At 45.4% G+C, this 62,009-nt stretch overlaps 1 protein-coding gene across 1 annotated transcript; it reads left to right on the top strand.

Moving 5' to 3' along the window:
- Nucleotides 1–7,513: 7,513 nt before the first annotated feature.
- PLCB2 (phospholipase C, beta 2) lies at nucleotides 7,514–53,167 on the top strand. The gene is made up of 32 exons (XM_010297406.1): nucleotides 7,514–7,597; nucleotides 11,543–11,620; nucleotides 14,025–14,093; nucleotides 23,205–23,345; nucleotides 24,107–24,186; nucleotides 24,802–24,855; nucleotides 27,738–27,813; nucleotides 28,415–28,515; nucleotides 29,202–29,368; nucleotides 29,567–29,713; nucleotides 30,024–30,181; nucleotides 32,148–32,230; nucleotides 32,630–32,714; nucleotides 34,127–34,298; nucleotides 35,154–35,251; nucleotides 35,978–36,074; nucleotides 37,004–37,088; nucleotides 37,519–37,643; nucleotides 38,714–38,868; nucleotides 39,310–39,474; nucleotides 40,577–40,676; nucleotides 40,945–41,049; nucleotides 42,059–42,144; nucleotides 42,242–42,338; nucleotides 44,021–44,074; nucleotides 45,630–45,840; nucleotides 46,078–46,246; nucleotides 47,956–48,032; nucleotides 50,231–50,326; nucleotides 51,483–51,540; nucleotides 52,156–52,242; nucleotides 52,895–53,167. The coding sequence occupies exons 1-32, from the start codon at nucleotides 7,514–7,516 to the stop codon at nucleotides 53,165–53,167; spliced, it is 3,633 nt and encodes a 1,210-aa protein (XP_010295708.1).
- Nucleotides 53,168–62,009: the final 8,842 nt, after the last annotated feature.

Genomic DNA, 62,009 nt, shown 5'->3' with positions numbered 1-62,009 from the left:
GCTAAACACACTCTCTGTGCAGGAATCTAGAGTCAAAAATTGGCTCTTCATTGTTCATTTTGCAAGGAGGAAATGTGCATGTATACACACCCACACATACTTAACATCTGAACACAGTTCTGATGGCTGTATTTCGAAAATAACCACCACTTGTCAAGCAATAGGACAGTGATGATTAATGGCCACGTAATCTGACTGTGCATCCTTGCCTCTGGTTTTTATGGTCTGAAGAAGCTGAACTCACCCACCTTTGTGTGGAGGATGAATGTGTATGAGTTGTCCTTCTCCCTGGTGCACACAGATATAGGTGGAGATATATATAGTATTTGTTCACGTGTAAGTGTGTAAGAACACTGACATAGCTTGTCTGAAAATACAACCTATAATGTTTGCAGAATGATGACACTTTAATCAGAGTTGCACCAACTTGTGATTGCCCCTACAAGCACTGGAACAGGATTTTCTTGGAAAACCTTATCCACAATCTCATGATGCAGCCCTGAAGCTAAACTGGTCCTGGTTTAGCCTGGGTTGCTGCTGTTTCAATCTGGGATTGAAACTGTCAGGAATTTTTTTCCCCAGGATGGAGAAGGGTGTTTTTTCAGTAGTTCATGTGTGTGTGATTGCTCCAGCCCTCTTTGGGGCCAGCCCTTAATGCAGCCAAGCTCTTGGTTAAACCAAACAGCTTGTCCATTCTTCAAAGTTGGCTTGACTTAGCTTAAGTTTGGGTCCTTGCTGGGTTACACTAATGCAACATCAAGTTTTAATTGCTTTAAAGAGCCAAGTAGATTCTTTTTTATGTGGGGTTAGCATGAGTTTTCACCCTAGTTAAAATAATGTAACTTTGAATGTGATAACGCTCCCTGATATCACAGTAGTTCTTCCTTGCAGAAAAAAATCAAAAGTGGCTGTTACTTTTTGACTTTTGGCATTTCTGTGTGCTTGGCTTTAGCAGCTGAAGAAGGAAAATGTGCTGGACTGAGGCTGATAACCCTGTGCGAGGGAGTTATTTAACTAAATTAAAATAGCAGCCTGAAACCTCTCCTAATTCTGCTGGAGCTAATTCTTACTTGTTACATCTTACTGTTTTCACACTTCTGTCATCCTGGTTCAGGCTGTGGCTGGAAATGGAGCTGTAGAATCCTAGGTGAGGGGCTGTTCTGATGCTTCCAGGAGCAGAAAGCATGGAAAAATGTCAAAAAATTCAGTCCTGCTATGTTAAACACCTGTGAAAAGGGGGAAGATTTGTTTGCTATGAGCTTAAGTGGGATTCCTTGTTAATGCTGTGTTGTCCTTAGATAATGTTGTATTACAAGCCATGGGCCATTCTGCTCAGGCAAATATTTCTTCCAGATCCAGTAGCTTGATAATCATCCACTCTTCTGGATGTGTACATTCCCAGCAGATGTGTCCAAATACTTTTAGTTATGTAGCAGTATTATTTCTCAATTTTCTGTGGACCACAGTGCATGTGTCATTGTCAACTGAAAAATACTATAAGGGTCATGGGGACCAACTGCACTTGTTTACTGGGATCCTAAAGACCAACAGTTGTGAACTGCAGAACAAAATCAAACCTGACATCTAACCCAATTGTGTGTGCCCTGAGTACTAACAAGGCGGCACATGTCAGAGCTGGTGTTTATATCTGGGAAGCTGTGCTGCTTTTTGTGAACCAGACCAACAGTTGTGAACTGCAGAACAAAATCAAACCTGACATCTAACCCAATTGTGTGTGCCCTGAGTACTAACAAGGTGGCACATGGTGTTTATATCTGGGAAGCTGTGCTGCTTTTTGTGAACATGCCTCATGAGACAGAAGCCTCCTTTGATACACCTTCTTGAGCCTTCACTGTTCCCACCAGTACACCCAGCCTTATATTTGTCAGTGTAGCTCATGGACGTGCTGCTGCCTTTGGCCACTCGTACACCATGGGTGCCACAGAACGACCTTCCTTACGCTCTGATCATCATTTTCATTCTATTTGCTGCTTTTTCCTGTTCCCATGTTTATCTGTTCCAAAGAAAGCGTGGCTGGAGTTGCACAGTGTTAAATGTTTCCTAGAGAGCTCTTTTCCAAGAAATCTGTAGTCATTTTGTGTGTTTGCCTGTTGGTTGTTCCCTGGTTGATAATGTGATGAAATAAAAATTAATTTTCAAGATCTGATTTTGACTTCTAGAAAGACAGGAGATGATTTAAAATGTACTGCACTGATTCCACTTATCAGAGCTAGAAAAGCTATGTAAAAAGCACAAAGAACAATAAATGAGGTAAAAAGAAGGGCATTTCCTGGAAAGGCAGGGAGATGAGTCTCATAGAGAGCAGTGACAGAAAGAAGCGCTGGCCATGCCATGTAAGTTAATGGCACTGGGCTGAGTTGGTGCTCTGCCTGTGTACACAGTGGTATTGTGGGCAGCAGTGATGTGTCAAGAGAGCAAACCTTTCTGCAAAAGTGAACAAAAGTGGGTTTCATCATCTCTTCAGGGTCTGATGTAAAACCCTTGTCCCATCCACAGGTGATTAGCAAAGGACAATGCCCAGGTGAGATTTTGCCCCTTTAGCTTCAGACACCTTTAGTGTAATTTTCCAGTTGCTGGGGCAATCAGCTGGTGTAAATACCTTCATCTGATGGTTTCCATGGGCTGTGGAGCCACTGAGCCTTTTGAGATTTTTCTTTCCCCCCCGCCCCCCACAATGACATAGGTAAAAGGTAGTGAAAAAGCTGTGGGGGCTGAAACTGGTCCTTAGCCTGAAAAGCTTGTGAATCTCTTATTTTGCACTATTTACTTAAAACAGTGGAGGTTGTAGACCTACCTGCAAACTTACCTGACTTTTCCCTTACAGCCTCTGATGGAAAATGCATTCTTTCCTGAAGGACCGAACCTGAATATGTCATTGCTTCACAAGCATATTTTGCCACAAGGAGGTGAAGGGTTTGGAATATAGTGTGCAAAGGCCTTTGCAGTGAGGAGGGGAATCCTGGAAGGCTGAGGCTGGATATTGCAAAAGCAGATTTTTGGTCTAGCACGTGGAGAACTGAAGTTTATGGAAGGGTCAGAGAAGACCATGGCTGAAACCTATTCAGCTCCATTAGCTGAGTAGGCAGAGTGGTTCTTGGGTAGCAGTCTGAGGCTGCTTTAACTTGGAATCAGCTGCTAGGGGCAGTGCAAAGAAGGTTTATAGCCTTTTTTTATTTTTATTGTCCTTTCATCCCTGACTCTGAATACTGCTGCACCAGGGTGTAGTCTGAAATGGGAGCCTCTGTTTCTTGAATGGGATTCATTGGGATGCTTTGCCTTTCAAAGTCAGTGCATTGGGGCTTACGTATATGGACACAGGTGTCTAAAGCCACGTAGAAAACTTGGTGCATTTGTGCTGACAAAAAGCTAGCCATGGGCTGAAGGCCACATAACCTGCCTTAGCTTGATGCTGGAACCAAGCTGATATCCTTTGCTTCTCAGCCAAAAGATCTCATCTTTCTGGACCCACACATGCAGGCATGCCTACTCTCGGGGAAGTATGGATTAAATCCTGCCCTGAAGAGTGGACTAATCTGCTACTTTATCCTGGAAATCCTGTATCAAGAGGCTGCCTCAGAGCTCTCTGAAGGGGAAGAGTCAAAGCATGCTCAGTACCTGAGTCTGCGCGCAGGCCTTTGGCTGGGCTCTTGTCTGGATGGGGCAAGAAGCATGCCTCTTTCCAGTGGATCTTGTTTGCTGTTTTGGACCTTCCACAGGAGATTGTACTTGTAAAATATGCTTTGGGACGTAACCTTCTCACAAGTGGAAAAAATTATGCTGAACCAAGGGAAGTAGAGTGAGTCAAGTCCAGGTTCTAGGACTAATAGACCGACTGTGAAAAGCAGAAGCAATGAGGCTGTGAGTATGACAGAAGTGCTACAGCAATACTAAGGTCTCAACTAGGATTGGGAACCTGCTGTGGCAGGCAGCAAATACTCCACAGAAAGGGGCAACTTGCAGTTGAAATAAGTTGGGCTGGTAGAGTAGGAAGAAAAAAGGAGCAGCAGGATGAGCTCGGTTTTGCTTAGCTGTGGATTTATTACTGGTGTTTGAAGGAAATGTGTGTGCAATATCACAGCTGTTCACTAGAGGACAGTATTACACATTGTAAAGTGTAATTATAATGGAACAGTGCTGGAAGAGATTTCTTCCAGATTTTGTGTGTGCTAGGAATAGGTCGGGGTTGAGGTTACAAAATTATTTGCTAGAACTTGTGAGCCACCCAGTCAAGGTGGTTTAATAGACACTGTGGCTTAAATCACTGTCTACAGACCCTATCTTGTAAAATCTCTGAAGGGTAATGCTGACTATCTTGCCTCTGTGTGCACTTTGTGGAGGTGGAGGCTGCTGAATAGGTAGGACAAGGGAGATAAGGGAGAGTCTCCAGCAAAAAGAAAAGGAAATTTTTGCATATCAAAACTCTTGCAGTGGGTGGTGGGATGCACAGCAGTGAAGGGAGGAAAGCAAAGGAGGCACAGGGCCCTGAACAGAGGGGATGTAGGATGAGTATACACTGGGTGATGGGCCTTGCAGGAGAAAGAAGGTAAGGTCAGTTTTAATAAATGCTGCTGAAAGTGCTGCTGCTTCTGCCTGCTCTGATATCAGAGCTTTCAGCAGAGGGCAGGACTGTTGCTTTATTCTGTCGCTGCTCTATCAGCCATCGCTTCATGCAAGGGACAGAAGCTCCCACGTAGAGCAAGGAGTGTGAAATATAAGATAAGGAGGCTGCGTTATGCAAAAGGAAGTAAGCTTCAGCTTTTGTGACCATCTTTATGCAAGTGGGGATCTTGGCAGTTGATGTTGTGTGGTGCAGCCTCACAGGACAGCTGCTAGCTTGGTTGCTGCTCTTCATGGGTTTTTTGAATTATTATTTCATCCCTCAGGGAAAGCTGACCTTGAGTGATAAGCAAGTAAAGCTGTGGCAGGGTTCTTGCTTACTTTAGGTTTGTTGGTGAGACAGAGAATCCTGTTGAATATCCAGGTCGGAGAGAATGCAGGACAGAAGCAGCCTTTCCGTGAGGCCCTGCTTCTGGTGGGAAGCAGACATGGCTCATGAAGCTATGATGATAACTGTGGTAAATACTAGGTGGGCCACTGGAACCAGTAGCTGTGACTGACTGATCTCACCTGCATTCCCTCTTCTCTTGGCAGTACCAGGTGCCAAAACTCATCCCACTTTTCACTTCACAGCTGTGACCTCCAAAGCCTTCCTTTAGTGCTCTCTGTTGCAGAGGATGCACTACTGAGCAAGGCCAGTGCTCTTTATCCTTTTCCCAGCTGCTCCCTAAGTTAAAGTTAAGCAGCCCTGAAATTGCTCTGGCCTTGCAGAAGGGATCAGGTGAGGGTAGAGAAAACTTTCAGTCCTTACTTGCAGCCTCCTGTGCTCCCATGGCCTTTCTCTATACACACCTAGGCCTCAGGGTCTGCTCCTAAGCTGCTTACAAGAATAGCACAGAGAACAAAACCTGCCCAGCCATGCCTGGTGTTTCACTGGCATTTATGCCAAGTGCCAGGCTGTTGCTGATGTCCCTGAGCGCTTCCAGCTCAGCCTTTGAGATCTGGGCAGACACTGTCATCTGCTGCTTTGCTGCTTGGGAGTAACAGCATTCTCTGAGGGGGGTGGTCCTGGTGATGCTGTTTTGGGTGGGCTTGGAGCACCCCAGTGCTCTGTTAGCTGGCTGCCTGAGAAGCATGTGTCACTTTGACACATGTGCAAAGGAAGCTTAATACCATGAGCGTGGCTTGGTTATGGGACAAGGGGTGATGGATTGCCATGTCCCTAGTCTCAGCCCTGATACTGAGCAACCACAGCTATGGGTAAGCCACCTCAGTTTGCTGCCGTAATAAAATAGACCTAACTGCCTTAGCTTGGATAGTCAATTCTTAGAAAGTACAGTGCCTTGCAAAACATGTTGGTAAGTACAGAAAACTCAGTGGTAGCTGGAAACGTAGAAGCTCTCTCCCTCGCAGTTTGTTAGGCAGATAAACCCTTGAAAGAAACGTACAAAGGATGTTAGGTTTGTTCAGGGTTCTCTGTTTCTGCAGCAGGCATCTCTCTAATATCTGCTGCCATCTTTGTTCTTTACAGCTAGGGCACTTGCTACAGGTCCACTTAATCTCTCCTCCTTCATGCCACTAACATCTGAGAATGCCCTTAGGATTCTTTCAGTCAGCCTTCCCCCAGCTGTCCAATGTGCTGTAGATTTAAGAGCTATCTGCTTGATAGCCTTACAAAACTGGGTGAGTCGGGGGTGGGAAAGAAGCAACAAAACCATGCAGCCAGCTCCCTTTGTGCAGTGGGAGTTTTTGTCCACCCTCCTCACAGAATCTGCACTACTTTTGACAGCATCTTGTCCCTCTTGGGCAATGGCAAATGCCTCACCTTGACTTTCGTAGGAGACAACGAGGATAAGATCCTATCGTGTGGCTGGGAATCCTATTACAGCAAGTGTAGCACAGTTATCTCCACTTCTAATTAGCTGTAGGGCTCTACCTTTTTGACTAAACTTAACCTTGCCCATGTCAGTCCTTTTCACAACTCGCTCTCCTTCTACCACCAGAGGTCCTTTTCTCCTCTGCTGTCCACATGCAATTCCTTCGTTCCAAAGTCAGGAGCAGGGACTCTGTTTCGCCCTGTTTGCCATTAACCTTCTGTTCTGCTTTCTGTCACTTCCCTGCAGCTTCATCTTTGTAATCCTCACCTTACACGTCTCTCCCATTCCATGTTCCCACAGTATCTGCAGTAGACCCAAGTGAATCTGGAGAATATTGCAGTTCCTAGGGCCTCTTGTGAATGTTTCATGTAATCTGTCTGTGGAATTCCCATCTGCTCTGCTGCTCTGTCTCACTTTCCAGGTTGACATTCAGAAGAACCCATATGAGAAAGGAAAAAAGTTAAAGACTGGACAGTGCAGCAAGTGGCCCCAGAAATGGAGTCTGTACAGAGCAAAGAAAAAGTTTATTTTATGTGATATTTGGCCCGTTGCATGAAGGGGGCAGTCTCCTTGTAGCCAAAGCCTGAGCTGTTCTGTAACCACATCTGCTGAAATAGTTTGAGTGTCGGCTGGCAATGCCTGCACTTCGTCAAAGAGAACATTTAAGGAAGTTCAGTTGCGGAAGTGCTACGAACTGTGCGCTTCACAAGTACAGCTCCAAGGAGTAGGTCCCTCCTGGAGAGACGGCGTGCATGCATGACTGCCCACGAGGGCATCTCAACCCATCGCAAGCTTTCCTCTAGGTGACCTTGGGCTGAGTTTCTCGTGCTTGCTTGGAGTGCTGTTGATTTACAATGCAGATTCATTGGTCCTCGCCTGTCTGCCCCTCCTAAATTTGGCTGGGATATAAGAGGCAGTTTGCTTTCTGATGCCAACAGTGGCAATGGCAGAGCGCCCTGCCATGTGAGAGGCAGAGATAGAGGAGAGGGGGCCAAGAAGGAGCAAACTGTGCGGCTGCTATTGCTTCTGGCAGCTGAGGAGCACATCTGCGGGACAGAATGTCAATGCTTACCCCTGTCCTGCAGCCCCCGGAGGTGAAGGAGTATCTATCCAAGGGTGAGCGCTTCATCAAATGGGATGATGTGAGTACCAGGGTTTTTGCTTTGCTGGGTTGTGTTCATGGTGGCAGGGCAGATACCATGTTTTGGTCGGGGTTTCTGGGGAGGCTGGGAGTGTGTACTCAGTGGAGGGGATGGGACATTGTGTGTCGTACCTGAGAGCAGCGATGTCTGGATAGGGAGAGTGAACTGAAAAGAACAGGAGAGCTAAGGGCTAAAAACAGAGGGCATACATGTTTGGGGCTGGTGATGAGGCTTCTGCACCTTTTGTTATTGTGAAGGCTGGAAGTAAATGGAGTGTGCCACTGGGTTTGTGTTGCAGCTTCTCTGGTGTAGGACCCAGGGGTCCTGTCTGTGTTTGGGAACCAGCCCTCAGGAAGGCAGTCACTGCTGGAAGTCTCCTTGGAGTGAGGCATGTGCTGCTTTCAGACATGTCCGGAGGAGCGTGAGGAGTAGGATTTACTCCAGAGCTGAGCAGACTCTCTGTGCTTTGCAGATAGAAAGGAAATTGGGCTCCAAGTTGCTTCCTCTTATGGCCTTGTTGCTGGAGTGGATCAGAGGGTGAGCCATGTCTGCCCATCCTGCCCAGCGTGCGGGTCTGTGAGCTACCAGGTGTGCAGTGACCAAGCAGCGAGGGGCCTGTGCTTTAACTGTGCCAGAGCCTTGGAGGGTGCTGCAAAAAGCTGCTTCTCTCTTCAAAACACACGGTTTGCAGTCTCTGTTTGCCTTTCATTGTGAGGGGGAGAAAGTGTGGAACCGCAGAAGAGAAGTTAATTTGAATGTAATAATCCCCCTCCTCACTTCAAGACAGCAAAAGAGTATTTCCCCTAATGCCCACGTACCCGACCAAGGGGACAGCAGCTGCCCATCCTTTTTGCCTGGAGTACAAATTGTCTGCTATTGAGCATGAATTGATAAAATGGGGGGCAGGCCAGGTTATGATTATTCATCAAGATCTGGGGGAAACATCTGATGTGGTATTGCAAACAAGACGCATTAGAAGAAGCCTCCAGCAGCAGTGCAGGAGGGATTTGTGCTTACTCTTGTGGGCGTAAAGCTGGAATGGAGTTTTAAGTCCCAAGGCAGCATGTGCGGGGGAGGTAGATCACTTGTGTGCAGCATGAGCAGGGGTGGTCCAGCGGCACTGAGAAATGAGAAAGCAATGTAATACGCAGCTGACAGAAAGGATGGATGCTGAGGAATGCAGGTTGGAGTATCACTGGGCAGTTATTGCACTAGCTGTACATAAACAGGAGGATGACACCAGGCTACGGTGGAAAGCGCAGCCTTCCCTTTCTTTCCAGTGGGGCCACTGCCTGCAGAACGCTCTTGTGGCTTTGAATTTGAGGATTTGGTTTCTGAGAATAACAGTAGCCAAAGTTGTCTAAAATTGCTGCTGACTTTCTACGCTCAGTCCTTGGGGACCACTTTTCCAAAAACTTGAAGCTGTTAAGTACTTCACTGGGAATTCCTGGGATAGTTAGGCTCCCTTGACACCCAAGGTGAGTCAAGTTGGGCTTCTCCAAGACCCACCAAGTGTTTATTTGCTGCTGCAACCATAGGAGTTAGGGACCTCAAGTCCTGTGTGGATTTTTCCTGAAGGTTTACAGACTTGTAAACATTTCCAAAAGGTCGCCTCTAACTATTAAGTGGTTTACAGACTTGAACTCCAAGAATAATGAAAGCCCTCTCCGCAAGTGAGCTGTTCTGGTCACGTTGCTCCACCTCATTGTGCTTTCCCACTCCACAGTTAGAGCAGGCTGCGAAGGATGATGGCAAGAGCTCCAGGCTGCTGCAGGATTGCTAGTGGAGGGTCAGGATAAAAGCAGCTCTTCAGAGGTCTTGGGCCTGTGGGGTTTTTTGTCTCACTCTTTGAATTGACTTGGCCATGCTGTTGGTAACAGTTTTGAACTCCTGCAATATCTGAGGCAAAGGAGTGAAGGTAGATCAGTTTGGGGCTGGACTGGAGCCTTCACTGTACCCAGAAGTTTCTCAAGTAAAGCAAAGTCACACTTCTTCTGTCGGTGCCTACATCTTGTCCAGCATTTGTAATGTATTCTCTAGAGGAAGGTACAGTAGGATCTCTGACAGGTGGGACTGTTCTGACCTGTCCCATTGTGTGAGTTACAACATCTTGGGGTAAGGAGCAACTCTCTGCTGTGCTTTGTTTAGCATCCAGCAAGCTGGGGCTGCCAGCCAGACTAAGGAGGCTAAGTCCTACTTCAGGGATGGTAATTTATTTCAAGAACTGGCTTGGGAACCTTTTCAGAACCTCAGGTAGGTCACAATGTAGTAGCTGACCTCTGAAGCCGAGCAGATGTACATGGATTGGCTCTCTGCTGAGTCTTAGCCCTCTCAGCGCAAGGAAAAATCTTTGCTATCCTTAAAAGATGATGTATTACAGGATTTTACCAGACAACGCGTGCTTTCTGCCCTCGAGTTGAACTCCACAGTGTAAGCAGCAGCCAGTTTGGCTGCCAGGTGGTCTTGAATTCACCATCTCCTTTGTTGCAAGGAGTCACCCCTTTGGAAAGTCTGCCTGCACCCCATGGCCATCCATGTGCCTGATCAGGAGGCCAGCTGTCAGTGGTCCTTAACGCAGCCTCAGCTAGCTTTCAAGAAAGCTGCTTTGCAGGAGATAAAGTTAATCTAGAAACATGGCACAGTATTCAGTTGTTAGCACTACAGTGCCTGTTCTGCTCATCATGGCTTGTGGCCATGTGTTCAAGGAGCTAACCAAGAGAACATGGGCATGATGCTGTGCAGACCAGCATTGTCCCTAGTACAGTGTGAGTAAAAGGAGAACATATGGTGCACTGTGGCATGGGCAGAGGACCCTGGAAACAGATACACTCTGGAGTGAAGAACAAGTTCAATAACAGACTGAAGAACCAAAGTCCAAGTGACAAATACAACTTCCAATATCCATTACTTGTTTCATCTCGGTAGCTGGGTATTTCAACTTCCTGAATCAAATTTGAAGACTTCCTAGAAATGGCCAATAGGCCTTATGATCCTATCTTCTGCGACCGCAGAGGTGAAATGCAGCCAGGAGTCATCTAGGCTGAATGCGCAAATAGGCTGGGGCCCAAGCAGAGGCACCAAGTGTTCCTTGTCTGTCTCCAAAGAGCTCACACTAATTCAACTCTTAGCACAGACTTGCATGTGAGATGGGAATGGATGTTGCCTGGAACGTGTCTGTGAAGTTGCCCTTAACTGAAAATGCAGAAGCAGCATAAGTAGTCAGAGGCAAAGTGAACAACCTCACAGCAGCCTGGGTCTCCTTTGCAGTATATGCTTTTGTTGTGATCTGGAGGGCCCCCTGTTACATGGGGTTCAGAATCAGCCCTGAATAATTTCATCTAATTCTGTGCCTGTACTGTGGGTGTTTAAATAGCTGCTTCTGTTTATGGTCTGCGTAGAGCAAGTCTATGGAGTTTAAGAATCACCACCTAAAGCAGACGCTTCTGCTGTATCAGATGGATCCCTCCTTGAACTCTTCCTGACTAGGCCCCATTCTCTATAAAGAGAGCCCAGATAACTAGCATGAGCACCAAATGGTAGATGCCACAGGTGAATGCTACCTCTGCTTGGCCTAGACTCCTTCTGGAGCTCGTAGCATAAAGTAGGTGCCTTGGAGGGAAGGCAGTTCAAATGAAACAACTAATTGCATCTTCAGGTACTTTATTCTCTTAATTCATTGTATAGAAAGCTCCAAGAGAGTTGTTCTAGCTAAATGCATAGTGTTAGGTGAGACCCAGGCTTCAGCAGAGATCAGCTTCCATAGCCTCATGCTGTTGCTCTGGAGATGCACTAAAATAATCTGGTTCATTTCCATAAATCACAGTGGATGATTCACCTGACTGGGTCTATATTTGAACTGGGAACCTTACGTCCCATGATGGATTCTCCAGGTCATGTAAGGTGCTAACCTTCTTTTGTTTTGTTTGTTTGGGTTTTTCTTGTCAGGAAACAGCAAGTGCTTCTCCTGTGATTCTTCGGGTGGATCCAAAGGGCTTTTACTTATACTGGACTTACCAGAATAAGGTAAGTGCTAAGACTTCACAGCTTGGTCTCCAAATAGCCAGTTGAGGTTTGTGGGAGATTAAAACACCATAGGTGCTTGAGTTCTGCACTCAGGGAGCAAACCACTACACTCATTCCACTTGGCAGGAAACCCCCAACAAAGGACTTGGGAGTCGCGTGCTTATTCAATGGCAGATTTGTCTTCAGAGTTCCAGAAAAGAGGAGGAAATTAAGCTACGAACATGCCAGAGAGATGAGCACGGCCTTTTTGTGCTTGTCAACACTGGCATCTTATGCCTGCAAAGCTCTTTAGATGTGCTTTGAAGCACGTTGCAGAGAACAGTAGTATTGATATCCCTGTTAACCAGCATGCTAAAGGATTCTCCCAACCAGTACAATGGTGCAGTTGGAAAGAAAATGGCTAGACATATGCAATTAAATGTATGCAGCTTCAGTTAATGTGTACCTCATGTGCAGCCTGCGTAGTAATTAACTGACTTGGTGTTTTAGGAATTTTAATTTTTAAAAAAGTGACCATAGTGATGTAAGGACTACATCAAATCTGGAGAGTGCGTTGTGCTCCTCTTAGGCCAGGGTGGTGTGTGCACACTGCCAGAGGTAAGCCACAGGATGCTGGCGGCTGGAGGAGAGAGGGGGACTACAAATTTAGGAAAGAGAATTCAGTTCCTTGCTGATGAGTAGCAATGAGGGGTGGAGAGATCTGGCTGACTAAAGGTGGAAAGCTGGCCTTACTTCCGCTTTCCAGAGCGGAGCTGTGGTTCAGCTCTACTTCCTCCTCGTGACCTACATGCTGAAGAGGCATGGTAGATAAAGAGACAGAGACAGTAGTCTTGCACAGCACCCTGGCCAAGAGACCTGATGTGTTCTGGTGAGCTCTGCCTTCTCAGAAGATTGTACCCCAGTGCCAGTGGGGGCAAGGCACTGCTGCACAGCCATATCCTCCGAGAACAGTGTTGTGAGGGTGGAGACTGTCGCACCCCTCTAGAAGGTGTGCTCTCCTTTCAGCCATCTCTGTCATTCCCATTCCCCTCTCAAGGTACGCTCCTGGCGGTAGAATTTTTGCTGTAAGGGTTCCAGCCAGACAGCAGGAAGAAGCATTAGCACTGGAGGAGGTGCACAAAATGGGGCAAGGGGAGCTGTTGGCACCCATCAAAAGTGAGATACTTCACTGCATTAGTGGTATGAGGGATTTAAGTACCTGGGAAAGGGGCTGGGGTAAGGAAGCATAGCTGACATGAGGAAATCCAGATGGGGGGTGTCTTGTATTCCTGGAAAATGCCATTGATTAGCACCTAAAATAAACTGTAAACAAATTTGGGAGCAACAGCCTGTTTTACATCCTTGGGGAAGCACTTGTCTGGCATCTTTCCTATTCTTTGAGGGAATCTGCAGACAGTGTGAGTTAGCAACAAGGGTGGTGGGCAAATGCTGGCTGTCAGAGGGAGCTGGGGCAGGGGCTGTGAAGGTCATGTGCAGGCTGGCATAAGCACAGTGACCAGGGACAGGAGATGGGCTGATACAGAGCATGGTGTGGTATGGTCAATAGTTTGTCAGTTGAATTTGTGTGGCTTCTTACTCTTTGGCTGACTTCTCTTAAGATCTGCTTGTCATGAACAGCAAGGAAGAAAAACTGCACCACTTTCGCAGTAGGGATTCAGAAAGTAGTGGGATTAGGAGTAAAATTTCCATCTCTCTTGACAATAAAATGGGAATACAGCCAGAAGACATGGTATCCACATTGTTCCTTATTGTGATCTTGGAAAATAATATTATCTGCTGCAACAAGTATAACTTGTTCTCCAGATCCATGGTGAGCAGACAAATAAGTAACAGAGGAAGGAAATTCAGGTTGGATATTAAAAGAACAAACAAAATAAACATGACAACTAGCCAGTAGTGAGGACATGGAGTGGGCTGCCTAGGGAAGATTGTGGAATGTTCTCCCTGGGAATTGCTTCAGAACAGATTAGGTGAAGGTCTGCTGGGAGTAACCTGGGAGGAGGTGGTCCTACCTGCCTTCCAGCTCAGCTGCTCCATGTTGAGTGTGTGGAGGTAAAAGATAGACTGAGAACATTAGTGGGCTGTGTTAACACATGGACTGTAACTGGGGTAGCATTTCCTCACGTAAACCTGGATGCATGTCATACACTCCCTCTCGTGGTAATCTGCAGTGAGCCTCTGGCCTCACCTTGAAGAGGACGGTGCTGCAGACCACCGCTGCCTCCACGCTAGCTAGCCTGCCAGCTTGGCATATCAGCAGCCGATGTTTCCCTGGTGGGAAGGCTGTTCCCCAGTGAAGGGCACTGGCTAAGACCTGCTTTGCAGCTTCTGGGGGCTCTGTAATGAATTTCTTTCCTTGTTCCTTGGTCTTTCCTTTATCTTCCTTGTCCTTATTCTGTTGTAGGAAATGGAAATTCTGGATATAACCAGCATCCGAGATACCCGAGTAGGGCGATTTGCCAAAATCCCCAAGGTGAGTGCATAGCTTTGTTTCTGCTGGTTGTTCATATGGGAAAGGCAAGGCTGCACCAGGGCTTTGGCATAAGCTGAGGCAGTTAACCCTGGCTTTCCGTTACAAGAAGGTGGAGAGGACCTTGTCTCCTTACATCACAACTATGTAAGTATAGAAAAGACGTCTTTACTCTTGTCCCTGAACTTTCCAGTGGTCCTCTGTGCACCCAGAAGAAAGGCACGTCCAGACTATGGTGTATGAGCTCGTTAGAGGGAATATGCCGGAAAGCTAGGAAAACAATTACCTTTCCAAGTGCCTTCCAAAAGAGCCATTTTCTGTTGTGCACAGCAGCTGTGTTCTCCCCGTCGCCATGCATCTGGCTAGCTTTAATCTTGGCCTGGCCTTTATGTTCACTGAGCTACGCTGGGGAGTCCTGCAGGAGACTTGTGATGCTTCTGTATTGAGTCACCAGAGCTTCTCTCTTGTGCAAAGATGCACAGGCTGGGTCAAGGCAGCTACAGACTTGTAGTTACAGTGAGATTCCAATGCAGTGGTGGGGGGGTCCCTTTAAAGGGAAGAAAATGTACTTTCAGAAACACAAGCATTTCTTTCTTATCCCACCCCCCCCACACACCCCCCCCAATTTTAAATTGTCTGCTTGCAGGGTGGCAGACTAAGGGAAGCACATGATTTTGGCTTTGTTCTTGGTTTCAGTTATAATTTAAGCTTCCTGCAGCAAAGTTGTCCTTGTTAGGACTTTTTTTCTGGGTCTGTTTTTTTTTGTTTGTTTGTTTTTAACTTTTCCATGTATGGAAAAGGCAAGCAGAAAATTGAAGTAAGACTAGAATGTGAAAAGGAAGCAAAGGAGTAAAGATAATGGCTCCATGTGGTTACATAGGTGATTCCCAGTCTAACGCAAAAGGGGAAGATTTTGCAATATATACTGAGAGATTTGAGCAGCCTCTTTGTGTAAGTAGTACACTGTTTTCTTAATACTGCTCTGAAAATGTCTATTCAGAGCTCCCCGAGACTGGTGTTTCTCCAAAGACCATAATGAGGAGTGTGTGCACAGAGAGCTCAAGAACAGTACCTATCTTACACAATTCTTAAAAAATCATAAATCCTTCTGAGAAACTGTGTTACTCCTTGGAAATTCGTTAGAATGAAACATATCTGAGTTTTCAACAAGCCTTAAACTTTGACTGCAACTTGTTTTGTGGGAATAATGTTTGGAAAAAAGCTCTGAGAAGTTTTTGTTTCATTTGAGAGAATAAAATATTTGGAGCTGGTAGAGCTAGGTACTACATTCCAGACAGAATGCACTAAGGAAAAGGCCAGCTTAAGGGAGAGGCATGAGATACTGTTTGCTAGGGTGTTAAACTTTCAGGAACAACCTGTTTACAAAATTAATTCAACTTTGATAGAGATCATAAATTGATGGTGTAAGTACTGAGGCCATAGGTGGATGTCCCTCTGGTGGCAGCAGCCAGGTGGGAGAAAAATGTCCTAGATTTTAGCAATTAGTTAAGGAGGACTAATTGGAGATTACTAGGAGGAGAATGCTGGCACAAGTGCAGTGTCAGAATTGCCTTTAGACAGAGGGAATTTCTACTCAAACACCATCTTTCTGTAATGAGCCCCTACTCACAAACAAGGAATTGCCCTGGAAACAAAACCAGCCCCATTTTTTTAAGAGTAATTCACAGTACATTTTTGGGATGACCACATTCCATATCCAGAGAAAAACTAAAATGGCCTTTTAAAAAGGACTTTTTATTAAAAGGACAAAGTAGTTTGTAAAAAGAATGAGGAAATTCGTGAGCAGTACCAGCGTAGCAAAAGAGGAGGGGGAAGCAGTGGCTGTGTTCCATAGTTAGCTCAAAATCTTTTCAATAAAACCAGAAAGAGGCCTGTGTGATTCCCATCATAAGCAAGGGCTCTTAAAGAACAGAATAAGAGAGGACATCTTTGCATGGAAAAATTACTGCTGGAGAATAAGGACTCTTGAGAGGAGTGACAGAACCAGCAGACTCCCAGAAAGATCAGTGCTTGGGCCTGAGAGACACTGTGTTCATACATGATCTGCAAAAGGTGTATAGAGACAAGGCAAAGTTTGCCAGTGGTACCAGGTTTTTTGGGGTAATAAAATGAGGGCTGATCTGTAGAAAGACCTTGAATTGCTGATTGACTGGATGATGTAATAAGTGATAAAATTTAGTACAGATAAAAATCAGGCAATGCACCCAAGAAAAAAAGAAACCCTAATCCTAACCTTCTGTAATGGTTCTGAGTTGACTATTGCTACTCAGAAGCAAGATCTTGAGGGTACACCAAATCTGTAAAAATATCAACTCTGTGTTCAGTAGTATTTGCTAAAAAAAGTTGTATGTTAGGCATTACAAGGAAAGCATTAGGAAATCATGCCACTGTGTATCCTGAATGCACCCATGTTTCTGTGCGTTTCTGGTGTCCTCATCTCAAATGAGACAAAGAACTGGAAAAGGTAGAGAAGAGCAGCAAGATTAATAAAAGAATGAAACAGCTACTGTAGAAATAGCATCTGAGTAGGCAGGGATTGTGGTCTGGGAAAAAAAAAAACAAACATGATGGGATGTGGAGGAGTATTGTGGAGTGCTATAAAATCGGGAGTTGAATGGAGAAGGTGAGCATGAAGCAGTTATTCAGTGTTTCTTCCAGTGTGAGCGCTACACATCAAGTGGAATTTTCCAAAGGCAGGTTCAGCACAAGCAGAAGGAGGTGCTGCTGTTTTACACCTCGTGTCGCTGCTCTGTGGGATGCCTTTCCTGCATAAGCCATGAAAATGTACGCATGTTTAAAAAGTCAGGACAAGAAGGAAATGCCCTTTGAGGGTTATTCAATGCAAGATAATGCCTCTGGTTTAGGAAGCTGCTGAATCATAAATTGCTGGAAGCTGCAGAAATATGTCAGGGAAGTATCATTGCGTTTGCCCTGTTCTTATACTTTTTCCCAGGCATCTGGATAGATCTCTGGTCTGACTTGGTGTAGCTGTTGTATTCTAGCCATTGTAATAGGCCAGAGGCAGTATTTTACAGTCCTGGGAGCTGCCTACAGCTCATTTTTTGCAAACGAAGAAACAAAGGTCAAGCACCAAGTGATTTATTAAGTATTCTCAATAGGTAGAAGTGATGAACTTGAATGACAACCTCTGCTGTGAAAGTTCCAAGTGCTTTTTGAATTTTGCATTTCACAGAGACCCATTTAAAATAAGTTCCCTTTTTATTTCAGGCGATTTTCTGGCATTTCTATGACAACATGTAGTTAAATGCACTAGGCTGGCTCCTTGTCCACCCTTCTCTCCTGGGATTATGGGAGGTCTTGTGTGGGCACTGAAATGGCCATTCAACCAAAATGGTAGGAGAGATGTGCCATCCAGTCCTGGAATTTGTCATTTACACGTGGCTGTACTATCTGCAATGCTTCTGCAGGGCTTGCTTAAAGCCCTCAGTTGCGTATTCAGTCAGCTTTCCTGAGAACGGAGATTGCTTAAAGGAATGCAGAAAGCAGTGAAAATTTCTTAACCTGAGTCGCCACACCCTCCACATAGGGCAGCTACGTCTGGTGCGTCATCACAGAAAGGTATAAATATGAACAACTGGTGTGACGGAGCGAACAAAGATCTGCTAGAGGTGAAGGGTGGAAGAACGAAAAAGGTTGCTGTCTGCATTGTTACAGAGTGGTGGGTTGGCATGGTTGTGGGATATAACCGCTGAAATTAATTCAAACGGTTACTTGTTTCATTGGCTAAAAGTGGAGAAGGGGGTAATGGGTGGTATTTGAGGCAAGGGGAACAAGAAGCTGTTGGAAGAGCTTTGGATAGTTCCGGTAACAAACCAAGCATCCTTTTCCCCTCCTCTCCCCTTCCTTGCAAGTGACGCCATAGTAAACCCACAGCCTCTGTGAGGCAAAGCTTCTGATCTGCTTTTCCTACTGAATCGTGGCTGAAGGAATCTACAGGGAAGGAAAGCGCATTGTTGCAAGCGTGCGCACTATCGCTTTCCTCTGCAAGGTGCCGTGCACTCTGGCTGTGGCTCAAGCTGCGTGAGGGTGGAACGTGCGCTCAGCTTTTCAGACTGACGCAGGTGAAGTCAGTCTCCCCGCGAACGGTGGTTGTACTGTGGATGGGGGGAGTCACCTGCTTTCAGTAACCCTTTCCCGCTGCTGTGAAGCAAGAGGTTTGGGGTTTTTCTTTGTAACCGCTCCATACACAGCAAGAAGAATAACACCAAAGCGCCCACGCAGAAAACCACTTCTGAAAAGACCTGCTGTCATACACACTCCCTCGCCAGTACAAGTCCCTGCAAGCTGGGAGGCAGGGACTGGTGGGACCCCCTTCCTGACGCTGCAAGTGTTAAGGGAGTAGCTGGTCAGCCTGTAGTGCCCAGCAGAGTAAGCGTGGCATTGAAAAAGGGACAAGTCACTCATAGGAGCCACCTCCAAATGAGGAGGGCCACTGCTGTGTGCCCTGAAGGAAACAATTCCTGGAACTGAACCTGCCTGCAGCTGAGGGACAGCCGTGCTCTCCTTGAGCAAAGACTCTCCTCTCTCCCTGCCACCTCCCGAGCCCTCGAGACCTCCCATGACCTCTTCTGTGCATGTGCAGGTGTCCCCTCCTCACCCCCTTTGCTTTGTTTTCTTTGAGAGCTACTCAGTGTTCTGCAGTGTTTTTCTCTGTGGAAATTTTTTTTTGAGAGACAGGGCAGAATGAACTTTGGCGCGTGTTCAAGAGTAATAAAGATAAGAATTAGCAGGGACTTTGAACATAAATGAGACAAGATAAAAAGCTATTGAATGTAGTTCAGCAGTGTGCCGAAGCAGATCAAGATGTTATTTACAATGCAATTCTGTGTTTTCCTTTCAGTAACAAGCAACAATAATGGCTGGCTGCTCTGTTTTGTTTTTTCTGATGCACCAAGACCCCAGAACACTGGCAGAGAATGTAATAATTAGGATCAAAATACATGATGTTTTAGGCCAGACTGCTGGGCTCTTGGCTTCGTCTTGGGTTTTGTTTAGACATTTCAGCAGGCATTGGCTTTGAAACAAGCATCATTTTTCATAAAAAACTAAGTTATATTTTCTGACTGTCATGATTATAAAACAGTTTCATCCTCCATATGCATTTTGTTGTCATTGAACCCAGAGATGCGGACTCTGAACTGAACATGTACAAGGGAGAAAATTATACCAAGGTATTTCACCCATCATATTTTGAGATGATAAAGTAGGAACAAGTAGTTGGGAACCACCAATGCGGGGAAGCGCTCACGTTGCGCTCGGGGTGAGCCATGGCCTATAACATGTTGTGGGTGGTCAGTCGTTCCGCTGCATCACAGGGGGATTGAGCAGCATCTCAGTGCTGTGCTGTGGATTCAGCAATGGGCGTGAGCAAGGGCGGAACTACACAATGTCTGACGTTCAGGCCTCCAAATAAAAGAGTGATCAGAAGAAGCCATATGGAGACAAACTGATACACGCGCGTGCAAAAGAAAAATGGGTAGCGGCCTGTGGCTTGCAAAGGATTTACAAATAGTGGAGCAGGGGCCGAGCAAGGAAACAGTCACACCTGAATAATGGCCTTTTGCCATGCTCGGCCCTTTTTCTGCCTCTTCCATCTTTCCACTGTGCAAGCGCTTAGACTACAGGGACAGAAGTTACTGAGGGTGCACAGTTTGCAGTCTGTTCCTGCTCAGTTCTAGAATGCCATGGGTTATTTTGTGCCATGTGAATCTGTGTGCTGCTGCATTTTCCGGTTCCTTTAGATAAGACAGCAATGACAGCCAAGGGTGCTTCATCTGCGTAGTTTTTTTCCTGCCTCGCTGAGCTGCTTGGCGCGGAGGCAGGCTGGCCCCCGCGGCGCAGGCGGTGGCAGGACAGCCCTCCCCGCTTCGCAGCGATCGGTCTCGTCGCCGAATCCTGTGATGGAGCAGTGCTGCTAACGAGGACGTGAGCATTACTTGCAGAGGCAAGTGCCAAAGGCATTTGAATAATCCTGGTGTTCCCTTTCCCTTCTGGCAACCAAACAGGACCTTTCTTCTCCAAAAGAGAAGACTTGCTGTCAAGTCCTGTCTTCTAATACCACAAGCACTGCATCATATAGCCCGTTTCATGAGATACCGCATTGTCAGGGTGCAGCGAGTGCGTGCAGCTGTGGCAGATCCCGGCTATGTCCCGTTTCAGGTAGAGAAAGGACTCTCTCTCTTGCATTAGGCATGGCTCTTTGTTTATATTTGCATGAGAATTTGCTTGTCTCTGGACTATGAATCTGGTTTGTACAGATGAGGATTTTAGGGAAATCAAGAGGATGGGAAGTGAAATGCAAGCTGAATTTCAGCCACTCTGCTGGCGGGTTGCTTTCCGTTTGTTTTTTGTTTTTTTTAAGTGGATTTGCTAAGCAGGTTTCCCTTCTGATTTGCATGGCTAATATGGTTGTCCTGCTTTTCATGTAGCAATTCCTCTTTTTCCTTTATGGCCGCCTGCACCATGACACGAAGTAGTTACGTAGTGAAGCTGCAGTACAAGGTGCTAAAGGAGTTACAGGTTATGAAAGAGCCAAGATGTGGCATCAGGGTCGGTGCTCTTGGACACAGTCTCTGGTCCTCTCCCACCATCTTCATTCAGTGCACTTACCCCGTGAGGGAGCTAATCGCCCTGTAAAGTAGGCAGCGCAAAGTAAGCGGTTACATCACGCTTAAGGGAATTCGGTCGCTGGGAGAATATGACCCAATTTAGATCCCTAACAGGATCGTCCTTTTCTCTCCCTGCTGCAGTTTGCTTCTCATAAAATGAAGCTGTCAACTTCACCGAGGTGATAGGAGGTTCGCAAGTTGCCTGATAAAGGGCCTGGCATATAAAAAGCTGCACAGGCTAGGGCTAACCGCAAACACCAGCTTTGAGGAGGTGGTCAGCTCTCGGGCCGTCTCCGCACGCGGCATGTGTCAGGCTGGTCTGGCACACACAGCAAGATAAAGGCAGAAGCTCTGCTGTGGCGTTCAGCTTGCGAGGGACGCGGCGTGAGGCGAGGCGGCGGCCGCCGGGCCGAGCAGCGCCAGCGGGCAGGGGAGGAAGGGCTGGGAGGAGCCGGTTTGTAACAAATACAGGAAATGAGTTCAGCGCAAACCACAAGTTCTCTATTGTCTTAGCTTCGTATAATTTACAACGCTAGAGGTAAGGAAGCTGAACAAACACCAGTGGGTTTGCAAGATGAAGTTAAATTTGGAGTTAAAATCCTAACGCTTTGACACTTGTAATAGAAAGTTAAGCTCCATCGGGAAGTTGCTAAGAGCGCGGGAAGGAGGTGTGGGCATGTGGGTGCTGCTCACTTCTACAAAGGAAAATTGCTCACAAAGCAAGAATGAGGCGTTTTAGAAATTCCCTTACTATCAGAAAATAGGCAAATCTGGGTGGCTGACTGCTTTCCCCCTTTCCCTCCAAACGCTCTTGGATTATACAGGTTTCAGAGTTATCCCTGCGGAGAGTCGCTTTTATGAAGCGAGACAGCAGTCAGATGATCCTGAATTATAATCCAGGCCATCCTGTTTTTCCTAAAGGTACCTGTTTGCTACAGATGTATGAAAATTGCAAATGCTCCAGAAACTTGGAAAAATGCAGTGGAATAAATCTGCAGAGTTCCTTATAAAATATATATGCAGCTCTGTGTGTGACATGGTGCAGATGCAGAAGAATGTCTGAAGCTGAGCTGTTTCAGAGTTTCTGCTCTTACAGTCCAAATGTAAAGGGAAAATGCTGTGGCAGAAGTGGAATTGCTTCCATTTGAATCACAGTGTGATGTAAACATGATGGTTGCATATAGGGGTTTATAGCTGGTTTGGTCTAAATTGAGGTCCATGGAAGCCTAAAGTTGGGAAATTCGCTTTCTTCAACTTGGAAAGATTCAGACATTGTCCAGTTGGTAGCAGCTTAACAAGTCACTAAATATGAACTGAACTGCAGCAACTGACTTAGTACGTGCTCTAAGTTTATGGCAAACACAAAGGTAAAGTCATTTAGCTAAAACCTCTCTTACTGAAGTTAATGTGATACCTAATGTGTTAAGGTGTTACTGATGTTTTAACTTGTTGAAATGCAGTAACTCGGCCACGTGTCTGACTGTGCGTATGTGCATACAGTGAGAGCTCAGATTCCAGCTCCTGCTAAGCTTCCGAGTCTGACCTGCTCTGCTGACAATCCCTGATCATGAATTTTAGCCTTAGTTTCTGAAGGAGCAGGTGCTCTGACAGCCTCCCTGTTTGCTTTGATATGGATTTATCCTGCACTTTGGATAATGAATTGCTGTGCTTTATTCTAGGACATGGAAATTTTATCCTTTCATTATAAACAGTGACCATCAGTACAACTCCAGAATATTTTGGCTTAGTGACACCTTACGTAGGAATGCATAAAATGCTAAATAATTTAAAGGGATTCTATAAATACTTTCATATGGTGATGAAATCCCAGCATGACTAATCGGATGAGCCTTATACTTAACAAAACAAATCTCTGGTGAGCCATCGCTGTAGGATACTGCAATTGCTATGGAAAAAAGCACTTCTAGCAGCTGACAACTGCAGAAAATGTGACGTGGAGGGAGAGAACGCACCTCTCCAGTGACCAGGTCTAAAGGTGGTAGACCTTCCAGGTCCCAAACAGCATCTTTCTTGTGGTGAAGGGAGGTTACAGCAAAAGGTATCCCACTAATCTAAAAGACTTTCTTAGCCTGTGTTTTGACAAATGGCTGTCTGCCATAACCTGGTTATACACCTCTGGTATGAGGAGGCCAAATAACTCCTCTGCTTGTCTGCAAGTTCAGGATGAAGTTTCAGAAGGAATTTCTTTAAGAGTAGTCTCCAATTTCTACTTTTTCAGACCAAAATACCATGTTTGGGCAGAGATGTTAGTCACAATGTTTTGTTCCATGGAGGATCCAGAATAAAGGTGAAAAATAAGGAAAGGAACATTACATTAAACAATTTTGCAACCCTTGAAAAGCTTGTTGTGAATGTGAGTCAATGTTTGGATTGGGTCCTGTTTTTTTCAGGTGCAATTTGCCTCATTCTCCCTTCATCCCCATCTGTTCTGTTTCTTTTGCAGTGCCAGAAGCTCCGAGAGGTTTTTAACTTGGATTACCCTCACAGCACCTTCCTGCTTAAGACTCTGACTGTTGTATCTGGCCCGGACATGGTTGACCTCACTTTCCATAACTTTGTGTCCTACAAGGAGAATGTCGGCAAGGTATTGGGTCCTGAGGGCAAGGAAGCACTGGGAAACACTAGGGATTGGGGCATTAAGTGGGGAGCAGGAAAGGAGAGGGGAAGACAGGGAACCTAAACGCTGTCCATGTTACTGGCAAGGTTATAAACAAACAGGTTTATGTTCCAGTAAGGTGTAGTACATCCACAGTTCTAGAAAATTCCACCCTGAGTGGAGAAGGATTAGCAGAAGAAATTTAGTATGTCATTTTTGTCCTTCATGTGCTTTGTATGGATAAACAGACAGCTGAGAAAACTCAGTGGAAAGGTTTCAGCTGCTAATATATATAGGTGGTAGGAAGGTGATATAGCCAAGCCCAGGGCACAGTTGTTAGGATCTGGAGTGCAGAAGTATCGGGACAGGCCTTTTTACCAAGGTGTGTAGTGACAGGACAAGGGGTAACAGTTTTAAACTGAACAAGGGTAGACTTGGAGTGGACAGAAGGAAGAAATTTTTTACTGTGGGGGTGATGAGGCACTGGAACAGGTTGCTTAGAGAAGCTGTGGGTGCCCCATTGCTGGAAGTGTTCAAGGCCAGGCTGGATGGGGCTTTGAGCAATGTGGTCTAGTGAAAGATGTCCCTGCCCGTGGCAGGGAGGTTGGACTTAGGTGATCTTTAAAGGTCCCTTCAAACCCAAATCATTCTATGGTTCTGTGCCTTTTCCATGTTTGTTGCTGTGTATTTCTTGGTGCAGTTCCATAATGCCCACTGCCTCTGCCTTGTGTGTGTGTGTTCGTTCCCAGAGCTGGGCTGAGGATATTATGGCCATCGTTCGGAATCCCCTCACATACAACGCTTCTCGGTACACCTTCCTAGAGAAAATGTAAGTGATTTCTGACAAACACTGTGCTCTGAAACATTCATGTACTTCCCTTTCTGTCTGTACTAGAAAGAAAAGGCTTCTTAGCATCCAGGTCCTTTGGCAGCTTCCAAAACAAGTCCTGTGTCAGCTCAGGAGCCCCAAGGCACAGGCAGGGGGTTTGTAGTTGGGCCATATGTTGCATGACAACTGACTGGCACAGAAGTGCTTGAACTAGTCAAACACACACGTGGTATTAGATAAACTGAAATTCTGAGTCTTCCGATGCAGTCACAGCACTCACCCCCACAAAGTGCTGCCTCTTTTTCTCTGTTCTGTAACACTATTTGGTTGGCAACCTGGGATCACTGAGGAACACTAAATAATAGGAGATATCTCATATCTGTATCTTATGTTTTAGAGGAATCTTTCTGATATCTAAGCTCTTATAATTTGCCTCTTTCTCCTTCCCAAGAAACAGGAACAGGTTGTCTGAGGTTAAGCTGATGGCCTGTAGGACCCTGGTTTTCAGTTAACTTTTCAATTGTTTTCCCAATTGCATACTTTTTCTTTCTCCTTACTTAATAGGACCTCTAAGATTATACGAGTCCATTTTCATAATCTTGGGGTTTTTTTCAGCCTGGTGAAGCTGAAGATGCAGCTTAATGCAGAGGGGAAGATTCCTGTCAGGAAGTGAGTATGCATATTTGTTTTATTGTGTGTTCAGTCAGGCTAAAGGCAGAGCAGCTGGTAAGAGGATCGTTGCCCAATGGCTTCAGCTGCCTGCCCTTTCTGCATCTAAGAGGTAGAGAGCATTCACTCTGGATTCAGGCCATGAAAAGACTCCAGCTGCACCTAGGTTCCTCCCAAAGAAGGGCCTGGGACATAATTTGAGTCTGGAAAGGATACCTTTTGTGACTTTTATCTACAGCAAGAAATTGCCTTAAACATCCATGGATTTCATTTCCTGGCTGTTGCCAAGAAATAATCGACAAAATGAAGCAACTTCGGTAAAATCCGATCACAGATTGTTTTGCAAACCTGAGTTGAAAAGTGGATGAGGCGTAGGACTCATTTTTCCTTTCCTAGCAGGAGTTCTGTGTTTGGAGAACTTTTTGCTTGACTCCCCAGCTAGCCTGAAATAAGGGTCCATTGCTTTCGCTTGCCTCCTTTCTTCACATGTGACCGCTACAGCTGTTCTCCACTGGTGTAATTCCGCTGCCCTCAGTCTTTACTCTGTATGTGCATGAAAGAGAAACAGCCTTTGAGGGCACACCTCTGGGCCAATGTTATTGCTGGTTCAAGTACAGAACAGTGGAGATTTGTACTTCGCTGTGCCCAGGGTTGGCTTTGTGCATCAGAATAGGACTGCCATTAGACTAAGTCAAGGCTGCTTTGCTGAAGCAAAGACCAGCCTACTACTTCTTCCCTGCACTGCATGGCATAAATCTAGAATTGATTCTGTGCCACTCAGTGTCTTCCCTAGTAAAATCCAGGGCTGATCCTATGGCTCCTCCATTTGATTCCACTCATGAATGAGTGACAAAAGGCTGCGCTGCCATGTTGGATTCCCTTTTGTGTGCATAAATTATCTTCTATTTTAAGAATAAGGACCTGCTGATAGTGCATTTGTGGGTATTCACTGAGAAGTTTTGAACCACTCTGCTTCTAGGTTTATGCTGTGTTACAGCATCACAAGAGGCAAGCGCTAATCACCTGTAATAAATACGCTACCTACTGCTTATCATATTGCATAATGATTCTAGATTAAGTCTATGCTGGCTAAATGGGCTCCTGGATGGTTGATCATTATTCAACAATAAACATTTTTTGTTGTTTTCTAAACCACCAACCAGTAGAATTTCATTCTGTCAGAAACCAGTGTATTCATCAAAGAGCTTTTAAAAATGTAGGGGTCTTTAATGAATAACACACTAGGGAAGAGTACTTTGAATTGATCTTTAAAATGCAAGCCAGGTAGCATTATTGCAGAGAGAAAACAGCTTATTCTTCTTAAATAAGCTAGAAAAAATATCTGGTACAGGCTGTACCTCTCTTTAATGCCCTGGTCTGTCTTTCTTGCAGAGTGGTAAAAACGCTTTACTACATAAAGCGTTAGACCATTAAACAGTCCAGATTGTGCCAGATTTGTAAAAAATATTCAGTATCTCCAGGTGCAGGTATATGTAAGGCTTTCAAAACTCCATGTCTGAAACCTTCTGAAAATTCCACCGAGCATCTGCCTTTCTCTTTAGACATTTAAATTCCTTTTGAATCATAACAAGGGTGCTGCAATTTTTGCCTTGCAAAGGGCAGCTTGGGAACTGATATGCACTGAGTTTGCATAAGTCTGCTGCAGCTCCCGCTGAACACTATTCCATCTGTCAAAACATTTGGCACCTTTTGTTCCCCTTTCTGGCTGTGAGCACCTGTGATGCCAGGAGCTTAGTAGACCTGATATCTAAATTTATCCACAGAGGAGACCTCCTTGCTGCTGACTGGGATATTCTGAAAGTAGGGAGTGTTCAGCTATTGCTACTATTCCATAGTGCAGCAAAGGGGCTGCTTTAAGCTGAAGGCTTGACCAAGTGAATTCTGCCCTGCAGACCCAATACCCAGCTTTCCAAATTGGAGGTGAGCTTTGGTTTCTGCAGTGGCAGACTCTGTACCTCCATCATGTAGTATACCAGCTTCTTTGCCTGTATAATGAGTTTGTTCCTTGAATTCATGGAAAGCCTTTGGTTCCAGAAAATTTTGCCTGCTTTCAAAGCAGCAACATATTTGTTTGCTTTGTTGGAATGTTGTCTTGACTACAAAGTTATTCCTTACTAATGCCAGCTACTGTGACGGACAACGTCTTGAAGGGAAGTGTGTCCTGGGGAATTTGTGGCACAAGGCCTACTACCACAGGGGGCACCTCCAAGAGGGGCAGGGAAGGACAGTGAAGAGGGATTCTGAGAGTAAGCTGATGCAGTTTAGTGATGGGGCTCTTACAGAGTCTGTAGCAGAAATATAGAATCACACAGTAGTTTGGGTGGGAAGGGACCTTCAAAGCTCATCTAGTCCAACTCCCTGCCATGAGCAGGGACATCTTCAACTCGAGCAGTTTGCTCAGAGCCCCATCTAACCTGACCTGGGATGTTTCCAAGGATGGAGCATCAACCACCTCTCTGGGCAACCTGGGCCAGGGTTTCACCACCCTCGGTGTGAAAAATTTCTTTCTTACATCTAGTCTAAATCTACCCTCATTTAGTTTAAAACCATAACCCCTTGTCTTATTGCAACAGGCCCTGCTAAAATGTCTGTCCCCATCTTTCTTATAAGCCTCCTTTAAGTATTAAGACAGGGGTCAAAAAATCCACTGTAGTTATAAGACCTGGTACATCAGTTACTTGCCTGGAGAAACACTGTCTTTTTTTCCTCTGTTGCATGTTTACAGTCTTCCTGTCAGTCTCCCTTGCTATGCATTTTGAGTGTCTGGCACTCTGGCTGCAGCTCCCAGCCACCCAAACCCAGGCTTTCTGACTTCACTCCTGCTGCACTGTGGTGATTTTTTTTTTTCCCTGTCTGGTCAGTATTTTTCAGATGTTTCCCGCAGACAGGAAGAGGGTGGAAGCAGCATTAAGCGCTTGTCATCTTCCAAAGGGCAAGGTAAGGGTTTCACTAGGTAGCCAAAGGTCTTAGCTAGTTTTAGAATAATCTTTTTGCCTACACTGACTGTGATGCCTTGACTATGAAAAAATCATCAGCCCAGATGCTCTTAGTTGCTGCGAAACCTTTTCCTTACCACTAGCTGCCGTGCCCTAACTGCAAGCCTGCTAGGGTCAGTGCTTACTGTTTGTATTGCAGTAATGCTTGCGACTCCATCACTTGCAGTATGTGGCACAAGAACCAGCACCTTCCCTTCCACCTGTTTCACTGTCTGCTCTTTGAAGCAACAAATCTGACAATCTTGGCGCTTCTACCAACCCGCAGAGTACAATCCAGGCCTCTGACAGCTCCTACCACTGCATCAAGGTTTAGCTTTATATCATCACACACCAGGCACTGAGGGACAGTTTAAGTAACTGTCTATTCTGAAATAGGGCATTATGGTGCTTCTCCACTCCATCTGTCCTTTCCTCAACACCTTGCCAGATGTTCCAGTTGCTTACTTGTGTTGCCACAAACAAATGCTGGACTGTGGGTGTTAATGGAGAGGTGGGATCCGTCATGGGTTTGCAATACTGACGTGTTTTTATTGCCTTCTCAGAATGATGCCATCAACCCAGAGGACTTCCCTGAGACCGTGTACAAAACTTTCCTCATGAATCTGTGTCCACGGCCTGAGATTGATGAGATATTTACCTCACAGTAAGTTTCCCTCAAGTCACAGCAGAGAACTTGATCGCTTGTGGAAAAAGATAAGCAAAAAGGAGAGTTGAGGGGATTTTATGCTATGTGGTTTGTCTGGTCTCAAGCCTTAGAAGGGCGGGAAGCCAGGTCACAAAACAGTGCCAGCGCACTTAACACTTTCACTCACAGCCTGAATAAAAAGGATGAGACCTCACTGTGCTGCATGGACTCTTAACTGTCTCCATCAGAAGGGTTGATTTCAGGTCAATACTAGATCATGCGAATGTGATACTGCTTGTGGCTAGCCCCACACAAGGCCATGTACAGCGTGAGAACCATAGATCCTCACAAATAGACAGTGACTTTTTTTTCAAGTGGCTAAATCTGTGACTTCTTAAATGAACTTGATTTCATAGGGCAAGCAATTCAGTGTGCTCTGAAATTTAGAGTTTGAGTCAGAGGCTCAAAATATGCTTTGTGCTCCCCTCAGCACAACCTCTTCACAGTATTGAATTAGTGAGGAAGAAGACAGACCACAGTGGGAAGCATCATTTACAGGAAGAACTGTAAAGAAAACAGAAATTTGTGGGCCCAGGGAGGCGGACACCCATTGCTAACCTGAGGGAGGACCAACCTTTTGTGAAAAGGTTTTGTGGGTAATGCACAGGCCTCACCTCTGCTCCTCTGTCATTCTCTCACCTTAGCCATTTAAAAGCAAAGCCCTACATGACCAAAGAGCACTTGGCAAAGTTTATCAACAAGAAGCAGCGAGACTCTCGCCTCAATGACATTCTTTTCCCACCAGCCAAGCCCGAGCAGGTGCAGAGCCTGATAGAGAAGTATGAGCCTAGTGGGATTAACATCCAGAGAGGTGAGTCTTGTTCAGCCCAAAAGTCTTGCTATATAGGTAGCATGAAAATAACAGAGGATCTCGCACTTTCTGCTGCCCTGACTTTCCCAGGGAAGCAATCGGCCTGATTCTCAGGAGTCCCTGTGTTGCAATGCACCGGCAAGGAGGTGCCAGAACCGTTTTGTCTGGATACTGTTAACAGCTTTGTTTCCCGTGTAGGGCAGTTGTCTCCAGAGGGGATGGTCTGGTTTCTCTGTGGCCCTGAGAACAATGTGATAGCACTGGACAAATTGTTGCTGTATCAGGACATGACCCAGCCGCTCTCACACTACTTCATCAATTCATCACACAACACATATTTAACAGGTATGGGCAGTTCCAGAGTCTGCCTCAGCTCCAGTGCGTATGCACCACCACCCGGGATGGCTGACAATCAGCCGGGCAGGTGTACCTGCCCTGAAGTTTGGAGGGCTGAGGGCTGTAATGCACTCTGAGGGACTTGGTACTTAAATGCTGTGTAAGAAGAAGAAATGTCACCCTGTAACCGAAAACATCTCGTCAGTCTGCCACGTACACCTGCTCAAGGATGGCAGAGAGTTCCATTGCTCCAGTTTATGCAGAAACTGTCCCACGTGACTAGCTAATGTCGAGCCTCCCTCCTTCTGCTCCCCTCCAGCTGGTCAGTTTTCTGGTATCTCGTCTCCTGAAATGTATCGCCAGACGCTGCTGGCTGGCTGCCGCTGCGTGGAACTGGATTGCTGGAAGGGCCGACCCCCAGATGAGGAGCCGATCATCACTCATGGCTTCACCATGACAACTGAGATCCTCTTCAAGGTACAGGAAGAATTTTCTTCATAGATGCTTTCCCCTGCTTGGTTTTAGTCTGATCTCTCTTTGAGGAGGCTGGCTGAGGGAACTGTCAAATGGATGGGCTGAGGGCAAAGGTGTTTGAGAGGAAAAGATTGATGGCAAGATGACAAGTGAACAAATGTGTCGATAGAAAGAAAGCTAAACAAATATGCAATGGGTTGGAGTTTGTGTATATATTTGGAGTGGGAGGACCAGAAGAGAGGTTGTCACGCGGGCAGTCAGGTAGAAGTGATGGAGAGATGGTTGAGCAGATGTGCCTGCATACATAGGGCTGTGTAGCAAGATGGATGCATGGACAGAAAGTTGCATGAGGATGTTGGATTTACGGATAGATGCACATCAGAGAAACAACAAGATGGCTTTTAGAAAACAAACAGTTAAAATGAGTTTATCTTCTAACTGGTGTACAGCAGGTTTCTGTGGCTTACAGCCTCACACAGTGGTGCTTTGGAGGAATAGGTTTCAATTACTTCCTAATTACATGAGTTTGTGGAACGTGTTCAGTGGAGCAACTGCCCTCTAGCATGCTGGGCAGATGGCTTCCCTGAGGATTCAGCTCCCAGGCTTCAGAAGCACAGTGCAAAGCCTGCTTCTCACTGGGAAACACAGGGCACTTAACCACAGAAGTTACAAACAGCTTGCAGGTTAAAAATCATTGCATCATGCTTATTTTTACTGCAGTCCTTTACACAGCTGCTGCCAACAGGCAAAGGCACTTTAGATTCCTTTTGAAGCTATTTATTCTTATTCCATATCTTCCCTCTAGTTCCCACACTTCACTATTACTAAAATATTTACTGGGGGGTGAACCAACAATCCTCTGTGAACCAACAATCCTTAAGACCAGAGGTATTGTCATATTCAGCAGTGTCAGTAATTTCCCAAATCCTGTAGTACCACTGCTGCTTTTTGCACAGCAGTTTACTACAGATAGGAGAAATAATGACAGCTGTAGCTGCTGTAATTGCAGAGTTCTGCTAAAGCCTGTGACCATACCTCAAGGAAATTATGACCTGTTAATACAGCATGTGCCCAAATTTTAGTTTTACATAATACATAGATCTTTCCCTCCACATCTCTCTCCCTTTTCTACCATTGTCCGTGGCCTTTCAGTAGCTTTTTCTGTAGCTTCTCCTCCTCTGAACCTTGCAGGTTTCTGTGATAGAAGGTCCAAGTGGTTCATGCGGGAGCAGCTGTAGCAGCCTCCCTCAGTGCTAAGATCATGGCTGAACCAGGATTTTTGGAGGATTAGGGAATGGTAATTGCAAAGGAGCCAATGACAGTCCTTTACCATGTCAATTAGCAGCACCAGAAAAGAAAATAGTGGAAAGTTTGTGGCAGTTTAACAGGGGCTTGGGGAAAATATGATTATTTTTTCTCACATCATTAATGCTGAGAACGTTTCCATGGTATTTGCATTTGAAATGTCAGCACTGCTGGTTACTGAACATTCCAGTTTTCTCTGCTGCTAGACAGAAGGATTTTATAAGCAGTTGAAATGATAGAAAATTGGACAGGTTCAGAGGTAAGTATAAATAGGGTTTGAAGCAGTTTAATCTGCTGCATACACCTTTCTCTCGCTCACACAATTCCAAGTGCACGTGGCAGTGGCTTGCCTCTCGGGCAAGACGCTTTCACATTCATTTATGTATACACTGAGCTGTGTCACAAAAATAAAAACTCAGATTCTTACATCTTCAGCTTTGTTTTTTATGCAAGCTATTGAGTTTAGCTGCATGTTGTATCCTCTGGAGCTGGAAATGGGGGTGGGTATGAAAAGGACGGCACTTCTTACCTTCTTACTGGGAGAAGTTTAATTACTCCAGAGGTCCTGACAATGGTCAGTTTGGAGTCCATTCAGTGGGAGGTAAGCTACATGTCTGTTATTAATGAGTGCTGATCTTTTCTCTGACCATTGCCTCTCATTTAGGATGCCATTGAGGCCATCGCAGAAAGTGCTTTTAAAACATCTCTCTACCCTGTCATCCTGTCCTTTGAGAACCATGTGGACTCGTGAGTATCTAGAGATTGGGAGAATTGTGTTCTCTGTTGTCCAGAGCAGAAAGTATACAGGGCAAGGCCTGCTGGGTTTTAAGTCAGTGCCTGAGCTGAAATGAAACATCAATTGAGATTTCTGAAGCAACTGAGGGTGGGTCAGAGCTGAAAGATAAGCCATAAGCTGCAGAGTGAGAGTGACCACAATTGTGCAGCCTTTTAGCCTGGGATGGCAGAGTACGAATAAATGGGAATTGGCCTGGGAAGGGACTTCAAGATCTGCGTAGCTGTCTGAGTGAAGGCAAGAGATGGTTTTCTGGGTAGAGTACATGGATCTTGAGATGGTTGTTCACACTAAGCTCGGGATTTGGGCATCTGTTTTCCTGTTCACTCCTGGTTGATCTCTCTGTTCATTAGGCCCAAGCAGCAGGCGAAGATGGCCGAGTACTGCCGAACTATATTTGGAGATATGCTGCTGACAGAGCCGCTGGAAAAATACCCGGTAAGTGGAAGCCGGGCAAGGAGGCTAGGGGAGAGGTGTCTCTGAAAAAATTGGTCTCTCCTGGTGCTAGGAGATGCTGCAACAGATACAAGGACAATGAAAGAGAAAATGATGCCATGGACAAATAAGGTCTGGTTCATAAGGGTGAGCAACACAGTAAGTGGATGGAAGACCTCTCAGTCACAGAGGTTTTCCTGAGCACTTGCCTGACTCTGCTCTTATTTAGCACTTTGTGACTTGAATGCCTTTTGGAAACTGAGCTCTAGGTAGCCAAGTCGTACCAGTTATACCAAGGTGAATCAGTGTATTTTTGTACATGGTACTGTTTTGAATCTGTCTGCCAGCACTTGCTTTGGAAAGAAACAGGAACAACGGCTTAGTAGCATTTCAGGCTCTTCCCACCAATGCTTCTCAGTTCCTGCTTCCAACCTGGAAATATTCCCTTCCAGGCATAGATGGGCAGGTCAGTGACATGCATAGCTTTGTGCTCAGAATAGCTGAGTAAAGCTCCTCATCTGTTTGACCCTAGTCTTCAGCTTACTTGTAGAAGCATGTATTTTTGTGGACACAGTGACATCTGTGGTGATCCCCATGCACACTGCTACTTCAGCTGCCTTGCGAATGGACACTGATTTACAAATAACGGGCAGTGCCTGTGTTCTGCAAAGCATGAGGCAGTTCCTTGGGATATGTAGTGGAGAGGGGAGCTGAGACATCTAGGCCAAGCATCCATTTTAAAGCACCGAGATCAAAAGATGAGCTGAAAAGCAGCAGTGAGCAAATCAGCAGTTGCCCACTGTCCAGACCCATGTCCTTGTCCAGGCAATAGGGAGAAACAGGGTGTGTGTCTGGGGAGAAACAGTTCGGGGTATTAGCTAAATTATTAACACGCCTGTTGCTATCTGTACAGGGAGTGTAGGTCTAGAAGCACAGAGTCACACATCCTTGTCTTAAGCCACCTAGTCTGGGATCTTTTTTTCAAATCTGCTGCAGGCAGAGTGTTTAAATATGGCCAGAGTGCTGATCTAGGACTGAGGCTCTGGGATAATGAGACAAGTAGGTGGAATGTGAAAGCCAGAGGTGTGTGGATGCCTTCAGGCCATGTAGATGTTTTTATAGCTGTGGTGCAGGATAGGTGGCTGGGAACAGCCTGGCATTTGCAGGCAGCAGAACATGAGAGGGCTGAGAGGTGCAAAATGCTGGTCCGAAATCAAAAGTGAAGTTTTAGAAAAAATCTGCATAGATTTAGTGGTATATGCCAGCAGATGGAGAAATTAAAGTATACAGTGGCCGAGAGATGTGTCCATGTACCAGTAAGTGGCCAGAGGAATGGTACTGGGAGGGACAGGAGAGATGAGTGTGTGAATTCTGTCTTTGTGATGAAGATTGAGTATGAAGTTTATCTGTTGCAGCTGAAGCCAGGAGTTCCTCTGCCAAGTCCTAAGGATCTCTTGGGGAAAATCTTGATTAAGAACAAAAAGAACCAATCTGTATCTGGGAAGAGGCAGAACTCCTTGAAGAAAGGGAGGAATGTGGAACCAGAAATCATCGAGCATCCAACCCCTATGGATGCTGAAGATAGTGGTATGTCTGAAGGGAAAATGGGACTAGTATAGCTAGATGAGCAAGTCTGGCCCACTGGAGACCTTCCAAATCACCCAGTATGAGCTTGAAGCAAGCCAGTACTAGTCATTAATTCAGTTATCTCAAGAAGCAGCATAAGCTCGGAAGAGAAATTAAAGCCTCATAGTATTTTCAAACATTTCATTCTAACCAAAAGTGACAATAAGCTTATGCCCTGCCCAGCAGTCAAGGCTTCTCCCTGCTCTGAGGTATATGGCTGCATGAGTTGGTAATTCATTGATACAAACTGGCTTTGTTTGATGGAAGCGCGGATAGTTTTTTACTGCATGTAGCTCTCTGATAACGACAAATTCACCATGGCCTGGTTCTTTACTCTGAAGTTTTTGAAGGTTTATAGAACCTTCAGCCCCACTCTGCTCCTTCCTCCAGTCTCAAGGCTGTCACCTCTTGGGCTCAGGGAACCTATGGTCGAACAGTGAATTTTCAGTCCCTGTCATGGTGAGAACACATGAAGTCATATGAAGATGAGGTGACCGCCACTACAGAGCTCCTAGAAATGGACAGTTATTCCCACGAATGTTCACGACCTCGGTGGGGAGAACAGCATTGTGATTGCCACTCTTGGGGTATGAGGGAAGCCTACAGGAGGAATGATTTGGTCTCTTGAGTGAGCTAGTCCAGAGTGTGCTAGATCGTATTTGGATTTGGCTAGTAAAATTGTATGGTTCTTCCACTTACTGTTCCTGCGTGACTTGATTGTGAGGTTTTGCAGAGCTCTCCATTGCTAGCAATCTGCAATGTCTTGTCTCAGTGTGCTACAGATATGTACTACTGATGTGGGCTCTGTGTGCTTAGTCTGGGCAGGTGATGTGGCTGAAGAGGAACCAGAGGAAGAGGATGAACATCACGGAAACCTTGATGAAGAGGAAATTAAAAAGATGCAGTCAGATGAGGTACTGTCACTGTTGTTTCTGTTCCTTTCCTGTTTTGTTGGGGGATTTTTTTTGGCCTTTAGTTTTCTCTGGGGCCTCACCGTATTGAATAGAGATGAACCCAAACTGCAAAGGGCAATGAACAGTGTTATGACCAGTCGGGGGCTTTCCTTCCCCCATGCAACACAACTTTTGCAAGAGAACTGAGTAAGAGAAATGATGTTGCAAGCATAGAGAATATGGCAGAAGAGTTATTATTTCCGACTCTGATATTCCGCATGATTTGGAGATAACTGTCTGCCTTCAGGGTGTTTGGAGAGGCTTGGCCTTAGTCCGATAAAAGTTGTTACCAAAAGATGAAGTGCTGCTGCTGCTGAAGGGGGAAGGAGGATATCAGCATTTCCTTGGATTAAAAAAACCAAACACACATATTTTCCATTTCTGTCTCCCTAGTATCACCCAGAGAAGAGGGAAAAACAATGTCTGCATTTTGTCCCAGGCTCTGTGCTTTGACAGGTTAAAGAGGTCCAGGGCTTCTTACATACTGACTGATACCCCTCCATATACCTCAGTTTCAGTTTTTTCCAAGCTACCTAGAAACTCTGTGCCCCTGACTATGCTGCCCACAGTGTGCTCTGGTCAGCGCAGCCACCAGAGTTCTGTGATGGTGAAGCTCAGATGTGTTTTGTTTCATTTTTAGGAAAGGTCTCTTCATCTGTCTTCTCTTGCATTTTGTTTTCTGCTCAGGGCACTGCTGGTTTGGAAGTAACAGCGTATGAGGAAATGTCCAGCCTAGTTAATTACATACAGCCTATCAAATTTGACTCCTTTGCAGTCTCTGCCCGTAAGTCCAACTCAGTCCTTTAACGATCCCAAGTGTTTCCATTAAACCAGGAGACTAGAGCTTTCAGATGCTGCTGTTCTCCACCTGCCTTTGTGACTTGCTTTCACCCATTTTCTGTTGTGTTCTCTCTCTCCCACAACATGCGCACAGTCACAAGCACTTCCTTTCTGCCCTCTTCCTCCTCCCTGTAGTAAGGAATTGGTAAGGAGAAGACAGGGAGATGTCAGATACGGCTTCCAGTTATACGAGTGACGATGAAAAGAAACAGCCTAGAGGCCAGTGACGTCTCTGGGCTTGCTTTGCTGCTTCTGAGGGCAGGGTTGAGCCCCGTGTTTCTTAATGTATGTGACTGGCCTTCCTCTTCTGTGGTGACTGGACAGAGAAGTGTCTGAAACACTGAAAATGCACGCAATTTCTTTATACATAATAGGCTCCTCTAAACAGTTTCCACATTTGGGTCTAGCTTTGAGTGAGCTAGTTTGATGAAAGAAAGAAAAGTAGGGGAGTGAAGAAGGGGAAGCTTTACAAAGTAAAGAACTTTGTGCAAGACTTTGAACATTTGGATTTACTTGGAACTAAAACTCCAAGCAGGAGCTATTCTCTAAATGTCACTGAAATCCAGGAAGAGACAGGCAAAATTATTGCCATTTAAGCTTTGTGAGCCAATCCTGTCTGTACTCCATGAAGTTCCTGTCCTGTAGTGCACAGCCATTGTCTCCCTGGAAAACACAGGTCATCTTTTATGGGGTATTATTCTTCAGTCCCTTTTCAAGGGACCAGAGAAAGGCAAATTGCCTTGACAGAAAATGGTACCTGGTAGAAAGTGAGACTAAACAGGTCAAGTGCTTCTTGGGTCCATCAGTCCCCACACACAGGATGGGGGCTGGGCATGCCTTTCTTCTGAATGCTTTCTTATCTCCTGTTTCTAGAGAAGAACCGGAGTTACGTCATCTCTTCCTTCACAGAGCTGAAGGCTTATGATCTGCTAACCAAGTTCCCTGTGCAGTTTGTAGAGTATCCTTTTGGTAACTGTTGTCTAGCGCAGTTGGTTGTATGGAGTAGGAGAGCTAATCTGAAGCTTGGGTAAGGCTGGGGCATATCCAACAGGCTTCTGGTTTCAGGACCTGGTAAACACTTCATCAAAGATATAAAGTGGGCATGTGGGACATGGGATCTTCGAGGGTGGCTTGGGGGCTGTTCACAGAGATTCTTGAGAGGATGCATGCTGCTGTAGTGAACGCCAAGGCTGCCAGATGCTTGTCCTTAAGTGGAAAGGGTAAGGGAAAGGAGCCTGTTGTTGCCAGGGCCTCTCTTACTTCTCGTCTGGAAGGCTCTTGAGCATTTGGTAGTAGAAGTTAAAACAATTTTCATAATCTGCATACATGAGCTAGCCCCAGGGTACACAAGGAGTCCTCCAAACTTGTTTCCAATAGAGCAACTGTAGATACAACAAGCGGCAGATGAGCCGGATTTACCCCAAAGGCACCCGGATGGACTCCTCTAATTACATGCCTCAGATGTTCTGGAATGTCGGCTGTCAGATGGTGGCACTGAACTTCCAGACCATGGGTGAGTGTCACATTGTCCTCCAGCCTCTGAGTCGTTGCGGCTGTGTGCTTGTGTTCACTGTCTCTTCCTTCACTACTACATCCTACCACTGCCGTTTCCCTGAATGCGTTTATCCTGTGTGCCTTCTCCCAAAGTGGTGTTGTTCTTTGTCTCCATCTCTCGTAGGCCAAAAGCACTTTTCTAGGCCCAGCACAAACCTGGCACACAGTGTCTGGGATGCCGGTCCTACACACTTGTGTATACACACACACATGGACTTGCTGTCATCCAGTGTCTGGGTACTGTCTCTGGCTGTCCTGTAACGTGATGTCAGACTAAATAATGTGCATGAATGCATCAGAAGTTCCACTTCTCCTAAGCTGCGTCCTCTTTTGCGAGGCAGCAGGCAGAGCCCCATCTGGCTACAGGACTGGCCTGTCTATGCTATTATTTCCGGTATTTTGACCTGCACAGGGAAGAAGGGCCTTTCCTTGCTGCACAACCAGCATGGGGAGGAGACAAAGAAAAGCCTCCAGAGAAAGCTATTATTTAGCCCTCTTCCTTCTTCAGAGGCGTATTTTCTGTATAGAGGTTGTAGGAGACTAGCTGTAGGATCAGTAGGAGAAAAAAGAAGCAACTTTAAAAGGGAGAGGTGAGAGATTGGTTATGAAGAGGATATAATACTGAACACAGGTGCAGAAACCACAGGACAGTGTTCTCAAGAGAAGTGGCAGAGGAGAAGATGGACTGAGAGGAGGCCCAAAATGAAAGGGGGAAGGAGTAGAGGGGTTCACACAACTATTTACTTCACACCCAAAAATAGCGGGTACTTCTTAAAGCAGGTTTTAATTTAGTTCTACCCATGATTTATGGTGCAATCATAAGCAAACCACTTACCTTTCTTATAACAGCTGCTGTAATATTTTTCCCTGTAGGGTGCTGAAAGGCTTAATTAGTTTCTGAAATGGCTTTGTGAGCCTTTGGCTAGCAGGGGCTGTAAAAGTACAGCATCCTTCAGCTCACTTGTAGCACAAAAGCCACCTGATGAGGTCCCACAGAAATTTTTCTCACTGTGTTCCTCTGTATCTCAGATGTGCCCATGCAGCAGAACATGGCTCTGTTTGAGTTCAATGGCCAGTGTGGCTATCTGCTCAAGCATGAATTCATGCGGCGTCCAGACAAGCAGTTTGACCCTTTCTCTGTGGACCGCATTGACGTGGTGGTGGCAAGTACCCTGTCTGTCACGGCAAGTACAAACCATGGTGCTGTTCCTCCCCTGACAGTCAGTTCCTGGCACCACGTATATAAGTGGCATCCATGTCCCTGCTATTTATTACCCAGTAGGGTTCTTAGTGGCAAATGAACCCAGAGAGTCCTGTGGGAGAGTGTTACCATGGCAACTCCCTGTCTTTTCACTATTTTAAATTAATCATAATTGCATGAAAATGGAAAATTAGCATCTGCCACACAGAAGAAGCCAAGGCTGTGATGATGGGAGGGAGAAGGTTGGAGGAAGTGCTGAAGCAAGAAACATGGGTGGAGGTAAAAGAAAAGCCTATTGTAGACGGGAAGCTGCAGCAGAAAAGGTGTTTTGGGGCGGGATAGTGACTTTGGGGTGAAGATATGGGTGGGTTCTTCTGTTTTAATCTTTTCAGCTGTTGCTAATTATGTTTCTGCTGCTTCATAGATACTCTCTGGTCAGTTCCTCTCAGACCGCAGTGTGAAGACATATGTGGAAGTAGAGCTGTTTGGGTTGCCAAGGGACACAAAACGCAAATACAGAACCAAACTGACCTCCACTGCCAATTCCATTAACCCTGTGTGGAAAGAGGAGGCTTTTGTTTTTGAAAAGGTAATAACATTTGATAGTAATTTAGACAGAGAATCCTTAAAGACTCTGTTGGCCACAAGCACTGCCTCTTGAGAGGTCAGGGACAACAGAAGGGACTCCCTTCTGGAGACCCCAGCCATGGCTTTAGACACACAAGGAGTTATGTGTTGCACTCACAGATAATATCCAACTACTATGTCCTAAACAGCTCTCTATCAGTATTCCCCTGTACAGGCAAGGGGTAGCTGGGGAACATTTCTGGGAATAACAGGCATCAAAAGTCTCCTGTGTGTGATGCACTTCAGACTGAATTGACTAATCAGCTTGGACAACGTCAAGCACTAGGAAGCAGAAAGGAACTGAGTGTCTGTGGTTAAACTGTAAATGAGAGAGAAACAGGCAAACTGGAGAAGTGATGGGACCAGAGGGACATTCTCAGTTGTGCCAGAATGTCAAAAGCTGCCCTGTTTGTCCACAAGAATTCAGTGGTCACTAATCCAGCTACAGGGTACGGGGAAGTTAAGTCAAAGGTGATAGTAACGCTTGGCTTTCTGCAGTAAGTTACAAAGGCAAAACACATGTTACACAATTCACCTCTGTCAAGCACACTGTGAAATAGCAGGTATTTTCAGCCTACTTGGGATGTAGTAGATAAATATTACCCTCATTTCAGAAAGCACTTCTCAGGCTTCAGATCTGGCAGAATAATTTTTGGTTCACTTTATGGCAGAAGAAAATGAGGGAGGAGGGAGGCAAGAGCCCTTACGGCAAAGTTACCATGCTTGCTAAATTATCCTTCCAAGTTCATTCCCTTCTCTGGTGAATTGCTTCATGGCAGCTGTGGTTTGGAGGGTTTGTTGCACCATTTTTTCTTTAGGTAAACTGCCCTCCTGTGATCCTGTGCAGTCTCTCCTCCGAGAAGCCTGTGTTTTGTGGAGTTCCTGTGAATTTAGTTATGTCTGTAGCCATAAATTACAAGATGCAGAAATAGGCAGCGACTTCCTTGGAGAGATGGCATTGTTTTGGTGGGAAGACAAGAGAGTAAAGTTCTACTTAGTGAAGCCAGTATGCTGTTAGGAGTTAGAGGTCAGGACATTTGTGCTTTACTCTGTTCTTTCCTTAGATCATGATGCCTGAGTTGGCATCTCTCAAAATCGTGGCTTGGGAGGAAGGAGGAAAATTCATCGGTCATCGTGTCATTCCTGTTATTGCAGTGCATTCAGGTAAATTTTGTGGAAATTCCTTCAGCTTTTGTGCCCTTGAGACCTATGCACCAGAAGCTGTAAAGAAGATATAAACATCTGGATATTTTGCTACTTAATCTCCATTCCTGTAGGCAGTGGAGCCTTCAAATTCATCCTGTTACAGCCTTGGCTTAATTCTGTAGTATGTTCATCATGCCCCTCTGTAAAGGAGGTTTTACTGTTGGAGCACATAGACAAGAAGGGACAGAGATTCTGTTATCTTACCTCTTCTCCTTTCTGTTTTCAGGCTACCACCACGTTTGCCTCCGCACTGAAAGTAACATGCCGCTCACCATGCCCTCTCTATTTGTGTACCTGGAAATAAAGGACTACGTTCCAGACGCTTGGGCAGGTAGTAGGCGTTGGAACGCGTGTGGCGGAGTGCTCTGGCTTTGTCCAAACTGTGGTCCAGATGCGTTTTTCCAGCCAGGTGGTTTCCTGCTGCACCCCTAATTCCATGTCAGGGTGGTTCCTAAGCACATGCCAGCATCCAGTCATACCCTTGCTTTCATCAGAAGAGAGTGGATGCTTGCCCTGCAACTGTGACTGTTCCCAGTATGGGCCGATGCACGCACCCCTGACATGCAGTGCAGATGTCACCCCGTCTCTCTGGTTTGGAATGGGTCGGTCTCTGTACTACTTTTATTCAGTGTCAGGGAGAGGTTTCCTAGAGCGCAGAGATGGTAACTCAGGGACGGGCAGCAACAGGGTTTTAGCACAGGAGTGTTGCTCTTCCCTGTGTGAAGAGAGGGAGGTTCTTGCTGGTACAGGGATACAGTCATCTTCCTTTAAAAAGAGGGTATGGTCAAACAGCAAGAGATGAATCTGGAAAGAAGGCCCCTGGAGGTAATAACAGCAAAACTCTTAACCATGAACAGAGCCGTGCAGAATGTAACAGCCACAGAAGTTCTTGTGAATACTTCTCATGTTTACTCTCTCTTCACCTGTGTTCATACAAATGAACCTTGTTCATGGGGGAAATCCTTTGAAATTGATGGTTTTAACACATATTTGTAAAAAAGACCAGGTTTATACAGTATTGGACTGGAATTGGAGCAGGGAGCTGTGCAGGTTAGGAAAGTCTTAACATTGGCTTTGGATTTTGGGAGCAGTATGCTCTTTGTGGCCTCACAGAGCTGCTCTAAACATCAGCTGTGAGCCATCACCTCAGAAAGTGACCGAGGCGAAGTCAGCCCCTTCCTTTGTGCTGTCAGGGAGAAGCTTGTTCCAAGTAGAGTGTATGAAATACGCCTTCTCCACAGTTTCCTGTCCGAGGCCAGAAAGGGAGCCAGAAGGCAAGAACAATCAGAGTACAATGAGTTATTTGATAATCCGAGCAAAGACCTCCTCTTTGTTTCTAGATCTGACTATTGCTCTCTCCAACCCCATTAAGTTCTTCAGTCTGCAAGACAAGAGATCAGTTAAGCTAAAAGATGGCTCAGTGGAGGTAAGTTTTTCCAAGTGCTGTCATTGTCTCTAAAATACCTTGCATGGATTCAGCCTGAAATAATAGAGCTTTGATTTACCTCTGATGTTCGTTTTAGAGGCTTGGCACCCAGAGGAACTTCCAATCTGCTGAAACTAATGGAATACCAGACTCTACTGGGAAATTCAGCACTCCTGGTTCTAATGGGCCTGCAGGTAAAGCTGTGGATATGGGGTCAGCTAAAAGTAGAAGGGACACTCAAAAGGCTGGAAAGAGACAGTGCTGGAGGGTGAAGATCCTTGGTAATGGGGTCAGAAACTCTCAGGCCAAGTCACCAACTTAAATTCTGGTGTTTGTCATTAATGACAAAAGTTGTAGGTATCCCCCGACGCTTGGGCTGGAGCGAGTGTGACGTGCATACTTGCTTTCACTCCACAAGAGAAAAGTAATCTCAGGTATCTACTGAAAATACCAGCAAACAAGCTGCAGGCCCAGCTGGCATGAACATCGTCTTTCCCCTCCGAGGCAGCACTAACGTATTGGGGTACTACTGCTGTTTCCTGTGCTGTCCTGCACATATGCTGAGGACTCAAATAGAGCAGTGGAGTTTTCCAGGTTCAGCACAGAGTGCCCTGGGAGATAACTACATTAACAGGGAACCACTGTCCAAGGAAGAAGTGGCCCGTGGCAGAGATGTAGCCTTTCATTTTAAATGTGAAATTGGAGGTTGGACATAGATTTTGAGCAAAGACATGATAATTCTGGATGTTTCTGAGACAAAGCTTTTAAGATCTGGCTTGGGTTTATCCCATAATACCTCACTGCTTTTCACCTCTTTGTTGTTCTTTGCAAGGGTCTCTTTCTATAGATTACTATTGATTTCTGAAATTATGTTTAGATCCCCCCGAAAACTCTTATCTTGTGAAACTGCACTTGCACCAGAGTCCAGTTGTATAATACTTTGGAGCTTGAAAGACTAATTTTATTCATCAGTTCAGATGAACACCAAGCTTTTTATAAGATCCATTATAAGTTCAGAGTGAACAGATCCCACAGCTGGCATTCTGCAAGAGTGGAAATGGAGCACGTCCTGTGTTTTGACCACTGGATTAAATGAGGACCTGTTAACATAACAAAGGCAAAAACTACTTCACTCTGACCAGTCAGATGAGTTGGAAAAAAGTTACAGATTTTCTTTCATAGAAATCAAAAGACAAAGTCAGCATTTATTACTAGGTTTAAAGAAACTGTAGCAGATAAAGATCTTCCTAACAGTATGTTTGTTCCTTTCATACTGGCACCTTCTTGGCCTTACAAAACAAAAGAGCCAACAAACATTAAAGGTGTAGTATTGATGAAAGTGCCAGAAGGCATGTTCCTCAAACATGCTTCTAATCCCAACCAATTGACAGAGTAATTGCAGGTTAGGTAAGAACATGTCCCCTACTGTACACTTAATTACCTAATTCTGTTCTATTCTGTTTTATAGTAATTGACAGCTAATGAATATTTCTTCCATATTAACTGTATAAGCGTGATTAGTGCCCTTTCAAATATGTTGGTGTCAAAGCAATCATTTTTCTCAAATTTCAGACCAGAACATCCTTCTCACCTAATCAGAAGAAGTTTTCATGGGTCAAATCATCACTAGCAATATTCAGCTAATAGAAAGCAAATGCCCTTTTTCTCTGGCAAGGCAGAGAATCCTGTTCCCTTTCTGCTGTGCTTGTTAACAAAGTTCTCAAGTGCCTAAGCATCTCAGCAGCTTCATTAATTCCTTTGTATTCACACCCAACACCCTTCATGTTGCCCATGTTCTTGATGAGCTCTCCATTGCCCGTTTTCAACCGGAAGATCCAAGATAGAACATAAACAGGAACCTTTTTTATGATTGCAGGAGCAGCGGCGTTTGCCAAGGATGAAAGTGTGATAGAAGTGACGCAGATTGCAGGTGACTCCTCTCGCGCTGTTCACACGGGCTGAGGCCCTGTCAGTCATCTTACATTCCCTCTCTGCCCAATTGCTGACTGGGACAGAGATGAAGCCTGTTTTGCAAAACCTGAACCAACCCTGCCCGTTGTAGCCAGCACTAAAGACAAACCACGTGAATCTTTGGGCTTGGGGACCTGGTTTCCCTGCCTGTGGCACCGTTTGCCCAATTTGACAACTGCCATGGTGCGTGGCAAGCTCTCAGGCTGGGACTGAGCTCACAGCAGGTCTCAAGGAGAAAAGAGGCTTGAAGTTGCCATGGTCCATGCCTTACACAAGCTGGGCCACTGTCATCTGCACAGGTAGGTCAGAAGAGCTTCAGACTGCTCCAGCTTTAGTCCTCTGTGGCCACTGGCTGCAGCAACACTGCAGCAAGTCAACGTTATAGCAAGGTAGGAGCTGTCACTTGAGTTCTGCTCTACCAGATTCGATGGTTCCTTTACCCTGGCTAAACCAGAGGTTATGTGGCTGCAGGGAGTCTTCAGCATGTGTGCACCCTCTATAATAATGTATTGTTCACCTGCTTTTCTGTTAATGCAGTGTGATACTAATAATACAAATTGCAAGTAACCAGTGTGCCTATTTGTGCCACAAAACTGAACTGAAGGCACAAGAGTAAACCTTGAGTAAATCCTGAGTTGTAGTCAGGATATGTTGCCAAATAGGTTTTGTTTTTAAAAGTTATTCCCGAAGAAAAATGTTTCCCTGGACAGAGCTATGATTACATTAAATATGTACTCTGGTAAAAAGCATCACTTAATATGGAAGCATAGCAGGCTCTGGTTTGTTGATGAGACTTGGTGACCGAGAGACTCGCATTTAAGCTGTACCCTTGAGTTTCCTCAATATGAGCCTTTTAGAAGGAGTTGACCCTGCACAGCACAACATTGTGTTGCAGACACACCCACAAGTTCTGTTAATTTTTACATATTCCAAGCAAAAAAAAAAGTTACTTCCCCTGAGAAGATAACTTGCTGTGGCCTTTCTGACACAGATAACCACATCTGACTGACTTGCTACTGCCAGATAACAGGTTCTCCAACAGTTCACAGGCATCCTTCCCCTCTCATTTTCATTTGCCTCAAAAGCCCTTTCATTTATTCCTCACAACTGAAGAAATGCCAGGCATTAAAATTGGAAGGGATGAAAGCACCTGTCATTGTAACTCCGTTTTGCAAAAACATGAGTAATGAATAAGTTTTTCCCTTATAATTAGAGCTGCCAAGTAGCTTAACAATTGTGCTATCTTTGGGATGCTTAGAATTGTGGAAAAGGGTACAAGGCACAAGACAGACAGACTGGCATGTCATCACCAGTGTGTTCCTCTGGCAAAAATACCAAAAGGCAGCAATTCTTCTGGCCATTCCCATGCCATGCATCCACGCAATGCTGAAAAGAGGGAGGAAAAGCTGAATGAAGGCAGTGCTGAAAAAACCCTGTCTGACCCCAAAAAGCATCACAGCGGGTTGAGAAATGCTGGGTGAGAGAAAACAGCCTCTCTTTATTTTGTATTTCAGAGCCTCAGACAGCCAGCCTCGCAGAACTGCAGCAGATGAAGCTCTTTCTGAAGCTGCTAAAGAAGCAGGAGAAAGAATTGAGGGATCTGGAGAGGAAAGGAAGTAAACGGAGGGAGGAGCTGCTGCAGAAATATTCTATACTCTTTTCGGAGCCTGTCTGCTACAGAGGCAAGAAAAGGATGATACACACTAGGAAAACCCAGAAGAAGAGGTAAATACAGCACAGGGTCTCCAGCAGGGCCTGGCTTGTGGGTCACCTCCCCAAACCAAAGCAGAGGGATCCCCAAGAGAAACATGGGCTCCCCTTCTCTGAAGGAAGCATGGAGTGGTGTGGGCATCCACATCTCCCTGGGCTTGTAGTGCCAGATGTTCCACCGAGGGGAGGTAGGAAGGTCAGGATTGTATTGGCATCTCTAGGGGCAGCACAGCTGCTGTATCTGTCCTGCAGGAGTTTGACAGCAGGTGATGTTGGTACATGTGCAAATCCTGTAGAAATGGCAGAAAGCATTGATAGCCGAGTTTTGGAACTGAGGGAGAGGCTGGAGATGGACCTCATCCAACTGGGGGAGGAACACCACGATGGGATTCGAAGAAAAAAGGAGCAGCATGCCACAGAGGTAAGGACTGCGAGCGTCAACAGAAAATGTAACCTAGGAGAGCCCCTGCAAGGACAGCCTGAAAAACAAAGTTCTCCGCTAAAATGTAAGCTTGGAAATGTGGCCATAGGGCAGAAATCACCTCCCAGAGCAATTGTTAGGTCCATGCAAGATAATTGAGAATGTAGGCAGTGATGCTTATTTGTTAGAGGCTATAGAAACCCTTCAGAAACATTTTTAAAGGTCTGCACTTTGAAAAAAAAACTGAGCAGCGCTGCCCTGGAGCACATCAGGCTCCATCTGCTCAAACTCTGCTGATAGTTTAGCCTGGAGTTGACATGGTATTGATTGGCTTCATACACTGCCAGGTGCCAGCTCTCTAGCAGCATGGGGACATGAGGCTGTACCACACTTCTCATGGCTCCCTGCTGGATGCTGTACCCTCAGAGGTAGGGTGGCACACAGGTATGCAGACACCCTGCAGGTTCACCAGTGGCAACCATCGTTACAGACGTGCCATAGGGGCAACCACTCTCACCGCTGTCGTTCAAGCAGGCCAGATGACACGTGGGAACAGAGCAGCCCCAGTGACGCATTCAGTGCTTGCCATTGCCACATCTGTGCTAATAAAATGAAAGCCTGCAAGAGACAGTACTCTTAGGACCAGCCCTTAGCACTGACAGCAGGACTGGATCTCTTTCTTCTTGAGCTCTGGAAGTGTTTCGTTGTTTGACTTAGTAGAAGTGTCCAGTGAATCCTGAAAGTGCACCAGTGTTTCCCACACCCTCAGACCCCGCCACCTTAAGCAAACCCCAGCAAGAGGCAGAGCAATGCCTCAAGACAAAGTGTAGTCCACAGGATGGTGATGATAAATATGACATACGCCATCTGTTCCAATGAAAGGGGGATGATTCCATGGAGGCCTTTTCCTATCATTATTTTCCAGAGGAGTTTGCATCATATGTCTTAAATCTTAGGTTCCCTGATGCCCTTTGGCTTGATCAGCACCTTGCAAGCTGTCTACAAGACTGGCTGGTCTAGCCTATAAACCCTGAGGGGAAAAAAAAACCCTCTTGAAACTAGCTTACCTGGAAATCATGCTTATCACCAGAGAGAGAAGCCAAAGGAATAGAACATCCTTGTCTCACAACTCTGTCAAAGACTGTGAGATTTAGTGGGCAAGGCTACAAAAAGGAAATAAAAACCTTGAGTTCTCCCTGCACAGCACGTAGCCCAGCAGCCAGGGATTTTCCCTTCAGGCTGTCTCTCGGCAGGCAGCAGTGCAGGCAGGTCTGGCACTTACTCTGCTAGGAGCTTGCACGGAACTTTGTTCCCACAAGACAGAAGGCCCATCCTCTTGTTAGCCTATGTTGTTTAAAAGGTAAGCTCTACTGCTGTTTCCCACCTACCCACAAGCACAGTGAATCTGGTGCTGCCTCCTGCACAAAGAGATGGGAAGCTGTCCATAAAGATAACCTAGAGGTGAGTGACATGGCTCAGAGAGCAGCCTTTGGAGCCTTGGTGGAGTCTGTCCACTAGTATGTGCCATCTGTGTGCAAATCTGAATTCGCTGTTGTGTTGCACGGGTTTCCACAAAGCCTTGTGGATTAGCTGGTGCCTGGAATTCGGTGCAGGGAGGGCTAAAGCTAAATCCTGTGGTAATTAGATACGGATGGTTTGCTGTGTCTCATCTTGGTTTGGTTTTGATCTTGTTTTCATCCCTTGAACAGCAAGTTACCAAGATAATAGAGCTAGCCAGAGAGAAGCAGACGGCTGAGCTGAAGGCACTGAAGGAGTCATCAGAAAGGTAAACTTAGTATTTGAATAACAAAGTAATAATGCATAGCTCTTATCTGGGGTAGCATTTTCTGCTAGATCTCAAAGCATTGTACTGCAGTGAGTGAATACAGAAGCATTTCTTGCACGGTGGTGAGAAACTGAGGCACAGTGATGTGACATGGGGTCTCACACAGTCACACAGTGGCAGTGGTGGGAAGATGGCTCTTGTCTTGTGATCTCCAGAACAGTGTCCATGCGCCAGACAGGGCACCAGCGTTCAAGCTGCAGTAAGTAGCCTTGACTGACTGATTCAGAAAGATAGGAAGTAAGACTGCTGGTCACTGGGTGTCATCGCTATCTGCTGTAGTCAGTACATCACATAACCCCTTCCAGGGACTGATCAGCTCAGTCTTCTAAGTGAATTGAGCATCTTGGCTCCAGTACTTGAATAAACTGCCAGAATCAATTCACCAGTTTCTAGCCAGGCATTTATCCACTTGTTCTTGCAATAACATTGTCCTGAAGCTAAAATCCTCACTCGTTCCTCCTTCCCATTAAATCCTCCCTCAGCCTTTAGTTGCTAAGTCAGGCAAAACTTCCTCTTTTTGTGTCCTCCATCAAGACAGATTCTCTGTTTCTCTCAGCTATTCAGCATATTCAGACAAGACTAAGAAAAACAGGTCAGGTAGCTAAGTAATGGCTTGTTAACAATACGATGTCATTTAGTATAGTCACATCTACAGCTGCCTGTGAGGAGCTCTGGAAATATTTAAAGTTCTTGAGCAACAGGCAATAAAATGGCAGTTAAATTCAGCATGAATAAATACAAAATAATGTGAATGGAAAAAACTAACCATAGCTCAACCATACACAGGGGTGAGCTATTGTCACTTAGGAAAGAGATCTTCAGCTGCTGCAGGTACTTCTCTCAAACAGCTCTTCATTCACAGCCCTGCAGTGGCCAAAGTGGCAAATAAAATTTTTGGAATTATATGAAAAAAAATTATTCCAAGTCAGCATTATGCCACTAGATCTATCTCCATAATGCAGTCACCTTTTCAGTATGCCATCTTGAACAAAAAGCTTTGAAAGAGCAAGAAGGGGGTGGCAAGGATAGTCAGCAGTGAGGAGTAATTTCTGCACAAAAAGAAATTAAATAGGACTCAGCTTGGAGAACAGATGATTGAGGGGGATGTGACAGAAGTGGCTAAAATCATGAATGGTACGGAGAAGAAGAATAGGGAAGTGATTACTCAGTGTTTCTCATAAGAGAAGAAATGAAGGACAGCCAGTGAAGTTCTCAGGGAGTACTTCCATCACACAGCATATAAATTGAGTTCTTTTCCTCTCAGGGCAAGGAGCTGTGAAGTCCAAAAGTAGAGCTAAACTCAAAAGTATGAGACATATTCATGTGAGATAAATGCTTAGAAGCTGGAGGATAGACTGGAAACTGGGAAGGTGCAGGAGGGAAGAATTACGCTGCACTTGTGCTTGGTCATATACTTCTCTGAAGCACATGCTTCTTCCACTGCTGGAGGCAGGACACCACACTGATGGGCCACAATCCAATGGCCATTCTTACACGCCCCTTAGCAGCTGTCTTGTTGTAATCATTTTGTGTCAGCCATCTCTTATGCCCTGATGCAAACACCTTCCTCCATCTGTTGTGTCGCGTTCTCTGGCCCACAGTTAGCATTTCTGATGGCCACATGTGCCTCAGTCAGGGGCACAGACCTTTGGTTTTCTGGGGTTTGTTCTTTTCATCTTTCCTACTAGTTGATCAAATGCCTTTTAAGTGTTTATGGTTTCTGCTTTGCAAGTCACATCCCATAGTTTATGTGCCTTTCTGCTTGCTTCAAGTCTTCTTTTTAGCTCTGCTATACAGACATGTAGTTCCTTTTTTTTTTTTCTTTTCCCTTTGTTTTTAATTTAGCAGTGTAAGTACTTTCAGCAAGGCTCCTGCTTCTCCAGAGGAACCCATTGTAGGTACACAATACAACTGTAATTGTCTAACATGTTTTCTCCTGTCCCTCTCTTTTAAAAAAAAGAAAAAGTTACAGGATTTACTTAAAATATCCTTAAGACTTAGGGCTTTCTGCTGCACAATCACTCAGACTTTGCTTTTCTGGACAGCAGAGCACTCTGGAGAGCAACTGTGGAGGGATGCTTCAGTCTCTGGGGTTTGTCACCAGTCCTGTCTCTCACAGCACTCTTTTCTCTCCACAGCAATATTAAAGACATTAAGAAGAAGCTGGAGGCAAAGAGAGTGGAGCGAATCCACACCATGATGAGGAATACTAGTGACAAGGCTGCTCAGGAGAGGTACTGGGGTAGATGTTGCTGGGCTTTGTCTATGCAGAACACTGGCTGTTCTGCTCCAGGCAGGGAACAGTCTCTCTCACCATCAGGGAAACTTTTAAAGCAGCCAAACAGGTAGTGGCAGAGCTGTAGGGGTCAGGGAAGGTGTGCTGGCGTGCCCTCGCTCCCGGCTTAGCATTCAGTACACAGGAACATACACAGTGAAGCCAAACATCTGCTCCCTAGCTGCAGCAATAATGTCACTCCTGCAATCACTGCTGACAGTGACTTCCGGAGCTTTCTCCATATGCTTAATTTTTTGGTGTAAGGCAGTCAGCAAAATTGGTTTCACTTACTGGACTTCTGAATAGCCTGAGAGGAGTAGTGCCTTCGAAATGGCCCTCGCCCCTCTGCAGGGAGTAGGAGCTCATGTGGAAAGGCAGAGGGAGGTCATTGCAGATGGAGAAGTTGTCCCTTAAGATGACCCTTCCTATGGCGCGCACTGTCTCTTTGGCTGTCTTACGTGACACGTAAGCTCCTTGCTGAAGTGACAACGCATGTTCCAGTCACTTCAGCTGAAGCCTAAGAGCACTTCCAAATACTTCCTGCCTACCCTCATGCCTCGGTGGGTATTTATCTCCCCCTGGAATCAAGGCAGGTCTTCCCCAGCCTCTCTAGAATCTGTTTGTAATCAGTTTCAGCAGCCCTCTCAGTTAAGAGATTGTGTTTGGGCATATAATGGCCTCAGCCTTCCTTCCCAGTTGTTGTTACAAAAATAACACTCTGCTACTGAGCCTGTGTTTTCAAGTACTGCATGACAGGAATCAGCTGTAACAGCTTCATGTGTTCAAGGGTACAGAAGAGGGTACGCTACCTCCTTTGCTTCCGGCTAATAGCAAGGTCCTTCTGCTGTCTGTTAAGCTGAAAAAAATAGATTTTTGCATCCAATTATTGGTCTTCTGTCTCAGTCAAATTTGAATGGTGTTGTATTTGCCTTTCCTAAAATTACAGCAACCTCTCCATGTGGGAGGACGCTTATAAGAATATAACACACCTGTCTTTCTGTGTGGGCACTAGCAGTCCTGTCTTACTGTATGACACTTCATCAGTATTGATAAACAGGTTTTATATAAAGATAGCAGATGGATTATAGGTTTTTATACATCTCCTTTTTTTAAAGGTTGAAGAAAGAAATTAATAACTCTCACATTCAGGAAGTGGTGCAAACAATCAAACTGGTAAGTAAGTTCTCCTGTGACTGTCTGCCCAGCAGCTCTCACAGACAGAGCGCAAGTTCTCAGAGGCATTTAAATCCCATGAAATTGAGTATGTACTTCAGACAGTCCAAGTGCAGCTGAAGACAGCTACTACCCTTACTAAAATACTGCAGGTCCATGAGGGTCCGGTGAGGCCTCCCACCTGGTCAGAGATGCAGTGCAAATACAGCTGTCCAGGATATCCCTCAGTTCTAATTCAGGGATTTTTCTGAAGCACAGCTAATTAGCAACGTAACCACACATCTATTTAATAATGTGCAAAGTTTTGCAGCAGGGAAGGAGACCCTAAGGATCTCATCTTTGCCCTTCAGAGACCCAGCCCTTTGTTGAGCAGAGCCCTTGTGCGCACACTCACACAGGTGCATGCTCTTGCAGGGCTTCCATAGCCCTGGAGTTCAGGGGCTTGGGTACTCCACAAATAACTTGGAGCCAGCAGAAATTGTTCAGAATTGGGGGGGGATACTGTGGCATGTGCCCTCTAACCCTGTGTCTTGCTGTTGTAAGCTTGGGATGGCTAAAGCATTTATTTATAAAAACTTAAATTTGACTGGTTGTTTTAATTTGTTCTTTTTAAAGGTGACAGAAAAGACAGCCAGGTATCAGCAGAAACTGGAGGAGAAGCAGGCAGATAATCTGAGAACAATCAAGGAGAAAGAAAGTCAGGTAAAGGCAAAGATGAAGCTCAGGGTTAGTACTGTTAGTATTTGCAGTAAATCCAAAACACGACAGGGGATCAGTGTTCCCTGCGCATTCCTTAATTAATGCTACACTCATCCTACACACACAAACACTTCAGACACCCACTCCTCAGTATGCTGAGAAAATGAATGACTTAGATTGGTGTAGGCTCCTGTAGAACCACTTTCTAAGTCAGAGGTGCTGCACTCCTACACTCCCTATGCCAGCACTAACATTCATCTGATCACACAAAAAAACCCTGAATTTAAAGTGTGATGGAAATGCATCTGTAGAGGAGATGAGTCTCACCCCTGAGCTCCTCAAACTCTAAACACGCATAAAACGCCTTCATGTCCTTTCAAGGTGGATATGCAGCAAACATGCAGTCTCAATTCATCAAACTGTGGTGCAAACCAGAATTATGTAAATCAGCAATCCTCCATGCTTTCATCTTCAGGGAAGCCAAAGATTGCCTGGGGGATGGAGACGAGTCATTCAATATAGGGTTGAGACGAAAATCACAAAGTGCTAACATCTCAGCTATTGGTCTCTCTCAGAGCAGGTTTTTATACCATTCTCAGCCTGACATCCACTTAGCTGCAGTGTTTGGAGAATGATCTGAGGTCTCTGTTTGCAGCTCCAGCAGGAGGCACTGGCAGAGTACAAGGAGAAATTGAAGAGTCTGAATATGGAGGTGCAGGAGGTGGTGAAGAATTACACAAGAGCAGGCTTTTCTGGAGAGCCAGACACTCAGAAGGAAGCAGTTCAGAGCATTCCTGAGGGAGAACAAGGCTCCACAGAACAACTGGAAGAAAAGGTCCCAGTGGCAGAGGTATCAAGGCTTACAATAGTCATGGCTGAGCCCCCAGGAGCCGAAACAGATGTTGAGATTGAAGAAAGCGTATTCTGAGAGATGCTTCCCTTACTTACTGTTCCATTTCAAGAAGGTTTACGGAGGTATACAGTGAAGTTAAAGACCAGCTTGACAAACTACTACTATCCCTTTCTACCCTGGGGAACTCCTGAGACCCTTCAGGAATTTACTACTTTCACAGAATCACAGAATTACTAGGTTGGAAAGGACCTTCAAGATCATCAAGTCCAATCATTAATCCAGCGCCACCATGTCCCCTAAACCATTATATTAGATAGTGGAAGTAGTGTGAAGAGATCACCCTTCAGAGTGCTTCGCTCTCCTCGTCTTCCACAGCCTTAGCACTAAGGTATTTAAGCAGCGTGAAAGGGCCTGTGGCTGGACAGGCTCGTTGTTGGCATTCACAGCAGCATCTACATTACTATTTTAGTCTGGATTCAGACTTCAGTTTTTAGACTTAAGTTCCCTCATCACTTGTCACATGCAACTCCACATCAGAGTGATCTCAGAACTAGATCCCTTTGAACGAATTTGATGGAGAGGTGGCCCACCCCATGTGCTCCTACCAGCTGAGAGCTAGCCCAGAATAAAGCCTCCCAAAACACAGCTAAGTGTGGGTGGCAGGTGCTCAGCAAAAACCGGTGTCTTCTAAAGCACCGTTCCTTCTGGCAACACTACCTGCTAATATTTGTAGAAGGAAAGGTCAGTTTGATAGAACCTGATACCATTTTTCTTGCCAGCACACCACTTCCTTGCACAACCAGTGTTGGCTTTTTAATTGCCCCCCCCCCCTCCCCCAGTCAGATGAGGACAGTTTTCAGTACATTGGTATCCACACAACATAAACCAGCATTTCCTTCTCTGGAAATGTGCATTACCAGCATAGTAGCTTTTCTTCTTTCCTTCTTTCTAACTTCCCCTTATTCCCAGGGGCTGATTCTTACTCCTGATTCTAACTTTGACTCCCACAGGCCTTCAGGCAAGTTCTCAGATCTGGATCCGTATCTCCTGAAGACCCTGCCAGTCTTGAGCAGCCTCTTTGGGCAATTACAAGGCATACTATGAGGAGAGAGCCTCCTCATTTGTACCACAAGAACACTTGCAGAGTTCTCATCCACAGCCAAGTTGACATTTTTAGATTTTCACTGAAACTTTCTCTCAGGAAGCCAAATTAGTTCCATATTATGGGCTTAGGATAACAACAGTTAACAACATTTCTAAACTGAAAAGAATGTTGTTGCTCAAATAAAGAGCCAGCCAGTTTATCGCCTGTAAGATTCCCTTACACAGAAAGCTGAGTATGGCTTAGAAGAAGAGACATTGAATTACCCATTCAGGTTGCAGAAGGCAGTTCTCCGGAGCTTTTTTTACATGCTGCCATCCCAGTTAATGACAACAGAAGGCTCAGCAGTGATCTGTAGAATCTGTTCCTTGCTGCTGGGAAAACCAAACTCCTCAAGTATCCATGTTCTTTAGGGCCTTGGAGGGAAGACTACACACTACGCCTGCTGTGTGCTCTCCTTTTGCAGGAGTACTGCACACCTCTTCCCTCAGAGCTTTCGTCATGTCCCCTTTCCTCATGCAGTATGTGCACCTGTAACTAAAGTTAAGTTTCCCCCTTTTGGTGATGTAACAGCTAAGTCTCATTCCACAGCCTAACTCTGAATTAAAATGCCCAGCCATATGACTTCAAAGGACAAATTGTCCTCAGCCTCTTTTAGCCCTAGCCACATCCTTGCTGCTGTCTGTCTTCACTAACACAAAAGCTTCCAGCAGAACACACCTGGAGGTCTCACAACAGAAGGGTAGGTTCCTTTTCCCAATCTTTACACTTCCACTTTCTAGGACAGCTGAGCCTTATTTTGCGATTGCAGAACTTGCATCAATGCCCCTGCCTCCACACATACTTCTCTCACCTGTTTTATGTCCTTGTGCACTGAACAGCTTTGACATAGCAAGTTCTCACTCATCCAGCAGGAAGGAACTGGAAACATATGGTCCAACTCTTTTCCTAGCACCATTTAAGACAGACTTTGCTTATGGATCCTAAAAAAGCAGGAAATAGCAGTAATTCAGTACAGAGCAGCCATATCCCAGCCTTTCTCATGTCACGCCCAGAAACAGCATTAGCCCCAGAACTGGGGATGGGCCTGCCAACATACACTTGCACGGGCCCACAGGGACCCTGCGCCATTTGGCACTTACTTGTGTTCACCAGATTTCATGAGTAGAGGCGGGGGGCAACTGAGCTGGCACCCCCTCTGTGCCCTCCAAAAAAAAAAAAAAGTCAACCCCTCTCCAGTCATAGATCTGTACATAGGAAGACTTTTAATTAACAGAGGGGGAAGAAGAGACAATTTATTTGGCCATTCAAGCCCCCTTTTATTGCTACCTTACAGAGCCACAGAGGGGAGAGTGTCTTTAAACCCAGCCATAGAAGAGAAATGGGTGAGACCATGGTCTAAAAAAGGAGCTTCTCCCATCCTCTTGTTACTAAAATCTTTGCCCTTAATTTGGGACAGTACTAGAAGAGATGTGTGTACCTGACTGGAGCAGCAGTCTCTCTCCCCAAAGCTTTAAGTCAGTCCCACGGCTGCAGCGTAATCTATTAAAGTCCCCACTCACCCCTCAACTTGTTCTTCAGGTTTCTGTCTTTTCTGGAAAAGTAAGCAAAGTAAGTCACGGCAAAGCTACAGCATGCAGGGGTTATTAGATGAGAACAGCTACACCTCGAAACTGCATTGAGAAACGCATTGTGAAGTGCTGCTATTAAAAAAATTAAAAGCCCAAAACAACAACAAACAGCTCAAGTAGGTATGAGAGACAAGATGTTCCAAGCCTGGTCTGACATCCAAGAAGAGACCATACCTCCCCTGTGGTGTTACCATAATACTGGAATTATGTATTGTAAATTTCTGACTTATTTATTTAAAAAAAAAAAAAAATTGCATTTCTTAAAAAACTGAATACTTTTTTTTTAATTGCAGTTAGTGGATATGGGAGCGAGTCCCAAGTGTTCCCAGTGTACACACATGCTAACGGAGACATCAAGTGCCCAGAGTTTTCTGCCATCTGTGCTCACAGCTCTCAAATTCAACTCCTTCAGTTGTTAAATTTGCATTGAGGTTATTTTTTTAAACATAACATCCTTCTCACACACATTCTCCTCCAGTCTTTATTGTACTTAATAACCAAGCGTAGCAAAGCAAAGCACTCACAGTCCAAATACCGCTCCTGCTTCTCCTACCGTTACAGGCAACCTTGCCTCACTCTAATACAGTGGCCGCCTCCTCCTCACAAGCACAGGTCAGAAGAGTATTTCAACAGGAGTCAAAACTCTTCTGGTGAGTTCATGTACACACCAGGGCAGCACCACAAAGTCCCACATCTGGAGCTGGTTCTCTCCCACCCCGCAGCAACACTCACCCCTCACACACTCATGGCACGACGCTGTGGCCGCTCGCTGGCTCTGACCGCCAGCAGAAGCATCTCCCAGGAGAGACGGGGCTCAGCGCAGAACCCGGGTTCACAAAACTCCAGCCAAGCGATGCCAGGGTACCACAGCATGGGCTCGGTTCCCTGCCTAGCTCATCCCGACAGCAGGTTGGGCTGCATGGGTGCCGTGGAGCTCTGGCATGGGTGTATGTTTTTGTGGCCATTTCCTTCTGCTGAGAACAGCTGCCTTCACTGTTCCAGGACTGAAGCTTTATTTCAGGAAGTGGTAAAATATTACTCCAGTTAGATCAATATTGTTGGCTTATAGAACAGCTTCTATCCCCAAAGTCTCACTCACGCTGTGAAGTTTTGAGGGCCTGCAAAAACAGATGACAAACATCACAGCAAGGTAGGACTGCGTCCAGGAAGCAGTTCAATATTTTGACGTAAACCAGCTCGCAGTGTTGGCAGCTCCGAATTGGAGCCCACGTTCATTAGCCCCCCGCTTTCTAAACTGGGGCTGGCAATGGAGATCAAGGACGGTGTCCGAAATGGGATTAGCACGAGGGGAGGGGCTGCTTTCCTGGTAAGAGCACAGAGCCACAGCAATCGTCACAGCGAAGAGAGACTGCAAGCGGAGAAACACACCAAAACCCCACCCCAAAAAGCACTGGCCCTGCATGGGGGTCCCCAGCCAAGCAGCAGGCGTTTCCAGACCGAGTAACAGCCAATCCGCATTTCCCAGCCACGCAACGGTGCCCGCAGTTACTCCCCGAGATCAGCCGCGCGTGGATGAAACTGGGAAAACAAGGCACTGCCCTTAAGTACACGCAGACCTCTCATCTGCGTAAATACAAAGCCGCAGCGCTCACTGTTTTACAGCCTGAGACTGCTGATACCAAAAGCTGTTCAGAGCCGTTTCTAACTGTATTTTTAGGGGCACAACAGCCACCACCTGCTCTGTGTGTCATTACATGGCTTATGTTGCTCAACACCAAACAAGCTGTTTAGTGTTTATCCCACCCTTCTGCTGCACACACAGCATCCAACGCAGCAGAAACACAGCTCTCATGCTGGCTACGTCGGGGTTTGTCACCAGTTTCAGCCACCCAGTCTATTCTGGCCATCCAGAACCCCTCCAGAGAAGTTTTCCAGGGGTTATGTTAAAGGACAATTCACCTCAGCTCTCTCTGGAGGGAACCCAGACATCTAGCTCAGAGCAAGAGGTGGGCACAGGGTGTCCCCCTCTCCAGGCACATTGCCAAGGCATCAGGGGTTACTTTTTTCCTTCAAACCCTTACAGTGAATGAACCCAACAGAATAAACCCATGTTACAGAGACAGACATATAAAGCCGGGGTAGAAAAGCAGGGCCTGAATTAGTGGAAGTTTTCAGACCTCTCTCCCCTGAGACCCCCACCTAAAGAACTTGATTCTGTTTCACAGGGACAGGGACAGCCCGAACTGCAGCTGCAGTGAAAAGGGGAAGGACACGTTCTCTTCCTGCATACAGCACACGAGAAGACAAAGGCTCTAAGCCAGGTCAGGCAGGTTCAATCTCACTTCAAAGGCTGCTTGGCACCTACAGCACTGGCACAAGCTACAGCCCATATAACAGGGTTACCACCGCTACAGCCTCCAACCTGCGCCAACTTAGGCAGCGCTGCCTGTCAGAATTCCCCAACTGCTTCATTTTCCAGCCCAGAGACCTCTCATTAGTGCATCGTGCCAACTCCTCAGCAACACCCTTCAGTGAGAGCTCGCACACTGCCTGTGAGCATTTTGAGGTCAATACAGCAGGCTGAACCCACTACTCTCCTAACCTTTCTCGCTCTTTTTGCCATCATCTCCAAGCAGAATATCAGCGCTCGGACAGCCTTTGAACAGCATAAATTGGTTGGCCAAAGCAAGGGCTGAAACAATGCCAGAGTAAAATATTCTTCATAAGGTATTTTTAAAGGTGTGGACATTTCAAAAAACAATCATAGCTCAGCTACGCTATGAGACAGATGTAAGAAAACTTAACTTCAGCAGTTTGAATTCAATGTTATTAATATCCTCTGCCGTTTGAAGCCTCAGGAAGAAAACACACCATGATGACTCGTACCCTTACACCACATCATAGTTTCTATTGTGCAAGCCTTCTGTTATTAAACAAAGCACTGGCAGAGCTCTATCAGGTGATTTATGCAGAATTTCATGAAAAGCAGGTGGAATGTTTTATGCAGATTACGCCTTAGTGCTAAAAAAAAAAATCTTCTAAATGTACTTTTCAGAGAGTATACAGAAGAAACACTAACTGTAAGCAAAGCCACATCTCAGATGAAGTACAGACCACATTCTGCATCAACACCTTTCCCCACTGAAGCGAAGCAGTCTTCATGCCTCAGAGGCCAGGCGTGCCAATGCTCCTCTAGAGAGAATACCGTCTCTAAACAAAATGGGATGAAATTGCTGCAAGATGAGAAATGGACAAGAGTAAGATAAAGCCCCCAAAATAAATGTGGCTGTAGAGGTTTCACACAACACATGATGAATTCCGACCATCCCTCCAGCAGCACAACGGCTCAGAGAGTCACATCAGTGTTCGATGATACTTGCTGACCACACACAGAGTGATATGGTAGTCGGATCAGATAGGTCTCTGTAATGAGGCTGTTACATACAGAAACCAAATTCAATGGTAATTAAGACAACAATAATGCCTGGTCAGACACTGAACAGCAGCAGGTTTAGGCACAATCTTAGATTCTTTCCACATTTTCATCTTTTATGTGGCATATTCTAAATCCCATTCTCTACCACTAAATTCTCTTGTCCAAAATAATTATTTTCATAAGACAAAACTTTGTACTATATTCTTGAAAAATTAAATAATGGGAATCCCTAAGCAAAGGAGGGCTCCAACCACATCAAGAGATACAAACACAAGACAAGGTACCTGAAGGATCGGCACAGGGACTCTCTAAAACAAGAGCATTACTAACAAAAGAAACAGCAGCCGAACTCATCCCTTGGCCAACACCTTTGCAGGCAGCTTCTCTAATGAGAATTCAGCACTAACATTTAGGGAAAAAAAGTAAAAAAAAACCCTAAAAGAGTAACATGGGACACACTTCAGCTGAAAAGCCCAACCTAGGGGAAGGCTTCCCCTTGCTGTCTCTTCACTATCCAGTGGGAACTGGTGGTAGTGGGAAAGTTAAGGTGAGCGCAGCTCTCTTTGGCAGGCTGGCTTGTTATTAGCACCTTTGTTATCACCATGCCCTTCACGTTTTCAGAGCACTTTACAGACACAAGTAAAAGCCTGAAGGTCATTGCTAAAGCAAATCAGTTTGCCATGGTGAATAGATGCAGATCCCCATGAATATGATGCTGTCAACGAAACGCTTAGAAGCAAATAGCCAGAAAATGCACGTAGCTGGTTGCTTTAGCTGTATTTCTATCATCAGTTCCTAGGCAGTCAGGGACCTAGAAGCCTTTGATGTCTCTTAGCAGCTCCAAACAAATTCCTGGCCATCCTCTCCTCCTTTGTAAGCAACAGTAACTCATTTCCTTCCAGTTTGCACAACTACGATGCCCCAGTTTTTAACTGAAGAATGGGCAGTGTGTACAGGCAGTTCTGTCTGCTCCCTTTCCTGCAATTACAGGAAGCTTTGCCTTCAAAACTCGGCATACCACAAGCTGCTCTAGATATTCCTACAAACAGTGTCCAGTTGAGAGCCACAGTTCAGGCTCAGTTTGCACTGAATGATCCAAAATTATCTTCTACCTCCATAATAAGGATATAGTGCTGACATGATCATTGCTACTACAGAAGGAAGTGCTGCACAGTAGCTGCTGTCTTTTAGCGACACTCTCCCTGCCCCACATGTATCCCCACGTGGTCAAGATTCGCTGTGACTTATTATCCCCATTTATAGACTAGGACCTAGGGCACAGCAAAAGGGAGAAGCGTAGGATTCTTCTCACTAGACTGAACAAATCTTAAAAGTTGGGAGCCTCATTTGATCTAGGGTCCTGTTGTAATCACTGGTTAAAAGATGGGGGCCTCTAGAGAAAGATTTGTCCCATTCTGAAATTAATGGGATAATAAGCTGCTGTATTTGATAGCACAGAGCCCTGTTTGAGGAGGACAGGCACTATTATACATAAACAAGTGCAAATGGGAGATGACAGCAGTCACAGACTCCCCGTTTGATTCAGCAAATTGTTCATATAAACTCAGCGTGCCATCTTCAAAGGCCTACTATATGCTGATTGCCAGACCTGTGGCAGCATGGAAAAGACTCGATACTAACAAGGCTGACAGGAAGGAAAAATAAAAGGGAATGACTCAGGTGAAACATGACACAAAACAACATAAAATCCTGAGACGTAAGTATAACCTTGTTGAGAGCATATATGAAAACATATTCAGAGGAAACAACATCTCAGAGCATAATTACCCACTGAGTAGGCTATGAGCTATTCAGAGAAGAGGCTACATTTTGTTATATACTTAGATATCACTTAGCATACAAGAAATCTTGCTCCTGAATACAACTGCAATGCAAATTACAAACCTGCTCTGCTTATAATAATTCTCCCGACTCGTTGCCTGGTTCTTGGGGGAGGAGCTGGTGGCCCTGGAGACAGAGCTTCAATCTTCTCACTAATCTAGGTTTATCTTAGGACTTATATTTGATTCCACACTCATCTAAGTAAGGGAGCAATTAATTGGTGATATGCCATGCATAAACTGTAAAGAGAGAAACACAAGAATCAGATATTTAATTCTATATTGGACAGGAAGATGGATACTTTCTGCATTCTTCACAAATATGGTAATGAGCTTTTAAAATTTTATAAGATACTTGAATGGAAATCTTTCAAGTGCCTTCCCTCACTGTGTTTAGTCAGACTTGGGCCAAAGTATTAAATGGGGTTCAATATTAAAGCGGTCATCCCTTTCCCCAAGGAACATTTGTTTCAGGATCCAGGCTTCTGCTATAGTCTCTTCTTGTTTTAAAAGCCACATAGCCACAGAACAGGTAAGTTAGACCAGACTTCAAGGTTCGCACTTCCCTTACCTCTCCGAACTACAGACATATTTTAAAGTATCTCAGCACTGCAACAGGCTTATGAATAAATCAAGATCTACTTTAATTTAAAACACAAGTGCAAAGGATTCACAACTACAGACGAGCTGGATCGTTTGTTTCAAATTATAAATCTTTTTAAAGCCCTGCTCTTTTGCATTAAAAAAAGCAGTATATCCAGAATACAGAAACATTTTACATCAAAAATTTTCCAGTGCAGCTAAGGAGGAGCTAAATGAATTAATTTCAACCAATTTCATCAGCCTCAAACTTAGACATCCAGTCTAGGCAAACCACCTACGATCCCTCTACTGGCCACAGGCAGAGTGGTATTGAGAGACAGCGATTTCATCCTTCAGCAGGTAT

Source organism: Phaethon lepturus, unplaced genomic scaffold (assembly GCF_000687285.1).
Source record: "Phaethon lepturus isolate BGI_N335 unplaced genomic scaffold, ASM68728v1 scaffold35821, whole genome shotgun sequence".
Taxonomy (NCBI): domain Eukaryota; kingdom Metazoa; phylum Chordata; class Aves; order Phaethontiformes; family Phaethontidae; genus Phaethon; species Phaethon lepturus.
Note: the sequence above shows the minus strand (reverse complement) of the source record. Positions and strands in the feature narration are given on the sequence as shown.

Excerpts from the sequence above, each read along its gene's own strand:
- PLCB2 (XM_010297406.1), top strand. The coding sequence starts at position 7,514 with ATGTCAATGCTTACCCCTGTCCTGCAGCCCCCGGAGGTGAAGGAGTAT. Across the intron at positions 34,299-35,153 it reads TATGGATGCTGAAGATAGTG|TCTGGGCAGGTGATGTGGCT; the intron begins GTATGTCTGAAG and ends CTGTGTGCTTAG. Across the intron at positions 40,677-40,944 it reads TGTTATTGCAGTGCATTCAG|GCTACCACCACGTTTGCCTC; the intron begins GTAAATTTTGTG and ends TTCTGTTTTCAG.